This window comes from Panthera pardus, unplaced genomic scaffold (assembly GCF_024362965.1).
Source record: "Panthera pardus isolate Hobbes unplaced genomic scaffold, ASM2436296v1 HiC_scaffold_3, whole genome shotgun sequence".
NCBI lineage: Eukaryota > Metazoa > Chordata > Mammalia > Carnivora > Felidae > Panthera > Panthera pardus.
The window spans coordinates 37,494,076-37,558,613 of record NW_026526876.1 but is presented as its reverse complement, the minus strand read 5'-3'; the positions used below and the strand labels follow the sequence as shown (position 1 = coordinate 37,558,613).

General features: G+C 52.0%; 2 protein-coding genes across 2 annotated transcripts in view; both read left to right on the top strand.

Moving 5' to 3' along the window:
• The first annotated feature begins 5,357 nt into the window (after positions 1-5,357).
• Positions 5,358-34,408, top strand: TTLL6 (tubulin tyrosine ligase like 6). Its single transcript, XM_053893086.1, has 14 exons — positions 5,358-5,741; positions 6,889-7,007; positions 7,146-7,276; positions 9,036-9,192; positions 9,904-10,047; positions 10,661-10,746; positions 16,526-16,751; positions 18,011-18,183; positions 20,787-20,975; positions 22,065-22,239; positions 23,410-23,670; positions 31,360-31,726; positions 32,624-32,860; positions 33,686-34,408. Exons 2-13 carry the CDS (start codon positions 6,987-6,989, stop codon positions 32,848-32,850), a joined length of 2,157 nt encoding a protein of 718 aa, XP_053749061.1. The 5' UTR covers positions 5,358-5,741; positions 6,889-6,986; the 3' UTR covers positions 32,851-32,860; positions 33,686-34,408.
• Positions 34,409-64,043: 29,635 nt separating this feature from the next.
• The window catches only part of HOXB13 (homeobox B13), a 1,878-nt gene continuing 1,383 nt past the window's right edge, over positions 64,044-64,538 (top strand). The window contains exon 1 of the mRNA XM_019416118.2: positions 64,044-64,538. This exon is cut by the window's right edge and continues 135 nt beyond it. Within this exon, the coding sequence (XP_019271663.1) occupies positions 64,076-64,538 (463 nt within the window). The 5' untranslated portion in view covers positions 64,044-64,075.

The following is a 64,538-nucleotide window of genomic DNA, read 5'->3' as shown; positions in this document are numbered from 1 at the left end:
GCGACTAGAAAGTGGCAGAGCCGGGATTTCTTTCTTTTTTCTTTTTTTTAATTTTTTTTTTTAACGTTTATTTATTTTTGAGACAGAGAAAGACAGAGCGTGAACAGGGGAGGGGCAGAGAGAGAGGGAGACACAGAATCCGAAGCAGGCTCCAGGCTCCGAGCCATCAGCCCAGAGCCCGACGCGGGGCTCGAACTCACGGACCGTGAGATCGTGACCTGAGCTGAAGTCGGACGCTTAACCGACTGAGCCACCTAGGTGCCCCCAGAGCTGGGATTTCAACCCAGGCAGACAGGCTCCAGAATCTGAGTCCTCAGCGACTTCACTTCCGCTGCCTCTTAGCAGGTGACTTAAAGTCACGCCTCTCACTGCAGCGGCCCTCACGCCAGGATGTACGTATATCTCGGGATGCCGGCAGCCCCCCTTCACCCTTTTATATTCTCCTTAGCCCTGTCCTTCGAATTTGCTGCCTCTCCTTCTCTACTTCCACAAGACTGCGAGACTACTTTTGACACCCGAATTGTTGGGCGGGAGAGAAGGGAGTGGCTGCTGGCACTGGGTAAGAGGAGACTGGTAGAGTCCAGTAAGACCCGAGACTCTCTGGAGGAAGCAGCTTCTGTTCTAACTCACAGCGGCTTGGGGGCCAGAGAGATGCCAGAAGAGGGCAGGCAAATTCAGATGTCAAGGGCGCCCGGCTTGCGGCCCGGAGAGAAATGATCTGGACGTACGAAAATGTTTCCTCTCTCTTCATGCTACTGTGAGAAAAATAACAGCACAGGCGCAGCTGTTTTGTGACTCTGGTGTCACGGAGGCCACAGGGACCGGACTGGGGCAGGTTGAAAAATAGCTAATGAGGGAGGCATTATTTGGCTCTGGCGGATTTCTGGCATGAAGCACTGGGGACCTACTTTTCCAGAAGCAACAGAAATCTGGATTTTTATGAGAAATCCACATTTCCTACTTATTGGCAACTCCTTTATGTACCCGTTCTTGCTAAGTTTTACTTATTTGTTTTGAGAGTGCGCGCACGCGTGCACGCGCGCCTGCAGGGGAGGGGCAGAGAGAGAGGGAGAGAGAATCCCAAGCAGGCTCCGCTCTGTCAGGCTGTCAGGGCAGAGCCCGGTGCCACGGTCGAGTTCATGAACCGTGACGTCAGGACCTGAGCCGACACCAAGAGCCGGACGCCTAACTGGCTGAGTCACCAGGCACCCCAGCAACGACTTCTATTTAAAAAAAATTTTTTTTAACGTTTATTTATTTTTGAGACAGAGAGAGACAGAGCATGAACGGGGGAGGGGTAGAGAGAGAGGGAGACACAGAATCCGAAGCAGGCTCCAGGCTCCGGGCCATCAGCCCAGAGCCCGACGCGGGGCTCGAACTCATGGACCGCGAGATCGTGACCTGAGTTGAAGTCGGACGCCTAACCGACTGAGCCACCCAGGCGTCCCTACTTCTATTTAAAACTATAACAACTACACACTGTGGTGGGCCAAGTAAACATTTCTGCAGGTGGATTCAGCATGTGACCCCAGGCACACCCCCCCCGCCCCCCCTTCCTCCCCCTGGCAAACTTTGAGCACCATATTCTCTATCAGGAACCTTTGAGAGAAGTCAGCGGGATTTAGCCTTGAGGAAGAAACAGGACGGAGAGGGCTGGGGGAGGAGGAAGCTGGGAGACCAAAGGCAAAGCAAAAATAGACACATGGGGCATCGACTGCTCTCCGCCACCTTGCACCTGACTCAAGCACCATTCAACTGGCAATCGGGTCATAGATAGCCTAGAATACAGGGGAAAGGCAGGTGGGAACCAATGCGGTGGCGATCAGTTCCCTGAGAAGTACATGGGTTCGGTTCCCTGGTCCATGTGCCTGAGGCCCTCTGGGACAAGAGGAAACAGAATTTGATCTTGTTGTTGTTGTTGTTGTTTTTCTCTTTGAGGCAGGCAGACAGCGGCAGCCATGACTTGTTCTTACCACTTGGGCAAGGACTCGAAAGACAGCAGAGACAACTCGCGACTCCAGAGGCCACGTTCAGGGTCAGTTTTGTCTCCTCGAGTTAACATTAACCTTTGGGTAAACGGAGCCACTCCTCCACGGCTTGGTAAACAGAAGCCGTTGCGGAGGGCCAGGGGAGCGGAACGGGCTGTTTATCTGAAATCAAGGGAGCAGCCCCAGGTCAATATTTCACGTACCTCGGTCCTCTTGGACTTTGCCAAGAATGTGCCTGTCCACTGGGCAACACGGGCTCACGAGGCCCAGGTTTCGTCGGGTGGTTGTGCCGAGTACAACTCTGTCTCCCCTTTTCAGGTGTCACCATAACTGGGCTTGGGAATAAGTGACAGCCCCCCTTCGGCAAGAGAGAAACCAGGGGCAGTCCCTGGCTGACTTAATAATTCTGCCCTTCCTCTTGGCGACGGCTGTGAGCTTTCAGTGTGATGGTGGGTGTGATAATTCTCTGAAAACACTAAAGAAGTACACACATATAAGGGAGGCTTTTTTAAAAAAATTTTTTAACATTTATTTATTTTTGAGAGAGAGGGAGAGACAGAGCATGAGTGGGGGAGAGGCAGAGAGAGAGGGAGACACAGAATCGGAAGCAGGCGCCAGGCTCCGAGCCATCAGCACAGAGCCCGACGCGGGGCTCGAACCCACAAACCGTGAGATCGTGACTTGAGCCGAAGTCCGACACTCAACCGACGGAGCCACGCAGGAGGGCGGCTTTATTACTGAGTTATTCATACGTAGCCTCCAAGTTAGAGCCCTCTACTCCCCAATTTTGGTGTGGGAAAGGGGCAGAGAGACACGGAAGGATGCAGTAATGTTAAAAATGTGGCGACAGGTACAAAAAATTGTCTAGAATTAGCAAGTTTGGGTATGGAGGGAAAGTGATTCCCATGAGATTATGTGAGTTGGTGAGCCAGCTGTTATGGTATATTGCTGGAGGTAGGCCAAATTTTTGGGAGTCCCTCTGGGAAACAACATGGCAAGATAGATAGATAGGTAGATAGATGATAGATAGATAGATAGATAGATAGATAGATAGATAGATAGATAAAATAAAACTAGAAGCTAATTTCTATATTAACCTAGTAATCCTGGCTCCAGATATATACGTGTCCTTTTCTAAACTTCCTTTAATGTTATATTATGTCATTACTAATAATATGTTATAATAAGGTATAATAAACACATTAATACATTTTTTAAAAACCAAAGCGTTTATGAGGGAAGAACAGGTGGTAGGTAGGAAGGGCATCAAAGGACAGGGGTTCCAATGGTGAGAAGGTTGGCAGGGATTTGGAGGTAAAGAGGGGAAGGGCCCCAGAAGATTGGCTTTATGGTCATAGAAATCTTGGAGGTGAAGGTGATGAATCAGTTCATTGGATCTGGGCTGTTCTGGGTCACCCCAAGCAAACTAAGCACATTCCTAAGGATTATTGAAACTAAGGCATTAAAAATCATTCGAAAACCTTGGGGCACCTGGGTAGCTCAGTCGGTTAAGTGTCTGACTTTGGCCCAGGTCATGATCTCGCAGTTCGTGAGTTCGAGCCCTGCGTCGGGCTCTGTGCCGACAGCTCAGAGCCTGGAGCTGCTTCAGATTCTGTGTCTCCCTCTCTCTCTGCCCCTCCCCTGCTGTGCCCTGTCTCCGTCTCTCTCTCTCTCCCAAAAATAAATAATTTAAAAAAAACATTAAAAAATATTGAAATTCCCAGCAAACAACGAAGAAGTCATCATGGGGATAGGAGGAGGGACAAGAACTCTGCTGGACTTCCTTAGTGCTATTTTACCGTTTGGTCTTGTTTTTACGTTGAATCGCAGGGGGCGGGAGACACTGTAGCCTTTTCTGTGGTTGGGATCTCGGAAGGGCTCCCTCTGGCCCTGAGCTGGGTATGTGTTCAGTCAGCTACAAATTGACCCTGTGCTCCGCTCCCTTTGCATTCACGGTCAGGCAGCAGGTTGGGCGTGGGACGTTCAGCGTCGTGGGGAGCCAGTTAACGGACCTCCTCAGAGCGCCTCGTCTACACCCACTGGGACTAACTCCCTCAGCTAGGAAGGCTTAGGCCTTGGTTCCGAGGCTGTCTCCAGGCACTCGCTCACTTTAATAAGATTGTTTACCAGGTGCTATGCATAGCATCTCAGCCTACTCCTGAAAAATCCCAGGAGGGCAAAACCAAAGCCAGGATTGGCTGAGCGAGTCCCCAAGGTCAGAGTCAGTGGCAAAAGGTGGAATCGGCTCTCTCCCCGAGCTGGCACCCACCGTGGAGGTGGGGTGGCATTTTATAAACTGCAATCTGTCCCCTGGTCTCGGAGTGGGTCTACCACCCACATGAGCAAGGGAGGGGGTCCCCCTGCAGGTGGATTCAAGTAACTGCCGCTCCTTCTGCCCTCTCTCCAGGGTGGGCCGGGATTTGCCCCCAGCGTCCTCCCAGGCTGGGGAGATGCTCCAGTGCCTGCCTTTGGAGGGCGAGGAAGGGGCAGACTCAGAAGAGCAGGAGGACAGCTCCCCAGAAGAGTCGAAAGAAATCGTCACCCTGGTTTTCATGAGCGAGAACGCTGGGGTACAAGAGAGGCTTCAGAATGCCCCGCAGCAAGGCAAGAAGAAGAGGAAGAAAAAAAGGTTAGGACCAAAAGATGGGGAATGGGGTTCCGTGTTGTTGGGAGCAGAGGGGACCCGGAGGGAAGGGGGCCTTGGCCGCTAATGAGAGGGTAAAAGAGGCTGTCAAAATCACACCCCTTTCGGTTCGGATGGAAAGGATCCACTTGATGACCTGTTGCATAGAACCAAACGACGGTGTTCGTAATCTTAACCACACTGTGTCCTAATCGTCCTTCTATTTGTTGTTTAGCATGCCTTTTTTTTTTTTTTTTTTTTTAATTGTGCGGAGAGAGACAGTTTCCTTGTTTTAAGGAAGTGCTTATTGCCTTGGGAACTCAGTACATTTAAAGAAAATTTTAAGGTTTATTTACTTTTGAGAGAGAGGGAGAGACAGAGCACGAGTGGGAGAGAGGCAGAGACAGAGGGAGACACAGAATCGGAAGCAGGCTCCAGGCTCTGAGCTGTCGGGGCTCGAACCCACAAACCGCGAGGTCATGACCTGAGCTGAAGTCGGACAGTTAACCGACTGAGCCCCCCGGGTGCCCCAGTACATTTTAAAAATAACAAGACTGATGCCGATTTCCGGGATCCGACTGTGGCTTCTGTGTTCTCGTTCCCATTTAATATTCTGTCGCGCTTCGCCTCTTTTGGGGAAAATGGATCAGTCCTCAGACTCACTGATGTGTGACAGCTTGTCCACTTTCTAACTCACAACTTCCGTTAGTGGGGGCGGGGGGGGGCGGGGAGGCAAGAGGTGGGCGACCATGAAGTAATTGGGCCGAAAAGATTTTTACTTCCTGCTCCTGATGGGCCGCTGGAGTCAAAGGATTGAGGAGGCAAGGTTCATAGGAAGCCAAAGCAGAATTCGTTACAACCACAATGCAGAATTTCGACCTCGTGGGCTGAGTAATGGTAGCGCCCGTGTTTTTTCTGCCTCTCTGCAATCCTTTGGATTCGTGTCTTCAGTAGGGGTGTAGTCAAACCAGGCTGGGTGCGACTGAGTAGGCTTGGACCCGCCTGGGGTGGGATGCTTCTGGGTGCGGCCACGTGTTCTGGCAAGTGCGTCTGTCTCTGTCTTGCCGCTTTCCTTCTTCTCTTTTCCAGATGATTGGTGATCAATCTCTCCACCTGCCGATACGAGAGCGGTGAGCGCCTGCGTTCGAGGGATCCACAATGGGGACCCAGCGGATTGCCCCCAAAGGGTTGGGAAGGGTCACTTGTATCTTCTTGGGGGTGAAAAGGGGGTGTCTCCAAATCCTCACGTTTCCTTCACCCAGCTCAATTAACTATTCGAGGAAGGGAATCTCACTCCAAGAAAACGTGGGTTTTGACCATGGTGGTGCCATACTTCAGTTCTCTGTAGTTCTGATGTAGGGTTCTTTGGGAATCTGTAGAAAAGGCAGGGGTTGGTCCTTGTTAGAGCAGAAGTTAGAGACTGGCAGCCTACAGACCCACGTTGGACTATAGAGAAGTGTTGTTGTCATTATATAATTCCGAGTTTGAATAAGTTTCAGCCTGGTCCTGCCTTTCCTGGTCACTTGCAGGCACTTCTTCCTTTCCAGGCCTTTTTTTTTGTGTGTGTGTGTTTGCGTTGGAGTGAGCTCCCAGTTCCAAATGCTAACAGGGACAGAGAAAGAAGGATGTGATAGCATATAAGTGTGGGGTTTTTTTTAATGTTTTATTTATTTTTGGGAGAGCGTGCACCCGCAGGGGAGGGGCAGAGAGAGAGGCGGACAGAGGATCCGAAGCGGGCTCCGAGCTGACGGCAGAGAGCCCGATGTGGGGTTCGAGCTCACGAGCCACGAGATCATGACCCTGGCTGAAGTCGGACGCTCAACCGACGGAACCGCCCAGGGGCCCCAGCCTATATGTGGTTTTGAAATGCATTGTATACTTTTTTTTTCTGTTAGCTTCCTACTTAAGCTTGACTCTGGCTAATGTTAAGGATTAGTTTACATTCCCTGAACACAGAGTGCTTAGTGTTTGGAGGAAAGCCAGAAGCCTACTTCCTGGCAAGGGAAAGCCAGGGCAGGTAAAACATTCTTCCCAGATAACCTTACGTGGGGTTCACCGGGTATAGGCTGTATTCCTCCGCAGATCTCCCTGTGTCTTTCTTGGCAAAGGTATGTCCAGACCAGGCAAGATGGCCACCAGTTCCAACGAGCTGAGGTGTCTCTCTTCAGCACATGGTCTGACATGGTCTGAGACCGCCTAGAAACATAGCCTCCCCACCCCATGCTCCTTCCCCACTTCCAGGGCTAACAGGCCTTTCTTTCTCCAACTCCATGGCAGTGCGTAGGGCTGCCCAGCGGTATGGCCTTCGCGAGGGAGGGGAAACCAATGACTGGAGTCTCTACTGGACAGACTACTCAGTGTCGCTGGAGAGGGTGATGGAAATGAAAAGTTACCAGGTATCTGGGGCAGAGCTGGTCCTCAGTGTAAGTGTGGCATCTATCCAGCGGGCTCCCACTTTTAGGACCGTCCAGCAAGGGGATCTCCTGGGTTCTCCCGTGGCCCCCATTATTCATGAATTCTGGCTTCCTTCACAGAAAATAAATCACTTCCCTGGGATGAGTGAAATCTGCCGAAAGGACTTGCTGGCCAGAAATATGAGCCGCATGTTAAAGATGTTCCCTAAGGATTTCCTCTTCTTCCCTAGGACCTGGTGTCTTCCTGCCGAGTGAGTGCCCACCTGTGCACCCTTCTCCACCCTCCACCCCCAATTTACGTTTCCGTCTTGCTCTTGATTCCCTGGTGCCACTTTCCCTTCCCAAAGGATCCCCCATCTATCTCTCTCCTTTTCAGGAAGAGAAGGGAAAAAGGGTGTGTCCAAGGTTGAGAAAACACAAAGCTCTGCTATAAAAAATTAGATGACATCTCGGGGCTGGGTGCCTTGGAGCTTGGGCCTGTAGTTGGGATGCGAATGGGCTCTGACCCTGAACGCTGTTGATTTTGAACTTGTTCCAACCTTTTAAGTGTGCAGTTTCTGGATTTTGAAGGACCACGAACACTTCTGGAGGGAGTGAGATAATGGTTAGTGCCCAGGTTGGGAGCAGGGAGGGACGCCTGACCTCTGTCCCACGGCAGGACTATGGATGGCAGGCAGCCTTTCCCCATCCCCCTCCTCACTTTCTCCGTCTTGAAACTGGGCACCCATTCTCGGTACACAAATTGCTCTGGACCACACCACCAAGGAACAGAAGAAACGTGAGATGACATAAATATGACCTGGGTACAACCTGGTCTTTGGGATGAGGTGGACGGGGCAGAGAAGCGTTGCCATTGGGATTATATTCACACAGCAAGAATCCTACTCTGTCCCCTGCACCCAGTGCTTTTCCTTTTTTTTTTTTTTTTAATGTTTATTTACTTTTGAGAGAAAGAGAGAGAGCATGAGCAGGGGAGAGGCAGAGAGAGAGAGGGAGACAGAGATCCCAAGTGGGCTCGGCACCGAGAACGGAGAGCCTGAATGCAGGGCTCGAACTCACGAACCGTGAGATTATGACCTAAACTGAAGTCGGACGCTTAACCCACTGAGCCACCCCGGCACCCTCCCAGTGCTTTTCCAAACCAGGAGCTCCAAGATTCCCAGACTTCCTCAGCTTGTCTGGAACAGCTTTCGGGACTTAGTAGCAACTCAGAAGGAAACATGTTTGCCTTTAAGCCACCGGGCACATCCAGATGTCATGGCCCCTAAGGAACTTGGCGGTCAAGTGACTTCTCTAGTGGTCACAATGCAAATGAGTTAAAATGCAAAACTAGTGTAGCAGGACTGAGCTCTGTAATGCATCACATTGGCTTCTCTCTTCCGGATACGCTTTCTTCAGAGCGGAGAATACTGTTTGCACCTTGATGCTCTGGCTGGAGGAGAGGTGTTATCCGGGAAGAGCTGGGACCTAGAGTAGGGAAGGAGACGGGTTGATCCGAGGTCACAACACTTGTCAGGGCTTGAGCCACATGTAGAACGTCACATCTCCTGTCTGCAGACCCGCAAGGCCAAAACACTCGGGTCCCAGCTCCCTTCGCGGGGCATGCAGTCTGTGTTAACACCTTGCATGCCTTCTGTCATGTGATCAACCACCGTACAAGCCAGGTGTCGTGACCCCACGGTGTAGGTGATGGGAGTAAGGCTTAAAGAGGTCAAGTCCTTGCGAAGGGTTACACAGCTGTGAGCGGTGTCGCCTGGGTTTAAATCCCGGCCCAAGTTCCCCCCAAAGCCCACCCTCCCTCCACCGCGTGCGCGTGTGCACGGCTGTCTCTCCTATTGCCAGATCTCGTAGGTGTGTCTGTTAGCTCGAGGGCTTTTTCACATTAGAGAGCTTTAGTGTTTCTGTTTTGGTTTGGCTTTTGATGTTTTTTTTGTTAATAAAGGGCTACGCTTCCTTTGCACTGCTCCCCCTCTAACGGTGTATTTCATTCCCTTTCTGCTGCTCTGGTAGCTGGGGAGATTTGCAGAACTACAGCAGGTCAAGAAAAAATAAGACGTACATTTGTAAGCCGGATTCGGGCTGCCAAGGGAAAGGTATATTCATCACCCGGACGGTGAAAGATATCAAGCCAGGCGAGGATATGATCTGTCAACTCTATATTTCAAAGGTACTTCTTCCTTGGGATTATTTATTTCTTGCTACAGCAACCTCATGCTCTAGCTTCACTGGACTGTGGGAAATGAGGGGACGGGGGCTGGCGATGGGGGCCGAGCCGAGTCGTGTCTTCTGCCCTGGAAGCTGTCAGAGCAGGCCTTCGGACCAGGGATGTGATGTGTGCCTGGGCAAGCGTCTCTCACCCTTGTGCCCCTGTAGCTGGTCTAGCCTTACTAGGCTGGCCCTTGTCCTCCAACAGATGGCAGCTGGAAGGCACCTTTGGTCTGTGGGTGCCCCGCTTCATTTGGGAGAGGGGAATCGTCCTGGAGAGATCATGGTGACCGGCTTTACTCCATGGCTGGAGGTCAGAGGTCACAGTGGTACAGCCCACCGCAGGGAGGGAGCCCTCTGGGAACGGGCGCAGATTGGGAAGGCCCGGCCAGCCCTGCAGGAAGCACTCTTGCAGAAGTGACATGGTGACAGCATGTCCCTCATCACAGGGCTTTATAATGGCACTTTGGTTGCCTGGAGATCTCTGGGAGGTGGTGAGTTGTGCTGTAGAAAACGGAGGCACAGCGTGGTTTAGTGACTTCCACAGGGCGAGTCCCCCCCCCCCCCCCACTCCTCCGCAACCCAGGCCAAGCCTGCACTCCGTGCCTGGCGATGATCTTCAAGTCTGCGTCTCTCCTCTGAAGCCTGTGTGACTCCTGTTCCCTCCTCACAGCCCTTTATCATTGATGGGTTCAAGTTTGACCTGCGGATTTACGTGCTGATGACGTCCTGTGACCCCCTCCGGATTTTTGCATACAACGAAGGGCTAGCGCGCTTCGCCACCACCTCCTACTCCCACCCCTGCGCAGACAACCTGGTGAGCTCAGGGGACGTGCCTCCTCCCCCCCTCCTCCTTAGGGGGACGAAAAGCCCCCAGTTAAATCCACTTCCTCAAGACGCTGTGGCTACGGGCTGTCATTTGTTGAACACTTACTGCGTGCCGGGTTGCATCTGTCCCTTCACTTGGCCCTTTTAGGAGCCCTCGGAAATAGGGATTATCATCTCTCCATTTCACAAACGCGGAAATGAAAACTCAGGGTGTAAGGGACTTGGCGGAGGTCGCAGAACGAGGAAGAGAGGAGGCTGGGACCCGTGGCCAGACCTGCCCTGCTTCAAAGTTAGCGCTCCAGATCTGCAGGAGATCCAAAGCTAGCGATCCAGATCCGCCCACACCTTCAGACACCCCCCCCCCCCCCCCAGGACTCCTGAAATGTCCCTCAGGCAGTGAACCACCCGAACGCAGGAGGGGTTGGACTCTCTTCCGCCCTAGGCTGCGGGATACCACTTGACTTCCTCTGTTTTGCCACTCGAAGCAAGCCCAAGGCCTCCCCTGTCTCTTCTTTAAGACCTAGAGGCCCCGGGAGGGCAAGGAGAGGAAGTGGGAGACCCCACAGAGTTGCGTCTCTCTCTCTCTCTCTCTCTTTCCCCAGGATGACATCTGCATGCACCTGACTAATTATTCCATTAATAAGCACAGCTCCAATTTCGTTCGAGATGCTCAGGCCGGGAGCAAGAGGTAAGGAAGCCCCTTCACTTCTCTCGTCTTGCCCCACCAGGCTCGGAGCCTCCGTCTGCGATTCTACCCAAACCCCGTCAGTCCCCCTTGGTGGTTCCATCTTGGGTCACATGGTCTCAGAAACTATTTCTTGGCCTCCGTAGTCTCTGCCCTCTGGCTGTTAATCATTAAAAGCAGGCTACCTCGTAAACCCTAGGAGGTTGGGAGGAGGAGAGAGAAACATGTACTGTTTCCCCAGCAGGATACACACACACACACACACACACACACACGTACGCACACACACGTACGCACGCGTGCACGCCAAAACATATGCCTGGTACGTTGGGCCCTTCTGAGATTTCCAAACCAATAGATATTTATCGATCGCTGGTCTGCCACGCTAGAAGGACAGGTGAGGCAGATGTTCCTTGGGCCTGTGGTTTCCTGGGGTGTTGTTCCAACAGAGATTCTCAAATGATAAGTCACGATGTGTGTGGCATGTGTTGACATGACTGTGGCTGGCCGGCTTTGAGAACCACCCCCCCCTCCGCCCCACCTCCCAGGAGCGGGGGGAAATGAGAGGAATGCCTGAGTATCTTCCCAGTTACTACATTCATGTGATCGGCTAATCCTGTCTCATTGGAGTTTTAGGAGAAAGGGGGAGCTGAAGGAAGGGAGCCTGCCAGGCACAAGGGGAAGGGAGAGTGGTGCCTCCTGTGTGGTGGGGGCCGTGCCGGGCAGGGGGGGGCTTTGTTTACAGTTTTCCCCCCACGAATCTTCAGAGCACTACGACAGAGGCGTTATAATCTGCCCTTTGTAGGTGGAGAACTATGAGTTAGGTACTATGTCCATTTTACAGACAAGGAAACTGAGGTCTCTGAGAGGTTAAGCTGCCCAAGGCCCCACAACTGTCAGTGCTAGAGCAGGAGGAGAAGGTAGGTCTGCCAGATTCCAAGGCTCGTGCTCTGCCCCCTGCCTGAGGCTTCCGAGGGCTGGTAAACATGCAATCTGTTTGGCTTTGGAGCCTCAGGGAGGCACGTGAGATTTCACAACTCCCTTGGTGGCAGAGTTCCAAAAAGCAAACGGAAAATCACTAGCTGAAGCCTGCTCGAAGGGGAGGACTCCCCTGTTTCCGAGGGCGCCCCCCCGCCCCGCCGCTCCCCACCTTGACCGTGGACGCCAGCTCAGCCTTGGGCGCCCTTGCAGGTTGAGTGACGGTGCTCAGTGAGGCCTGGCTTTCAGTCCTGGCTCTGAGTCTCGCCAGCTCAGTAGGCGTGGGCAGCGATCTTTGAGCCTCGGCTTCGTGGTGTGTAAGATGTGGGCAGAGAGATGCCCTGCCCACCTCCCACAGTCACCCCCATGAGACTCAAATGACCTGTGGGACAGTGCTCAGGGTCACCGTGACTTTCCCTAAGGGCCCTCATTTCCCTCCTCTTATGAGAAGGCAATAGGCTTTGCGCCCTCGGGCCATGACGGAGGGGTGGCAGGGGGTGCCGGGACTAAGGGGAGAGTGTGTGGTATGGTTCTGCCACCTTGCACCCCCCTTCCTCCTTCCTCCTCTGTTTCCTCAACTCTCTTTCCCCCCAGGCCAGGCCTCGCCCCTCTGCTCCGCTCTCCCGCCCTCCCTCCTGCCCTCTCTCCCTGAGTTCCGGGCTCATCCCTCCCCAGTGCCCCTGGACATGTCCTGTGGCCTACGACTCAGCATTTCCTCACCCCTCGCTCCCACCCCAGCGTTCCAGAATGGTTCCCCTGCCCAGCTTCCCCATCTCTCCCTCCTGACCTGCAGGATTAGGGAGTTTGGTGTCCTTGAATCCCGAACATTCCTCCTTCAGAGGTCCCTGTGTCCCTTCCTTTCCACCAGACCCAGACCTCAGACCCAAGGGCTGCTCGGCCCCCTGGCTCTTCACCCTAAATCCAGACTTTAACCTCTCTGTACCTCCATTTTCTCATCTCTAAGATAATTTAGTAATCAGGGCGCCTGGGTGGCTCAGTCGATTGAGCGTCCGACTTCGGCTCAGGGCATGATCTCCACGTTCACGGGTTCGAGCCCCACATCAGGCTCTGGGCAGACGGCTCAGAGCCTGGAGCCTGCTTCCGATTCTGTGTCTCCCCCCTCCTCTCTGCCCCTCCCTAGCTCGCACTCTGTCTCTCTCTGTCTCAAAAATAAATACACGTTAGGGGCGCCTGGGTGGCGCAGTCGGTTAAGCGTCCGACTTCAGCCAGGTCACGATCTCGCGGTCCGTGAGTTCGAGCCCCGCGTCAGGCTCTGGGCTGATGGTTCGGAGCCTGGAGCCTGTTTCCGATTCTGTGTCTCCCTCTCTCTCTGCCCCTCCCCCGTTCATGCTCTGTCTCTCTCTGTCCAAAAATAAATAAAAAACGTTGAAAAAAAATTTAAAAAAAATAAATAAATAAATAAAAATAAATAAATAAATACACGTTAAAAAAAATAAAAAATAGGGGCGCCTGGGTGGCTCAGTCGGTTAAGCGTCCGACTTCTGCCCAGGTCATGATCTCACAGTCCGTGGGTTTGAGCCCCGCGTCGGGCTCTGTGCTGACAGCTCAGAGCCTGGAGCCTGTTTCAGATTCTGTGTCTCCCTCTTTCTCTGACCCTCCCCTGTTCATGCTCTCTCTCTCTCTCTGTCTCAAAAATAAATAAACGTTAAAAAAAAATTAAAAAATAAAAAGTAAAACGACATGGGAAACTACGAATACTGGCTGGCCAGCCTCAGAGATGCCGTCAAGGACCTATTGAGATGACGCATGTGAATAAGCTTCAAAAACAATAACCCCCACGCAGGTGGGTGCTGTTATTCTGTATTCTGTATACAGTAGTCCCCCTTATCTGTGGTTTCCCTTTCCGCGGTTTCAGTTACCCGCGGTTAACTGTGGCCCCGGGAGCAGATGATCCTCCTGATGGAGGATGGTCAGCCTAATGTTGCGTCACAACGTCCGCGTCACTCACCTCATTTGTCTCATCGGGGTAGGCATCGTATCTCACATCGGCTTCGTAAGCCGGGTGAGCACAGGAAGGTGTTTCTAGAGCGTGCAGGAGAGACCACAGTCACACAACTTTTAGTTGTGCCTAATTTAGAAACTAAGCTTCATCACGGATGTGTCTGCATAGGGGAGAACATAGTACCTGCAGGGTCTGGTGCTCTCCATGGGTTCAGGCATCCCCTGGGGGTCTGGGAATGTATCCCCTGTGGATAACGGGGTGGCGGGGGGAGGGGGGACTTCTCTACTCATTACTGGAAAATGGTAGAGCCAGAGTAAAACTCCCGTGTCTGCCCTGAACCCCCAGGCCATAGTCTGTGCTATTCGTTCCATGGGGTTCTACCAGGATGCTCTTTGGCTCATATTCCGTATATAGGCCTTGCTCGTTCCCACTTCTCCATCTGTGCTCAGCTCCAACCAAAACCATGGGGGAACATCCTCGAAAGCCCGTCGGGCTCGCTAAGCTTCCATACTGCCTTCTCCGATCTGGTTCTAGGTTCTGGTGCAGCCATATAACTAACCACTGTGAAACCAGTCGTCTCTATGGACCTCTGTTTCCTCATTTAATCAGATGAGAGGATTGGGTTCCATCTCTGAGGATGGACTATGGGATCTGAGTCAAGCCACCCACCTTCCCGTTTCTGCACCCCCACCACCCTCTGGTCAACGTCAGCCATAGCCCGTAACTGCTCTGGGTTTGGTGCACATGTTTGTCTTGTGTCCTTGCTTGTACTTAAGTTCCCTGAGGGTTAGAGCGATGCCCTGGCCTTCTGGGCACCTCCCATGTTGCCGGGCAGAGTCCTTCTTTCCTTCTCTCCCTCCTTTGTCCTTCGCTCTTCTTCCTCTTCCCCACCTTCTGAGGTGATCTGCTTCTTACGCTGACTGCCTTACCCGCCCCCAATTCCCCCGTCCCCAGCTCGAGGCCAGCTGCACCCCCAGTAAGTCCCCCACCAGGTGCACACTCAGCAGGAACAGTGGAGGGAAAGACAGAACAATGGGAAACCTGGCAGGGCTGGGGGGGGGGGGGCGGTGCAGAGACCAGGCCCTCTTCATCTTTCGAGGTGCCTGGCACATAGCTGGTGTGTTAAATTGAATTGGCTAACCACTGGGCATTATGAAATTACACGATAATGTATATTCATTGTGATGTGCCTGAGTCATCAAGAAGAGGTTACGCCATGATTTGCAATGTCTCTTATAAGAAGTGTATAATCTATTTGGGGAAGATTTATTTCCCAATTAGGCAAATTAAATACTTTTTTTTTTTTTTTTTTTTTTTTTTTTTTTTGCACTTGAACGGATTGGCTTCAAGCGATCTGGAAAATTCATTTATGGGCAACACTTTATACCCTGACAACGGCGGGGGCGGGGGCGGGGGGGGGGGGAGGTGGGCCTCTGTGTGCAGTGGCCTTTGCTAATCTGTCTTTACATGAATGCATCCTTGGTTGGTCGTTTCATATGGGGGTCGACTCCCCAAATGGTCCTCGGCTTCCCATGGTCGCGGGATCGGTTTCCAGGGGTCCTCTCACTTCATGAGTTTCGCATGTTCAGCAGACCCTCGGCAAATGTGCGTTGACTGACTGCCCCCGCTTCCTCCTTTTTGGCCCCGTTGGCTGGGGTCCCGTGAGCTCTTGGCACTGCCTTGTGAGCCCCTGTCTCTTGGCTCGTCTTCCCCTCTGCTCTTCCCGCCCCCGTGTCTCTCCCTCACACATTCCCACTTCAGCTCCGTGTGTGCATGCGTGTGCATGTGAGCGGGTGGCTGTGTGTCCCCACCGTCGCCTCTTAGACCTGTCAGCTGTGCCCTTTCTCTGGACTGCCCAGCTCAGAGCTGACCAGAGCACCCCTTCAGACGTTTCCTCACGAACCTCTCCACACGGGGTAGACGTCCTCTGATCTGTGTAATAGGGTGAACAGCGGGTGACTGAGGGGGTTTCTGGGATGTGAGACTCTCAGTTCTAAAATCAGGACTGGGGGCGCCTGGGTGGCGCAGTCGGTTGGGCGTCCGACTTCAGCCAGGTCACGATCTCGCGGTCTGTGAGTTCGAGCCCCGCGTCAGGCTCTGGGCTGATGGCTCGGAGCCTGGAGCCTGTTTCCGATTCTGTGTCTCCCTCTCTCTCTGCCCCTCCCCCGTTCATGCTCTGTCTCTCTCTGTCCCAAAAATAAATAAAAAACGTTGCAAAAAAAAATTTTTAAAAAATAAAATCAGGACTGTCCTAGTTTGCCTGGGACAGTTGGTAACCCTCTCTGTGGCGGTGCCCTGGGGCTGCCTTTTCCCTGTGGATAGTCCTAAAGCAAAGTTTCTGTGAACCTAGTGTCCCCAGAAGCCCCTCAGATGGCTGGCGTGGGACCCAAGTATTGGTGTTCTTAGAAGGCTCCCTACGTGTTTCTAATGAACACCAAAGGCTGAGAAACCATTTGCCATCAAAGCCAAACCATAATGTAGGATGTTGGGTGGGTTGTTTTTTTGTTTTTTTGCACCCATTAAGCTTTCCACCCAGAATACCTTGTCCCTGCCCCGGCCTCACGGGTGTTTTCTGGGTCACAGTGAAAGTGCCCAAGCCAGGTCTTATGTGTCATTTTTACCTGCACCCACTTCAGGGCCACAGAGGCTTGAGGACTGTGGCCCTATATCTCCTGCAGGCCCCTCCTGAGCTGACACAGCCCTGTTGTCGCCCTGCATCCCGGGCGTCCATCCCCGTTAACTCCCGGGACTTCTCCAGAAGTTTCTCGGTTCCAGCATGAGATGGCCTTAGCTGACCAGAGGGGGGCCGCTTTTGCCTCACGGCCTGTGGTTTCCTTCCAGGAAGCTCTCCACCTTCGGTGTGTACATGGAGAGCCATGGCTACAACACGGAGCAGGTCTGGAGAGACATCGAGGACGTCATCATCAAGACGATCATCTCCGCCCACCCCATCATCAAGCATAACTACCACACCTGCTTCCCCAACCACACACTCAACAGCGCCTGCTTTGAAATCCTGGGCTTTGACATTTTGCTGGACCACAAACTCAAGCCCTGGCTGCTGGAGGTAGAGGGGTTGGGGCGAGGGGCGAACGCTGGCCACTCTTACTGGGGTCGGCGGGGGTCAGGCTCATGCCTTCAACCCCCCGGCTCAGCCAGATCTTCGCAATCAACCTCCCGGCCAAGCCAGTTCATCTGCCCGGGGCTTGCTGCCCGGGGCTGAGAAGTGGCCACCAGAGGGGGTAGACGGCCAGGGATTAGCGAATTCCTTGTGCCTTCTTGAAGTCCGCCCAGAGCGGGGGGTGGGAAAACCGTTGATCTCAGGCGCAGAAAGCCTCCAAAGACAGCTTTGTCTTTTGTAATAGAATCATCTCCCAGAGAGGGGGTGTTGTTCATCAGAACTGGGTGATGATATTCGAGATCAGACAGGAGCTGCCGGGCCTGGCTGTCGGGGGCTTGGGCCACTCGGTTCCAAGCACCAACACAGAGTGGGCTGGTGTCTGTGGCCGCGGGAGTGGGTGGAGAGCCGCTCAACGAGTTTCCTGTCTCCCCCAGACCCATGGCAGGGTGCCCCGCAGCACGTTACGTAGGGCGTAGGGCGTCTAAACAGGACGGACTTTTCCGCGAGCAGGAATGAGTTCTCTCCCACCTCCACTGGTCTCCCCCTCAATCCTGCTCAGAGTCCCGAATGCATCGCTCTGGTTTCTTCCCCACCTCCCAGCCTGACCCTTTGGACTGGGTCTGGGTCAGCCAGACCCTCTGGCTGGTCTCCCAGCCAGACCCTTCCATCTGTCCTGTGGGATGGCATGTACCTGAGAGAACACACACACCAGGGGGAGGGGAGACCAAAGACAGGGCACCCCTGATGCTTCTCGAGAGGAAAGGCCTGATGGGACGGGCGCCTGGGTGGCTCAGTCAGCTAAGCGTCAGACTTCTGCTCAGGTTGTGATCTTGTGGTCGGGGTTCGGGGGACAGAGCTCTGCACCAGGCTAGGCACAGTCAGTGAGGAGCCTGCTTGGGATTCTCTCTCTTCTCTCTGTCCCTCCCCTCCCCCTCTCAGAATAAATAAACTTCTAAAAAACCATAAAAGAAAAAAAAAAGAGGAAAGGGCTGAAATATACGCTGGTTAAACCAGAGGATATTCTCCTTCCTCCTTTTCTCACTCTGGCTGCAGTGCGGACTCCCTCTCCCTGTCTCTCCCCCCTCACCTGGTAGCCAGGGCCCCAAGCTGGGCTGAGGCTGCTCCCTGGAGGTGGCATTTTGGCCTCACTCCCTGCCTCCGCTCTGGACAGCCCAGCCCTCCCCCTCCCCCCGGTGCCTTCACAGGTCAACCACTCTCCGAGCTTCTCCACCGACTCCTGGCTGGATAAAGAGGTGAAAGACAGTCTGCTATATGACACTTTGGTCCTGATCAACCTGGGAAGCTGTGACAAAAAGAAAGTCTTGGAGGAGGAGAGACAACGGGGGCAGTTCTTGCAAAAATGTTCTCGGCAGACCAGGTACAGAGGTGCCCCGAGACCCTGGAGACCCCACTGTCTGTGACTTCCCTGCTCCCAGTAACACTGGCCTGGCCTGGTCCTCGACAGCCTACTGGTTATGTGGCCTTCATGTCACTTCTCTGAGCCTCAGTGTTCTTTCTGTGAAATGGAGCCAGTGATACCTAAGTGGAATTAAATGAGATAAAAGTTCATCACAGTGCCTGGCACGATAGGGTGTGTTAGAGACCGTGAGGAGTCTTGCCTGCTGGGGGCAGGCAAAATGAGTGAAGGGGGTTAAAAGCTACAAACTTCCATTTATCAAATAAATAAGTCATGGGGATATGATGTAGGGCATGGCGACTATAGTTAGTAAGACTGTATTGCGTGTTTGAAAATTGCAAAGAGAAGCACCTGGGTGGCTCAGTCGGTTAAGCATCTGACTTCGGCTCAGGTCGTGATCTCACGGTTCGTGAGTTCAAGCCCCACGTCGGGCTCTGTGCTGACAGCTCGGAGCCTGGAGCCTGCTTCCGATTCTGTGTTTCCCTCTCTCTCTCTCTCTCTGCCCCTCCTCTGCTCATGCTCTGTCTCTCAAAAATAAATAAACATTTTTTTTAAGTTAAAAAAATAAAGAAAGTTGCTAAGAGAGTAGATCTTAAATGTTCTCATCACAAGAAAAAACATTTTTGTTAACTGTATGGTGATAAATGTTAAGTAGACTTATCGTGGGGATCATTTCATGATATATAACAATATCGAATTGTGTTGTACACCCGAGAACCTAACAGGGTGGTATGTCAATGATATCTCAATTAAAGCAAGTGATTGCATTTAAAAAAAGAATCTTGTCCCGAGTTGGTGGGGAGGGAAGTCAATTCTAACAAATGATAATCCTATTTGGAAAATTAGCTTATATGTGCAGAAAGGGGCCTTTTGGACATTTTTACCGTGAGCATTTTTTTTTTTTTTTTGTACTTAAAAATAGGAGATTGGGGCACCTGGTGGCTCCGTCGGTTAGGCTCCCGACTTCGGCTCAGGTCATGATCTCACAGTTCGTGAGTTCGAGTCCCGCGTCTGGCCCTGTGCTGACAGCTCGGAGCCTGGAGCCTGCTTCGGATTCTGTGTCTCCCTCTGTTTCTCTGCCTCTCCCCCGCTCACGCTCTGTCTCTGTCTCTCAAAAATAAATAAATGTTGGGGCACCTGGGTGGCTCAGTCGGTTAAGCGTCCGACTTCAGCTCAGGTCACGATCTCGCGGTCCGTGAGTTCGAGCCCCGCGTCGGGCTCTGGGCTGATGGCTCAGAGCCTGGAACCCGCTTCCGATTCTGTGTCTCCCGCTCTCTCTGCCCCTCCCCCGTTCATGCTCTGTCTCTCTCTGTCTCAAAAATAAATAAAACCTTAAAAAAAAAAAAAAAGAAAAAGAAAAAAAATAATGTTAAAATTTTTTAAAAATAAGAGATTTAGTTATAGACAGAACTATATCCCGGATATGAGTTCATTAAATATAAGATGAAGATTCAGGGATCACCAATCCCCAAATTAAAACCATTCCTTCATTTTTGCCGAAAGACCCATTGGTCTGTCCTACCCCATGTTACCTGTTGGCAGGAGCGAGCGCCCCCTGCTCCCCGAGTGGCAGCACCTGCCTTTAAACAGGGGCCTTCATTCTGCGGAGCGATTCTCGTGTCTGAAGAGCCTGAACTTGGTGGAAGAAATGCCTTTGTGGCTTTTCAGATCCCCCTGAAGCCCCTCTCTTCCCATGAGCAGAACCAACCCTTGGGGGGGGCGGGGTTGGGCTTCTGACGCGGAGGCAATAGCATCTACGTTGTGACAGCACTGTGTTTCTCAGGGCACTTTTGCGGGTGCCCCGTCTTCCCTGTGAAGACAGGTGGGTAGCGGGGGGGGGGGGGGTGTTATATGGTCCTGTCGTTGGAGCTAAGGAGACCAAGCGTCTGGGAGGGGAACTGACTTGCACGAGGTCGCCCCGCCGGGAAGTGACAGGTCTGGAGCCAAGAACCCAGGGAGCGTGCCGCTTGGGACTCCTCCGGGCTGCCTTCCACTGAGCTGGCTCTGTCTCAACTTCTCCAGGAGGAGGCAGCCTCCGTTAGGGAGGAGCCGGGGCCCTCCCCTGAATCATCCTCTTGGTCATGGCTTGGCCCCCGGATAAGCTCCGTGCTCTCGGTCTCCCTGCTGTAAAAGGGACTCATCATTCCTCCCTCTCTGACCTCCAGCTCCCCCAGGGGCTGTGAGGGAGAATGAGATCATCGCAGCTCATAAAAGCTCAGCCAAAGAAGCCCTCACATTTAGCCACCTCTCCAGAGGAGGGAAATCAGGGCTGCAAAGGGGGACGTGGCCACAGTCCGCCTCCTCCGACCTGAGCCAAGGGGAAACTGGGATCTTGTATGACGAGAGACCTTGGTGAGCAGTCGGAAAGACTGTCCTAACCAGCGTTTAGTGCCTCATGACAACGGCTGTCCCGAGAGGGCTAGAATCAGTCCTGCACATTTATTTAGCAAATACGGGTTGACCGCCGTTGTGTGCGAGGCCTCCGCCTGGCCCCAGGTGACATCCAGCTTGGCACGTCCCTTCCTAGAAAATCTACAGCAGCCTTGCATTCTGTTCCCCAACAGGATCGAGGAGGTCAAGGGTTTCCAGGCTGTGTGGTTAGAGAAAACTGAGAAGTACGAGAAGGAAAACTGTGGAGGGTTCCGCCTGATTTATCCTACTCTGAATGCGGAGAAGTATGAGAAGTTTTTCCAGGGAAACAGCTCTCTCTTCCAGAATACTGTTGCCTCCAGGGCTCGGGAGGTGTATGCCCGGTAGGAAGGCTCTGGGTGAGGTGGGTGGGTGTCGGGGTGGGGGGGACATTATACTTGACCTTTAGGGTGACTGGCCTGGCACAGCGAGGAGGGTCTTTTATTTATTTATTTTTTAAATTGTTTAATGTTTATTTATTTTTGAGAGAGAGAGACACAGCGTGAGCAGGGGAGGGGCAGAGAGAGAGAGGGAGACACAGAATCCGAAGCAGGCTCCAGGCTCTGAGCTGTCAGCGCAGAGCCCGATGCGGGGCTCGAACCCACAGACTGTGAGATCATGACCTGAGCTGAAGTCGGACGCTTAACCGACCGAGCCACCCAGGAGCCCCCCCCCCCTTTTTTTTTAATAAAGTTTATCTATTTTTGAGAGAGAGTAAGAGAGCGAGTGGAGAAGGGGCAGAGAGAGAAGGAGAGAGAATCCCAAGCAGGCTCTGCGCTGTCCACACATGGAGCCCCATGCGGGGCTCCAGCCCACAGACTGTGAGATCACGACCTGAGCCGGAATCAAGAGTTGGACGCTTAACTGACTTAGCCACCCAGGCGCCCCACGAGAAGGGTCTTTGAGCTTCAGTCCCCAACCTGGGAGTTGCCAGGGATATATTTGCTTTGGTCTCACAAGGACCAGGAATGCTAAGATACCCCGGTGTGGGGCGTTAAGTGGATATGTGGCTGTTTCTAGAAACTCGCCCCTGAGAGAGGCACCCTCACCCCTCTCCAGAATTCCCAGTCCTTCAGAACTCCTGAATCCCCACAGGTAGGAAACCTAAGAGCTGGAAGGGACTCATCCTGTCCCGTCTAATCCCTACCCATCACTCGTTTTATGGAAGGGGAGGTCAGAGCCCAGAAGGGGTCACGTAGCAGGTGATGGCAAAAGAGAGATCGGAATCTCTGTCTCCTGACCCGGGTGACCGAGTTAGTCCCACTATGTCATTGGCCAGAGAGGTGTAGTGGTCCAACACGGGGGCCCCTTGGTTTGGCCGCCTACCTGCCCTTCTTTGCCGAGTCTCATCCCCCACCCCCCCTCGGGGGACAATAGCCCGCATTTGCAGCCCACCCCTCACCTCCCTGACGCTCGCTGTTCCTCATGGACAGGCAGCTGATCCAGGAGCTGAGACTCAAACAGGAGAAAAAATCCTTCCAAACGAAAGAGAAGAAGGCAGAGACGCAGGGGGAGTCGGCCGGCGAGCGAGCGAGGGGCAAGAGCGCGAGGAGCTGGCCACAGAAACCACAGCAGGAACACAAGGCCACGGCCCCCGTCTCCAGACAAGTAAACCCGGCGGGGAGGGGCGCCCGTGTGCCCAGCACCCTTCCTCGGCTGGGGCCGGTCCGTGGGGGGCTGCTGAGGAGGCCCCTGCCCAGAGCCCTGACGCACTAAAGGAATGGGGGGCTGCATGGAGGGCTGGGCCCCAGGAGGCAGGGGGGCCTGGAAGTCACAAGGAGCCCGGCGTCCTTCAGACGCTCACCAGCCCGCCAGTGGGAGTGAAAGCAGCTAGGAGGCCAGGCACGGTCCCCATGTAGGCCGCGGGCTCCGGGCCCACTTGTACTCATAGGTCCCACCTCCAGCTTGGGTTGGAATGCTCGCCTCCAGCAGGCCAGGGGCACAGCTGGGGTGGGGGTGGGGGTGGGGTGCAGAGAAGAGCGTTAGGGACGCAGGACCCTCCCCGTTACATGGGGTGACTGACCACAGCTGGGTCCTTCCAGCCTGCCCGCTGCTCAGAGTGTGTGGCCCAGCCCCGGCCTGTGGGCCAGCTGTCCAGTTGTCCTACCCTCTGAATCTTTGGATTCCCCCTCTCTGCCACACTGTCTCTTCTGGCTCGGTGGAAGGACTCACGCTGGCTTTTTGGACCATCTCCTTTTTCTCCAACACTCGCCTGAAGGGGCAAGATTAGAGCAGGATCTTTTTTTTTTTCTATGTTTTTTATAACTTTGTTAGAGTCGTAGGCCCTTTGAGAATCTGATAAAAGCTATGGAACCTCTTGCCAGAAAATATACAAAGGTGCAGTTTTAAAACTGCAGTCTTTGGGGCGCCTGGGTTGCTCAGTCGGTTAAGCGGCCGACTTCGGCTCAGGTCACGATCTCGCGGTCCGTGAGTTCGAGCCCCGCGTCAGGCTCTGTGCTGACCGCTCGGAGCCTGGAGCCTGTTTCCGATTCTGTGTCTCCCTCTCTCTCTGCCCCTCCCCCGTTCATGCTCTGTCTCTCTCTGTCTCAAAAATAAATAAACGTTAAAAAAAAAATTAAAACAAAACAAACTACATTCTTAAGTGGCTCAGAGATGCCATGAAACCATCCATGAGCCCTCTAGAACCACGGATTAGAGACACTTTGGTACCAATTGCTTTCCTTCTCTTCTCCTTGGCACCTACCCTGGGTGCAGATGCATCTGGAAATGGACACAGCTGGGTTCCCACGGGCCGTGTTTGGTTTCCTCCCTTCCCAGAATCTCCAGCCATTGACGTTAGTGTCCTGCACACCTGAGTTGCTCTTGAGTGTCAGAGATGCAAAGACAAATGAGACAGACAGCAGCCTCGCCCCGGAGGCCCCCACAAAAGAGGCCGGCCCTGCACGGCGGCACACCTCTGCACCTGACCTGAGGCACTCGAGCCTTCTCGGCTGCCCGGGGCTGGAGCTCGGTAACCCCCTCTCCAGAAACAAGGAGGTCAAGTCCGCCTCCGCAATGAACATATTCACCAGCACTGAGGTGAGTAGAGTCCTCCACCTCCCCAGAGGGCTGAGCTCAGGGGGCGGTGGTAGGAGGAGTCTTGCTTTCTGGTCCCTTCTCTATCCCTGAGTCCTCACTGTCTGTCTCTGAGTGAGCCGCTCAAGCCTCGATTTCCCCACCCGGGAAGCCTGAGTTGTGGAATAGCATACCTGCTAGGAGAACGGACCCTTACTTCTAGGGCTTTTCAAATGTTAATCACAGGCCCACCAAGCTCTGGGTCACGACTGTACTTTAACTACTGGAAAAGCTTCAGCGTTGTTGGGCCTCGGCTCGGCTCCGCCCAAGTGCAGTATAGAGCGGTGTAAGTGTTTTTCAAGTTTCTAACCATAGCCCACAGTAGAAATCCATTTTATTTCATCCGTACGTAGACACACACTGAAAAAAAATTTTCCAGAAAAGTGCTTAGGGGGGGCTCCTGGCTGGCTAAGTCGGGGGAGCAAGCGACTCTTGATCTTGGGGTTGTAAGTTCAAGCCCCATGTTGGGTGGGGAGATCACTTAAAAGTAAAATCTTAAGGGGCGCCTGGGTGGCTCTGTCGGTTGGCCGTCCCACTTCGTCTCAGGTCGTGATCTCGCGGTTTGTGAGTTCGAGGCCCGCGTCGGGCTCTGTGCCGACAGCTCCGAGCCTGGAGCCTGCTTCGGATTCTGTGTCTCCCTCTCTCCGCCCCTCCCTTGTGCATGCTCTGTCTCTCTCTCAAAAATAAACATTAAAGAGGCGCCTGGGTGGCTCAGCCGGTTGAGCATCCGACTTCGTCTCAGGTCGTGATCTCGAGGTCCGTGAGTTCGAGCCCCGCGTCAGGCTCTGTGCCGACAGCTCAAAGCCTGGAGCCTGTTTCACATTCTGTGTCTCCCTCTCTCTCTCTGACTCTCCCCTGTTCATGCTCTGTCTCTCTCTGTCTCAAAAATAAATAAATGTTAAGAAAAAGAAATTTAAAAAAAACATTAAAAAAATTTTTTTAAAGGTTAAGATGGTAAATCTTTGTGTGTGTGTGTGTGTGTGTGTGTGTGTGTGTGTGTTTATTTTACTGCAATAAAAAAAAAAAGAATAAAGAGTATGAATTAGGATCTGGCTGCCTCTGTTTGGATACTTGGATCCTGGAGTCTCCTATATGACTTTTGTCTAGTCACTCTTATCTCCCCAAGCCTTAGATTACTCATTGAGAAAATGGTCATTTAATAATAATAACTACAGAGGATTACTTTGAGTGTTAAATGAAAGAATTGACGAAAATATTTCGGGGCACCTGGGTGGCTCAGTCAGTTACGTGTCCGGCTCTTGATTTGGGCTCGGGTCATGATCTCGTGGTTCATGGGATCCAGCCCCACGTCGGGCTCTGAGCTGACCGCACGGTCCCTGCTTGGGATTCTCTCTTTTCTCTCCCTCTCTTTCTGTCCCTCGCCAACTCGCACGAGTGCTCCTGCGTGCGTGTTCTCTCTCTCAAAATAAATAAACTTAAAAAAAAAAAAAAGGGAAAAAGAGGTTTAGAGTGGTGCCTGTTGCACAGGACTCCGGAAGCATTAGCTGTTATTTTAATATTCGTGTGACTTCTTAAGACTGCCTCTGTTCTCTTCTCATTAATCTAAGACTTTAAGCGGTACTGCTTACTCTAAACAGGTTTTCAAAAAATAAGGCAACAACATTTTATTGTCTTTTTTTTTCTTTTTTGGGTTTCATATGCAGAGGGCTGATTCAGTAAAAATCCTTGGTTCATTCAAAGCCTTTGTGTCTTTCATTTACTTATTTTTTTCCTTTTATCTTTATGCTTATTCACCATCTTTGGTTAGTGTGTTTCTTGGCAAAGTAGAGATTTTTTTTTTAATGTTTATTTTTGAGAGACAGACAGACAGAGTGTGAGCAGGTGAGGGACAAAGAGAGAGGGAGACACAGAATCCGAAGCAGGCTCCAGGCTCTGAGCGGTCAGCATAGAGCCCGACGCAGGGCTCGACCCCATGAACCGCGAGATCATGACCTGAGCTGAAGTCAATGCTTAACCCACTGAGCCACCCAGATGGCCCAGTAGAGATTTTTTTTTTTTTTAATGCATGCACTTAAACTTTATTTAAATGTGATTGGGTTATTTATCTCATTCTATGACCCAGTCTTTTTCTTGTTGAGCCCTGTTTTTTTTTTTTTTTCTTTTCTTTTTTTAAGGTTAAATTTGGGTGCATTGAAATGCTCAAAATTTTTTGAAAAGTTTGTGTACTTAAGTAATCTCTCCACCCAATGTGAGGCTTGAACTTGAATCCAGAGTCACATGCTGTTCTGACTGAGCCAGCCAGCCACCCTGAAATGCTCAAATCTTAACTCTACGATTCTGATAAATAAACACATCTATGTAACCTCTATCCCTGTCACAGTGTAGAAATTTCTGACATCTCCAGAAAATTCCCTCCTGCCCTTTTCCTGGCAATTGTCCCCCTCACCCCCCCCCACCCCCCCACCCCGTTCCCTGTGTCTGTCATTCAAGGACAAGGGATCCTGACCCTGGCTTTTTTGACCTTGGACTATTTTGCCTATTCTAGAATCTTATATAAATGGAATAAAATAGTACATATTCTTTTGTGTCTGTCTTCTTTAGCTGAATATTATATCTGAGATCCATTCATGTTGTTGGGTATATCAATAGTTGGTTCTTCACTGCTGAATTATAATCTGTTGTACAAATCTACTGCAGTTTATCATTCTCCTGTTGATGGACATGTGGGTTGTTCCCAGTTTTTATTTTTTTATTGCTACTGTGATTAAAGTTTCTATGAACATTGCTGTACAAGTCTTTGTGGACATATGTTTTCATTTCTCTTGGGTAACTACCTAGAAGAAGTTTGCTAGGTCAAGGTGTAGATCTATGTCGAACTTTATAAGAAACTCCAAAATCTTTATTTAAAGTGATTGTATCATTTGTACATTTCCACTGACAATGAATGAGAGTTCCATTTGTCCCTCTGTCCACATTTGGGGTTATCTGCTTTTTAAATTTCAGCTACTCTACTGGCTATTTGTGATTTCACTTTGTAGTTTTAATTTGCAGTGCCCTGGTCGTTAACTGTTTTGAGACTTTGTCAGGTGCATGTTGGTCATTCGTATTATCTTTCTTTGTGAAGAGTCTGTCAAGTTTTTGCTTCCCTCTCTTTTAAAAGTTAGGATTTTTTATCTTTTTATTATTGACTTGTAGGAATTCTTTGTATATCCTGGAAACCTGCTTATTCTTTTCCTTTCCTTTTTTTTTAAGTTTTTTTTTTTTTTAATCTTTATTTTTGAGAGAGAGAGGGACAGGGCACAAGCAGGGGAGGGGCAGAGAGAGAGGGAGACACAGAATCCGAAGCAGGCTCCAGGCTCTGAGCTGTCGGCACAGAGCCCGACGCGGGGCTCGAACTCACGAACTGCGAGATCATGACCTGAGCCGAAGTCAGACACTTAGCTGACTGAGCCCCCCAGGGGCCCCATGGCTTCTTTTTCTTACTCGTGCCTTTGATTCGTGAAAGATTTTAATTTTGATGAAGTTTATCAATTTTTCTCTTATTGCTTTCTGTGTCCTATTTAAGAAATTTCATGTACTTCCAGGTCATAAAGATGTTCTCTTAGTTCTTTCCTAAAAGCTTTATATCTTTAGCTTTGTGTATAGGTCCATGATCCATTTCAAATTAATTTTTGGGTATGCTTGGTGATGGGAACCAGGGTTTGTTTTTCCCATATGTGTTGCTATTTTGAACACTATTTCAAAAAATTTTTTAAAACGACTTTTTTTTTTTTGAGAGAGAGAGAAAGAGAGGAGGCAGGGGAGGGACAGAGGAAGAAGGAGAGAGAGAATCTTAAGCACCCTCCATGCCCAATGTGCAGCCTGATGTGGGACTTGATCTCATGACCGTGAGATCATGACCTGAGCCGAAATCAAGAGTCAGACGCTTAACCAACTGAACCACTCAGGCACCCCTCTAACACTGTTTATTGAAAAGGCTTTCCTGTGGGGCGGCTGGGTGGCTCAGTCAGTTAAGCATCTGACTTCAGCTCAGGTCATGATCTTACAGTTCATGAGTTTGAGCCCCACATCAGACTCTCTGCTGTCAGTGCAGAGCCTGCTTTGGATCTTCTGTCTACCCTTCTTTCTGCCCTCCCCTGCTGGTTTTTTCTCTCTGTCTCTCTCAAAATAAGTAAATAAACTGGAGCTCCTGGGTGGCTCAGTTGGTTAAGCATCTGACTTCGGCTCAGGTCATGATTTCCCCATTCGTGGATTCGAGCCCCGTGTCAGGCTCTGTGCTCTTTTATTAGGCACACGTTTGCAATTATTTTGTCTTTTTGGTATATTGACCCTTTTTTCAATCATGAAATAAAATCCTCCTTATCCCAGATAATACTCCTTGTGTAAGGGTCTATTTTGTTTGACATTAATATAACCACTTCAGCTGATTATGGTTAGTATTTGCATGGTATATCTTTTTATTTTCAACATTTTTTTCTCATTATATTTAAAGAGTATCTCTTATAGGCAGACATAAGTGGATCTTGCTTTTTTTAATTTTTTAAGGTTTATTCATTTTTCAGAGACAGAGACATAGTGAGAGTGGGGGAGGGGCAGAGAGAGAGAGGGAGACAGAATCTGAAGCAGGGTCTGAGCTGTAAGTACAGAGCCCTGTGCTGGGCTCGAACTCACGGACCATGAGATCATGACCTGAGCTGAAGTCAGACGTTTAACTGACTGAGCTACCCAGGCGCCCCGGATCTCGTTTTTTTTTTTTTTTTTTTTTATCCAGTATAATAACCTCTGCTTTCTAATTAGGGCATTTACTCCATTTTCATTTAATACAGCTATTAATACCATTGAATTTAGAGCTGAACTTTTGTTGTTTGTTTTCTATTCATCTCTTCTGTTTTTGCTTTTTTCCTTGTGTTCCTCCTTTTCTGCCTTCTTTTGGGCTAGTTGAAAATTGAATTTTTGTGGGCTGCCTGGGTGACTCAGTCAGTTGGACATCCTACTCTTGGTTTTGGCTCAGGTCATGATCTCATGGTTTGTGAGTTGGAGCCCTGTGTCAAGCTCTGCGCTGACAGCATGGAACCTGCTTGGGATTCTATCTCTCTCTCTCTCTCTCTCCCTCTCCCCCTTTCTCTCTGCTGCTCCATCATGCTTTCTCTCTCTCTCAAAAACAAATAAACTTAAAACAAATAAAGGTTTTCTTTAAAAAACTGAATATTTATAGGGCGCCTGGGTGGCTCAGTCGGTTGAGTGTCTGACTTCGGCTCAGGTCATGATCTCGCGGTTCGTGAGTTCGAGCCCCGCGTCGGGCTCTGTGCTGACTGCTCAGAGCCTGGAGGCTGCTTTGGATTCTGTGTCTCATTCTCACTCTGCCCCTGCCCAGCTTGTGCTCTGTCTCTCTCCCTCTTAAAAAGAAACATAAAAAAAAAAAAAATTAAAATTAAAACCCTGAATATTTGTTAGTTTTAATTCATTCATTTTGTTAGTTAGTGATAATTTTTGCATTTTTTTAGTGGTTGTTCTAAGGATTGCAAAATGCATCTCCAGCCTGTCAGAATCTACTTAAGAGGTAATGGATTTCATTCTGAATATAGGAAAATTATTCCCTCTTTTGTGCTAATGTACATTATAAATCCCACAACACAGTGTTATAAATTTTGCTTTTTTTAGCTTTACTTTTTTAATTAATTTTTTATTATTTTTTAATGTTTATTTACTTTTTTTATGTTTTTGCTTATTTCTGAGAGAGAGAGACAGAGAGAGAAAGACAATGTAAGCAGCAGAGGGGCAGAGAGAGAGGGAGACACAGAATCCAAAGCAGGCTCCAGGCTCTGAGCTGTCAGCACAGAGCCCGACGTGGGACTCAAACTCACAAACCGCGAGATCATGACCTGAGCCGAAGTCAGATGCTTAACTGACTGAGCCACCCAGGTGCCCTAAACTTTATTTTTAAGTAATCCCTACCCCCACTGTGGGGCTTGAACTCAACCCTGAGATTAAGAGCTCCTGGGTGGTTCAGTCGGTTAAGTGTCTGACTTCGGCTCAGGTCATGATTTCATGGTTTGTGAGTTCGAGCCCTGCATTGGGCTCTGAGCTGACAGCTCAGAACCTGGAGCCTGCTTCGGATTCTGTGTCTCCCCATCTTTCTACCCCTCCCCTGCTCATTCTCTGTGTCTCTCTGTCTCTCAATAATAAATAAATGTTTGAAAATTAAAAAAAAAAAAAAAGTTCCATGCTCCACTGACTGAGCCAGCCAAGAGCCCCCCAAATTTTGCTTTTTTTTTTTTTCAACTTTTTTTTTTTTTTTTTAATTTTTGGGACAGAGAGAGACAGAGCATGAACGGGGGAGGGACAGAGAGAGAGAGGGAGACACAGAATCGGAAACAGGCTCCAGGCTCCGAGCCATCAGCCCAGAGCCCGACGCGGGGCTCGAACTCACGGACCGGGAGATTGTGACCTGGCTGAAGTCGGACACTTAACCGACTGCGCCACCCAGGCGCCCCCCCCCCCAAATTTTGCTTTAAACAGTCATAATATTTAAAAGAATTAAGAGGAAAGACTTAGAAAAGTTCCATTATCTTCCCATCTTCTTTTTCTTTTTTTAATGAGAAGTCAACGGTATCCATAATATTGTCTGCTGTATATAATGTGTCATTTTTCTCTGGCTGTTCCCTTTATCTCCAGATTTCAGCTCTTTGACTGTGATGTGTATGGGTATCATTTCCTTTTGGAAGAGTCTCTTTTTTTCTTTTTCTTTTTTTTAAAGAAATCTCCACCCCCAGTGTGGGGCTTGAACTCACAACCTCGAGATCAAGAGTCGCGTGCTCTTCTGACTGAGCCAGCCAGGCGCCCCCATCTGGATGCCATTTTATTCGTATTCGTTCTGCTTAGGAGTCTTGAGCTTATTGGTCTTGTAAATTGCTGTCTTTCACCAGGTTCGAGAAGTTTATGGCTACTAGTTCTTCAAATGTTTCTTCTGCCTTATTTCATTCCTCTCTATTTTACTGCCTCTATGACCACTCTAGGTACCCCAGAGAAGAAGAATCATACAACGTTTATACTGTTGTGTTGGGCTTATTTTACTTAGCATCACATTTTCAAAGTCCGCGCATGTTGCAACATATATCAGAATTTCTTTCCTTTTTAAGGCCGAATAGTATTCCATTGGATGCATGTGCCACATTCTGTTTCTTCTTTCCTCTGTTGGTGGACAAATGGGTTATGTCCACCTTTTGGCTATTGTGAATAATGTTGCTGGGAACATTGGCGTATACACTTTTTTTGAAAAGGAGCTATCTAATAACTCATTCGGTATGTATACCTAGAAGCAGAAATGCTGAGTCATACTGTATTTGTAATCTTATTAACTGTTTCTAGATGGTTCACCAAAATGGCCATATCAGTCTACCTTCTCATTGGCAGTGCCTGAGTGTCCCTGAATACCTATTTTTCAGATGAGCAATCTCGAGTGTTTAAAATCTCTCTTGTATTAAAAACAACAACAACAAAGAAAGTTCTGTGGACGCCCCCCCTCCCCGATCCTCTGCCCTAATGTTTGTTTAACCAATTCCTGGTGAGGAAACCATTTGACTTAATCTTTCTTGCTGCTGATGAGCTTGGCTGACTTTGTTGGAATCCAGAAGGCATAGGAAGGAGCCCTAGGCTTCGACCATCTCATTTTGGGCTATTTTTCTCTTCCAGCCCTTAACCTCAGTGGAAACCTCCCCAGATTCCACCACCCAGGACTCAGACTCCCCGGAGTCTCTGCCTAGCATGACCGCGAAAACCAGCTCTGAGTGCAGTAGCCCCAAGACGGACAAGGCGGTCTTGAAATACAGGCAGCACCACATCTCCCAGCACCTCCTCCAGGGGAAAATCTCGAAAATTTCTCTGCCGACAAATTCCCAGAGCTTCTTAGGAAATCTGAACCAGAGCTGGGCTTTGCTGAAGAGTGACACGAGGAAGCAGAGTCTGATGTCAGAGCTACTCACCAGGGTTCCCCTGAGGGAGAAGCTGTCCCTGTTCCCAGCTCAGGACAACCCAAAGCTGGTGCTGAGTAACAAGTCACGTGAGTGCCAGCGCGCATGGCATGTGCCAAGGGCCTAGGGGGTGGAGCCACCAACGGAACCAGTCCTCCTCTTTGAGGAGTGGCCATTCTGGGGTGGGGGACGCAGCCCCTGCCCTCAGGCAGATGGGAGACCCCAGCCTGATGGTGGAGTCATAAGCCGTGTCCTTAAGGAGTCTCTAGTCTTACCAGAAACACAAAAAAAGGCAAAAAAAAAAAAAAAAAGTATTTTTCTTTTAAATGTTCATTTATTTATTTTGAGAGAGGGACAGAGAGGGAGGGAGAATGCGAGCGGGGGAGGGGAAGAGAGAGAAGAGAGAGAGAGACCCCCGTGAACTGTGAGATCATGACCTGAGCTGAAATCAAGAGTCTGATGCTTAACCGACTGAGCCACCCAGTGTCCTGGGACCTTTTTTTCTCCTTTTAATGTCTTATTTATTTTTGAGAGAGAGAGAGAGAGAGAGAGAGAGAGAGAGAGCAAGCGGGGGAGGGGCAGAGAGAGAGGGAGACCAAGGATCTGTCTGGGCTGACAGCAACGAGCTCGATGAGGGGCTCGAACTCGTGAACCGAGAGCTCATGACCTGAGCTGAAGCCGGATGCTCAACCCACTGAGCCACCCAGGTGCCCCGCTCCCCCCTCCCCCCCCCAATAGAATGCTTTTGACAAGTACCCTGTTCAATTTCCTGCTTCTCATTCAAATGAGCTGCATCCAGCTGAGTCACAGGGTATTGGGTGAGGGGCATTCAGTCTGGCAACAGGAAGAGAAACTACTTGGAGGAGAGGAGCGGTGGCTGATTCGGATTGAGGAACCTCAGGCGGTTTGAGGCCAGGGGACCCTAGTGGGAGGTGTGCCGAGTCCAGCGGCACACGTCGACGATGCCAATGACTTTGCCTTTCCAGAAAACCACTCCCTGCCCTGGGAGTGCTGCTGGGGCGGCCAAAGCTCTGGCAGGAAGAGGCGGCTGCACGTGTCCTCCCTTGTCCTCCTGCACCATCGTCCGAGCTACAATGTTTCTCTGAAGGATCTGCTGGTGGTCGCCACCCCAGTCCGACTGGATCCGAGGCCTGGCCGAAGCCACGGGGGAAGCGTCCAGTCACAGCCCGATCGCTGGCCCAAGAGGATGTGAGCGGAACCAGGTAGGTCCGCCCATATTCCCTTCGCGTGCTTGCTGATTGGCGGGCACCACAGGTACGTATTTCTGGAATGTCGGATGGGCAGGTGGACGGCTGGAGTGATAAAGGACACGCATACTAGAGCAGAGGTCCGAGTTCTGGGGCTTTCTTTGGTCAGTGTCATACCTTCCACACGTCAAGGCGACGTACCATATCTCACGTGATCCTCAGGTCACATGCTGCGAGGTTGGCACGAAGACATCATTACTTTGTCCTCAACTGGCAGATGAAGAGAATCAAGGTTTGGGGACATTAGACAACTCGCCCAACCTCACACAAGTGATGGGTTCTGGACAAATAACCCCGTGTTTCTTCCTCTCTACCGCTCTGCTGTGAACGGAGAGCCCATCTTGACCCGTGGGAAGAAAGGAGCCCTGCCGTGTTTCTACTTAAATCACTATGATCTCATCATCCTTCCTCTGGAGCCACTTTCACAGTGGATGGGCCACTGAGTCGAGGCCTTCAGAGGTGTCAACCGTTGAGTTTTTGGGAGATACGTAGCCCCTTGTGTAGATTTTAAGATGATTAAGAGAGGGGCACCTGGGTGGCTCAGTCAGTTGAGCGTCCGACTTCGGCTCAGGTCACGATCTCGCGGTCCGTGAGTTCGAGCCCCACATCGGGCTCTGTGCTGACAGCTCAGAGCCTGGAGCCCGTTTCCGATTCTGTGTCTCCCTCTCTCTCTTACCCTCCCCTGCTCACGCTCTGTCTCTCTCTGTCTCAAAAAAAAAAAAAAAAAAAAAAAGTTAAAGGAAATATATACACATATCTTTTTTTTTTTTTTTTGTTCAGAATCAGACCGGATCTCTGCCATTGTTTCCCTTTCCACGTCGTATTCCCAGGAAATGATTTATCTTTTCTTAAAGTGTCTACAACGTCCATAGGATCAACGGAAAGTTTTATTTCCTCATCTAGATATCCTGGTCTTACAACTACCTCCCATTAATACCAGTGGGCCAACAGCCTTGCCTTTTGTGCCCTCCCAGTTAGCTTCTGGTGCTGAAGGACCATGACTTATGAGAAGTATTGGAGCTGCCCCAGGATCCACCCCAGCTGCCCCACCAGTGGCATTCCTACGGGTCCCTCAGATGGCATCGTCATCCAGAACACTCCCCCCCCCCCCCCGCCCTCCCCCTCCCCCCCAGGTAGAGCAGTGTGAAGGGAGGCATGTTTCAGGGAAGGACTCAAAGCTTCCAGGGATGCAAAGCCCCCTGTCCACCAACAGGCCTGTGTCAGTTGGCTTTCAACCTCGAAGAGAAAAGACAGAGAAAGGGCCAGGCCTGCATGGAGAATTCTGAGCCCTGAATGGAGAATTCTGAGCCCTGAGACCAGACCTCCTCCCACCCCAGCCACCTCTGTGCCACCTTTGTGCCCCCTCCCTCACTGGTCCACATCGATCCTGCTGATGGAGAAAAAAGTGAGGCGAGAGTGCCCAGCGTGCAATGTTTCTTCCATCAACCTGCAGAAATGACGCATCTTCCCCTCAAGTGTGCATTAATAAATTGCCACGCTCAATGCTAGGGTGGTGAGCCTGATCCAGAGCGGGGATGGGAAGGGGGAAAGGGGGAAGGGGGAGAGATTGTTCTCGCAAGCAACTCCTTGGTAAGAAAGCTCCAAATTCACTGAAAATGCATCAGGAGCCTTTGAAGAATTTCTTTGGATGAATGGTAGGCCCTGCCCTCCTTGCTGGGAGGCTAGTGCCCAAGGTGGCCCTTTGCGCAGGGGGCGGGGGGCACGGTGGCTGCGGTGTGCCTGTCCAGCATCAGTTCTGGCTAGACTCCGGGTGTAGCATTTCATTCCGCCAGTTCATTCTCTACCCTCTCCAAGGAATGTGATCCAAGATTTTGCCCCTCTTGTTCTTCCTGAGAGCCCAGGAATGAGGAGCTTTGGAGGCGGGGCGGGGGTGGGGGGTTGGGGCAACGGTGGAAGAAGGGTGAGGTCCCAAGTCAAGAACCTGCTTCCCAATGTTGATGTAGCTTTGCTTTATGAATTCCTACTGGCACGAATTTCTGGCCTCAAGGATGCCAGGGGGTTCTGGGATACTTGAAGCACACACAGCTCTCCTCACTCAGTTACCCAGAGGAGTGAATGGAGAAGCCATTTGGGTCCCGCTGTGAAGGACACGCATACACAACACCTTCATCCCCGCCTAGGCGCCTGGCGGGCTCACTCAGAAGAGCATGTGACTCTTGATCTCGGGGTTGTGAGTTTGAGCCCCACATTGGGCACAGAGATTATTGAAAAAAAGATTAAACCCCCTTGGCTCGCCCTTTCCCAATACCATTGAGAACCCTCCAAGTAGACGGACTCAAGGCCAATTTTTCCATTGTCAATTTTCAGGCTATACGGATCATAGCCTGGCCCACACAAAAGATGTAAGCCTTGCTGAAATAGGGCTTTCTGGAACGTCTACAATCTCTCCCCTTTTCTCCCTAGTCACCAGCCCCAGCCAGTCAAGGTTCCTGAGCTGATAAAAAGGAAGTCTTTTAATGAGGTGAAGTCAGAACGATTTGTCTTTCTAGGGGACAATTTGGTGCCCACACCTTTGATCCCAGAAACGGGCTCAGCTTCATGGGCGTGCAGTCTGTGTTGTCTCACATGGCCTTGCACTTGGTTAGATGCTCTGTTGTCACCCTCTTGAAATTCTATTTTTTTTTTAATTTTTTAACGTTTATTTATTTTTGAGACAGAGAGAGACAGAGCATGAACAGGGGAGGGGCAGAGAGAGAGGGAGACACAGAATCGGAAGCAGGCTCCAGGCTCCGAGCCATCAGCCCAGAGCCCGACGTGGGGCTCAAACTCACGGACCGCGAGATCGTGACCTGAGCTGAAGTCGGACGCTTAACCGACTGAGCCACCCAGGCACCCCTTGAAATTCTATTTTTAAAAAATGTTTGTTTATTTATTTTGAGAGAAAGAGAGAGAGAGAGAGAGAGTGAGCAGGGGAGAGGCAGAGAGAGAGGTAGACAGAGAACCTCAGGCTCCGTACTAACAATGCAGAGCCTAATGCGGGGTTCAAACTCATGACCCATGAGATCGTGACTTGAGCTGAAATCAAGAGTCAGACGCTTAACCACGGGAGCCACCCAGACGCCCCTGAATATTTTTGAACAAGGAGGCCCGCATTTTCATCTTGTACCCACCACGTTAAGCCAGTCCTGCTTAAGAGACTTCAACAGCTCTGGGTTATCCAAAGAGAAGGCAAAATGGCAGGCCCCACCCACTCCTGCCGGTTCACCCATAGGGCCCCCCGCCGAGCAGACCGTCCGCCAAATGCTCCTGCGGGACAAAATAAATGCTCGTGGCAGACGTTGCCCCCGTGGCGTGTGCAGTGGAAGAAGACAAGCCCACAGATAGCTAGCCTGACTTAAGTGCCACTAATAAAGAGTGTCGTTAGATGAGAGGGGGAAATGCCCTCCCACCCAGCAGGGAGGATCAAGTCCCCTTCTTTGGAAGAGGTGATATTTGAAATGGCAGGAAAAGAAGATGTTTTTGGGACGCCTGGCTGGCTCAGTCGGTAGAGTATGCGACTCTTAATCTCAGGGTCGTGAGTTCAAGCCCCACGGTGAGTGTGGAGCCTACTTAAAATTAAGGGGAAAAAAAATTAAGGGCGGGGGGAGATAAATATGATTTTTAAAAGTGGAGATGAGGGGCGCCCGGGTGGCTCAGTCGGTTGAGTGTCCGACTTTGGCTCAGGTCATGATCTCACAGTTTGTGGGTTCGAGCCCCGCATCAGGCTCTGTGCTGACTGCTTGCTCAGAGCCTGGAGCCTGCTTCAGATTCTGTGTCTCCTCTCTCTGCCCCTCCCCCGCTCATGCTTTGTCTCACTCTGTTTCTCAAAAATAAATAAATGTAAAGAAAAAAAAGGGGGGAGATGAGGTGTGGTACTGAGGCACAGCAGTGTGGAAGAAAATAAAAACACCCCCGAACGTGGTCAAGAAGTAAAGTCTAGGGGCGCCTGGGTGGCTCAGTCGGTTGAGCGTCCGACTTCGGCTCAGGTCATGATCTCGCGGTCCGTGAGTTCGAGCCCCGCGTCGGGCTCTGGGCTGACGGATCAGAGCCTGGAGCCTGCTTCAGATTCTTTGTCTCCCTCTCTCTCTCTCTCTCCCTCTCCCCCCGCTTGCACTCTGTCTCTCTCTCAAAAATAAACATTAAAAAAAATTTTTTATTTTTTTTTTTAAATAGACATCTTGGACTGGGCAGCTTGTCCAGGCTCAGAAACCACCGGGGCAGCTTCAAGATATGTGTGCTCCCAGTCCCTGAAAACCAGAGTAGTCAGTTGACCTGGATTAGAGAACTCCCTCAGAGGGCTCTAATGCATCGCCGTGTTTGGGGACCACTTCTCTGGCTCACCCCACACTGGACAACGCCTAGCCCACCTCCAACAGGCCAGGCGGGGAAACCTCTCCCTAGCCTTAAAAGGGCAACCGCAGATTCTAGTTCTCCATCCACTCTAGCAGGGACTGGAAGTCAGGCCGATTGGCAGCTGGCTCAAGCGTCCTCCCCCACCCGCACTGGATGATTACATGAGCCCAATGTAATCATTCACAACCCTTGTCTTTACAGCTGGCATGTCGCTTAGTTTAATTACAGCACACAGCGGCGTTTCAATTCAAGGAATCGAAAAAAGCAGTGAAATGGGTTTTGCAAATTGTTAGGAAGGCAATGAAGACCGTGGAGCTGCAATTTACGAAGCATTGCTTTCAATTATTTTGCATTCTTCAGCCATGACTCTACGTTATTAACCAGCAGCCTGGGAAAGCCAAGCAGGCAGTGCGCCGTGGCCAGGCTATTTTGTGACTCCTGCGTGCGCCCTGCGGGCTGGGGAGGTGGCTGGAGGCTCCGGGAGCTGCCTTGCGGTGGGAGGATCGTGACTGCTCTGAGCAGATGTTCTCCCCATCAGGTACTTGCTACCCACTTGCTATCCGCCGCTACTCTCCAGACGCTCTGACTGGTCTCGGGTGACCTTCAGCAAGGGTCCCCCTTCCTCTTTACTCTGGAACCGTCTACTATCCCCAGAGAACATGAGGAAAGGAATGGGGGGAAGCAAAACAAGTCCTTCCTTTCTTTCTTTCTTTCTTTCTTTCTTTCTTTCTTTCTTTTTTAATGTTTATTTTTGAGACAGAGAGAGAGAGAAACAGAGCATGAGCGGGGGAGGACAGAGAGAGAGGGAGACACAGAATCGGAAGCAGGCTCCAGGCTCTGAGCTGTCAGCACAGAGCCCAATGCAGGCCTTGAACCCATGAACCCAGAGACCATGACCTGAGCCGAAGTCGGACATTTCACCGACTGAGCCACCAGGTGCCCCTGATTTCTTTTCCTGGCTTACTTCCTGATTTCCTCTCACTCCTTGAGAATGTACTTCCTGGGCCGCCATTTGAAGTTTTTCTTAGTTTATTTATTTTGAGAGAGAGTGAGAGAGAGCACGAGTAGCATAGGGGCAGAGAGAGAGGGAGAAAGAATTCCAAGCAGGCTCCACACTGTCAGCACAGAGCCGGATGCGGGGCTTGAACTCACAAACCATTAGATCATGACTTGAGCCAAGATCAAGAATTGGAGACTCAACCGACTGAGCCACTCAGGTGCCCTTTATTTTATTATTTTTGAGAGAGAGAGAGAGAGAGAGAGAGAGCACTAGAGAGTGTATGTGTGAGCAAGCAGGGGAGGGGAAGAGAGAGAGGGCGAGGAAATCCCAAGCAGGCTCTGTGACAGCCTGACGTGGGGCTTGAACTCACAAACCCTGAGATCATGACCTGAGCAGAAATCAAGAGTCAGATGCTTCACTGACTGAGCCATCTCAGGCACCCCCCCCCCCCCAGACAACCATTGTAAAGGGAAAGACCGTGGGGCTCGTCAGATCGAGCCCCGTGTCTCACTCAGCGTGGAGCGTGGAGCCAGCTTGGGATTCTCTCTCCCTCCCTCTCCCTCTCCCCCTCCCCTGTTTGCTCACTCTCTCAAATATACTTTAAAGTTTAAAAAATAAACTAAAAAAAAAGGGGGGGGGGCGTAAGACTGTGCCGTCTCTCCACCACCCTGCTTTCCCAAGTCTAGGAGTCTTAGGAATGAAAAGGGCCCCCCGTCCATCTGCAAAGGGGGGAGTGGAAGCGGCAGGAAGTCAGGCAGGCAATGCCGAGACAGATCCCGCTTGCCGTGAGCAACACTGGTTAGCGGGGTAATTGGGAACAGAATGCCAGCTGCCTCAGCAGTCATGCCAGGCGGGAGAGCAAACACCCAGATCCTGTTGGCAAACCCAGCAGGGCCATCACGACCTGGCCAAAGCAAACAGGGGCTGAGGCAGGCCTGCCGCGACGGACTCTCGCTTCCCCTGGGATCTGGCCGAAGGTGAGATGGAGCCAGCAGGGTCACGTGTCAGGACATCAAGTAGCCTTGCGGACGTTCATACCATCTCTGGGTGAGGGCCCAAGCTGGATCCTCGTTTTCCTTGCTGTGATCCCCTTTCAATTTGGGAGAGGCCAAGAAAAGTCTGATAATGATAAAGCTTTTCACGTGTATTATTTTGTACAGCCTTCACAGAGGTCCTGTGAGATCAGTAGTATCCCCATCTCGCAGATGAGAACACTGAGGCCAGGGGCCATCAAAGGCACAGAGCCAGGACTTGGGCTCCGGGCCTCTGACAATGCGTCTGTTGCATTTCCCATTTCCTCTGCGCTCCCACCTTTCCACCTTGAACCCCTCGATGTCAATTCCCACAGTCTAAATGGGACTTGAGTTCTTTCCATTTCCTAGCTGAGAAGCAGAGGCTCAAAGGAGGTGTGTATGTGTGTGTGTGTGGGGGGGAGGATATTTTGGTTTTCAGACCAGAAAAATAGCTAGTTGACATCCCTGATTCTGTCTGCCACTCCCACCAACCAAACAGAGGCCCGGTGAAATGAATATATTTATGCATATTTCCAATTATTTGGATACTTCAAAAGTGTTTTTCCCTTCTTTATTTAAAAAAAAAATTTTAATGTTTATTTTTGAGAGGGAGAGAGAGAGACAGGGTGTGAGCAGGGGAGGAGCAGAGAGAGAGGAAGACACAGAATCCGAAGCAGGCTCCAGGTTCTGAGCTGTCAGCACAGAGCCCGACACGGGGCTCGAACCCGTGAACCGTGAGACCATGACCTGAGCCGAAGTCGGACGCTCAATTGACCGGGCCACCCGGGAGCCCCTTCCCCTCTTTATTTAAACATAAAAGATCTGGGGCGCCCTGGGTGGCTCAGTCGGTTAAGCGGCCGACTTCAGCTCGGGTCATGATCTCGCGGTCCGTGAGTTCGAGCCCTGCGTCGGGCTCTTGTGCTGACAGCTCAGAGCCTGGAGCCTGTTTTCGGATTCTGTGTCTCCCTCTCTCTGACCCTCCCCCGTTCATGCTCTGTCTCTCTCTGTCTCAAAAATTAAAATAAACATTAAAAAAAAGATTTAAAAAAAACACATAAAAGATCTGAATCAAGATCTCTGGTTTCCATGTTGTAATTTTGTTGTATTTGGAGGTAGCCTGAATAGACCCCCCTTATGGCCTGTGGGTGGTTTTAGGGCTCAGTGTACCTATAAAAATTCATATTCCTTGCAGCCTGGCTGGGAAATTTATATTTCACGGAAAGATGCACAATATTTGTATTCATATCTGATGGAGGGACTGGGCTCCTATGGAAAAGGAAAAAAAAAAAAAAAAAAGCCAGCTGTTGGATTGCTTGTTCCCTTCTGGGTCTCCATGCCTCAGCAAATTTCCTGATTCTTCGAACATTCTGGATTATTTTCCAAAGTGCCTGTTTGAGGGGAGGGCAAGATAGAAAGAAAAAAGGAATCTTTCATTAGTCTCACACCCACAACGGGTCCTCTTTCCCTGGCATTGTCATTTGCCCCGCATCTGGGGGCCCTGCAGGGAAATGTGCACCAGAAGGGGCCTGGCAAAGTGGAGGTGGAGGGCGTGATTGGAGCATGGCCTCCATTTCCCATCTCCGGAGAGGGGGGCTTAGAGGGCAGGGTGGGGTTGGGGATCCCCCGGGGAGAGAGAGAGAGCGAGAGGCCTATGCGCAGCTGGTTTAGAGGTTCCTGTTGGAGAAGGTGAGCGCGGAAAAGGCGCGTCCCAGTGAATTTGCACGAATTTGGAGTTGAGGACGCACGGAGAGGAAAACCTCGCTCACCCCAGGAGCCAGGTCCGCCTTCGTGCTCCAAGCGACCGGAGGAGTTCGGCAGATCCGGGGCGCTGAGCCCCGCGCTCTTGGGCGGGGAGAAACCCCGGGGGGACCGTTGCTCCCTGCCTGTCTCCCCCCAACCCCCCCTACGCCGCTGCGCCTCCGCGCGCGGCCCTGCCGAGCGCATCCCGGCTCGGGCGCCAGGACCAGAGACCCGGCTCGGCCGTCCGTCCACCCAAAGGGAAGCCGACCTTCGCCCCAGCGGGGTCCCAGGAGGATCCGCTCCAGGCTGGAAGAAATAGGACGGAGGTTGGGGGACCTGTGCCTTCCCCTCGCTGCTCTACAGGCTGTGGGCAACCCAGCGTCTCCAGCTCAGATACCCCAACGCCGCAGGGTAAAGCCTCCCGCAGGGGGGGCGTGCAGTCGGCTTCCTTCCTCTGGTATCTACTTAGGAATATACGTCCCTGCTGTTTATTTAGTGCGGACCAGGTGTCAGGCACAAGGGCCAAGTGCTCTAGGAATTTAATTATACCCAAACCACCCGATGGTGGTGGTGCTGGTGGTGATGTGTGCCCGTGTGGGGGGTTCAATCCCCCTTTACAGATGAGAAAACCAGGCCCTGGGAAACCCAGTAATGTTAGAAGCAATATGGGTGGGAGGCAAGACTGAACTCCGCCATGACTCCAAGGCCACCCGAAACCTCAGTGAGGTCCTTCCAGGGCCACGGTTACTTGAACTTGACCTGCACCCTTGCAATTAGTTTCCAGCGTGGAGATCAATGTAATACCACGCAGGGGAACAGAGCATTCTGTGCAGTCACCTCCACTCTGTCACTGTTCCCATAAGCCCCCCCCCCCCCCCGGAGGAAGACAGGGTGGGAGCGGGTAGTTTTACAGAGTAGGAGCGGGTTCAACCACATCCAGGCCATAGCTCGTTTGGAGACCAACTCCAAGAAAAGTCTTCTGCTGTCCTAAACCCAGGAAGAGCTTTCAGCCAGTCCCTCTCCTGAATTACTTTCATTTTAAAAGGAAACAGGGTGCTGAAAACAGGCTGTGGAGTGTCTCCGGACCCTAGTAGCTAAGACCTCCCTCTTCTCAGAGCCATCGGACTCCTTGGTGTGGAGCTCTACCACCTGGGTGCTGGAGGAAAGGGAACTGAGCCACCCCCCTCGGGTGGGTGGCGGGGGTCGGGGGGGATGCTGTGGCAAAGGAGTAGAGTGTGACTTCTTGAGTCCGGGATCAACTCTGTAGCTGTTAGTATCAGCCCTCTTTTACAGGCAAGGAGACTTTGCTGGGGCGGGGGGCGGGGGGGGGGGGGGGGGAGGTGAGGGGGTGGAGGGAGACACTTGCTGGGGTCTGAAGCCAGAGGGCACTGGGATCCAGGTCTATGATGGATCTGTGTGACTCCACAGCTCCTCTCCACCCGCCTAAGGATGGCTTTGAATTGGGAGCCCTACACAGGCTCTTTCCACGCCGTCTTAGCGTTAACAAAGGAGAGCTGTGGCGACCACACGGTTCTTAAGGTTTAGTGACCCCCCGTCCCTCCCGAAGGAGTGAGGATGTCATTTGCGCCCTGCTTCCATCCATAACAGCTCACAGATGCCCCGTATCCCTTCAGAGGGGTATTCTTCCGGTGATCCTGGGGGGAATGGAACAGGGTGGGCACCTCTCAGCCCCTTCCTGCTCTCCCTTGCCCCCCAAGTCTGGGACCTCTTCCAAAGTGGCATTTCCAAGGTTTGAATGAAGGGATTCTTCATCCAGCAGGAGAGAAACATCGCCCCACGGGATGCGCCTTCTTCAGCCTCCAAGAGGCAGCTCAGCTGACACCCCCCTGGACACCCCCTGCTGCCCCCCCCCCCCCCCGGAAGGCCATCCCTGCATTCCCGGCTGGACACAGGATTTCAGAACTTGCCGTCTCTGGGCCTCTCTCCTAACCCCGCTCCCTCTCCCGGCCATCCCCTCGCCTTTCTGGTCCCACCAGTTTGCCAAGTGCTGAGGATGTTTACCCTCCGGAGCGCGGCGGGCTAGGGGCTGAGGTCAGAAGCCTGATTCACCGCAGGGAGGCACCCCGGCCCGGCCCCCACCCAGCGGTCCCCGGCGAGCGCGGCGGCGGGTGAGGCGATCGAGGCTGGGAACCGCCACCCCGCCCGGCCCATAAATGCCCTCCGCGACTCCCCAGCCCCCGAGGGCATCCCTCCGGCGGTCTGCCCTTCCTCCCGCCTCGGGCCGGCTACGCCCCGGGGGGCGCGCTACCCCGCGGGAGAACTCGGCGGGGGGGGGGAGGGGGGGTAGGGAGAGGGCTGGGCGCCCCTCACCCCCAGTCCCCGTCCCGATTGAGATCGAAGGCTGCGGAGAAGGGGTGCCCATAATCCGCTCCACCTCACCCCCAATCCACTAAAAGACTTTGGTGACCCTGACCGAGGCGCCCCCTGCGGAAAAGCTAGAGGTCTCTGCTCTCAGCACCCCCCCACCCCCCGCCTGGGGCTGAAAGGCTCTTCACTCTGGGGAAGGAGGAGCCGGGAGGCAGAGGAAATCCGAGAACTTGCACCTTCCCACGCGCCACGGGTTGGGGGTTCAAAGGCCTGGATTTGAATCCCAGGATGCGGGGGAGAAAGGGGAGCAGCGTCCCCCCCCCCCCTTTCTCCACGTCCTCCAAGGACCGATGTCCCCACTTCAGAACCCAGAAGGGGTTAATATTTCACCAGCTCGCCACCCCCCCCCTTCCTTCCACCTGGAGGCCGGGACCACAGCCGCCACGCGGTCCCCAGCGTGGGGGCGGGGCTCCTCACCTGCGCAGCCCCGGCCCCCGTCTGACCCCGACGCACCGATAAGCCCCCAGACGGCCAAACATCGTTAACTTCTTTGCCTTTCTAGACTTCTCTGCCTGTCCTTTCTCCGACCTCGGGCCCAGGGGTCGCCTGGGTGTGTGCCAGTAGGTCCTCCAGGAATCCTACACACCACACATCGGGCCTCTCCCCCCCGCCCCCCCCCCCCCCCCGCCACGCAATCCCCTTCCTCCCTATCCTCAGGCTTTTGGCCCAAGGGCCGACTTTCTGTGCCCCTCGGTGGGTGTAAAATAGTGTTCCCTCGCCCTCTACTCTGCCACAGCTCCTCTTGCCTCTTTGGCCCCTGTCTTAGAAGACTTCCAGGAAACCGTAAAAATCAAGAGAGAGAAAGGGCGGGTTGTTGTCAGAGAATGTCAACAACGATTTCAGAAACTGAAACTTAGTTTCAGCTCAACCCTGAATGTGAGGGGCCGGGGCGAAGGGTTGGATTTGTCCTCTGGGACCGCCCTGCCGAATAATGTTCTGTTTCTCGGTTCCTTTTGTCTCGGTTCCTTTTGCCTTTAAAAAAACTTCACGCACACGCGCAAAAAAGGAGATCTCAGACGGATCAGAGACAGGGTCTACACCCCAACCACCGGTTGCTGGGAAGGAGCGGGATGGTAGTTTTCCCCTGGTGAGGGGGAGCACGGACAAAGTGTGGGTCCCGGCCCCAGGGCCGCAGACCATCTGTCCAGGGTGGAGGGAGCCAGGCTTAGAAAGCTGGTCGTTCATGTAGCAGCCTCTGCCACTGGCGACATGGCTTCTGCCTTCAAATCCTTTCTTAGCTCTCTTCTCCCCATCCCTTCTCCCAAGAAAGAGAAGGCTCCTGGAAAAGACCCTTGGAAGACAGGCTCTGGTCACACAGGCCAGGTGGGGGTGGGGTGGGGAAGTGGCATCCACGGGAGAGGGCAGAGGGGTGGGGATGGGAGCTGGTCCTTCGTGGAGGGGCCACCTCCCTTTCTCCACAGGAACTGAGGTCTTAAGTCCAATTGCGAGGTTGATACCAATTCCAGCAATCACTTGGATGCATTGGAACATTTTCTAACTTGAGTTTTTTTAACATTTGTTTTTGAGAGAGAGAGAGAGAGAGAGAGAGAGCACACAAGTGGGGGAGGAGCAGAGAGAGAAGGAGACACAATCGGAAGCAGGCTCCAGGCTCCGAGCTGTCAGCACAGAGCCCCGACGAGGGGCTCAAACTCTCCAACCGTGAGATCACGACCTGAGCCGAAGCCGGACACTTAACCGACTGAGCCACCCAGGCGCCCCCAACAGTTCCTAACTTAAAATAATGCAGTTGTAGGACCAAAGAGTGAAATGTCGTTTGGTCAGAAATTAGGTAATAAAAGCCCTTAGACTTCTCCGGAGAGACAGAGAGATCTTCTGACGAGAAAAAAAAAAAAAAAAAGAAAAAAAAGAAAAAGAAATAGATAATAAGTTATTATCCCATAATAACGTTCTTAAAAACCTTCAACGTTTAACACGCCCACTCTAGATGTCACTTCCAACAATTCTGAGGGGATCAAACTTAATAACAAAACCTTGGGGGCACGTAGATCTCATTGTCAAACCTTAAACACGGCCCTGAGACATCCGGATTGCACCCCCGAAGTTGTTAGCAAGTTCCTGGCATGCTGTAGGTGCTCAGAAAATGTTTGCAATATCCTCTCTTCGCTGCGCCCGCCTGGCTCCTATCCACGCAACTCTGCAGGATCCGAATTCTCTGTTGACCTTTCCTCTAAAGATCTGCTAGGTTTTTTGCCCAGTTTCTTGACTGCTATCTTAGGTACCATAAAGGGACGCAAACCATTCTGTCTTCCAAAGAATTCCTGGAAGTGGTGGGAGTGCGAGGCTGAGCAGTGACACCCCCCCCCCCCCCGCCGCCTCCCCCCTTCCCCAGCTGGCTACCGCTCCAAGGTTCCCCGATGACTGCGACCGAGCCTGGGACATCCGAGTTGTGTGCGGCACGATTGGAGGGGGGGCTGGTCAGCTCACTGCAGGGACCCCGTAGCTGAAAGAGCTGTCTGTACAGCCCCTCGAATCCCTCTGACTCCTCCTTGCTCGCCTCCCTCACCCCTCCCAACTCCAGCCCCACCGACCCTCCTGTCCCCAGCCAGTCTTTGCTGTCCCATGTGTTCTCCGGGGTCATAACAAGCTTGTGGCGACCACTGGGTCATGGGAGGGAGCGGCTAAGTGCCCTGGCTGCTTTTTTCTCAGTTCCCCAGAAAACTGAAGGCTGAGAAGGCAGACCATCACCCCTCATGGAAGGGTGGAACTTCCAGAAGCCCATCTGCCCGGTGCCTGGAGGAGCCATATCTTAGACCCCAACCCCACATTCTAGTGTTGGGTGAGAGTCTGGAGACCTGGGTGGGGGGTTGCCCTGGGCTTAGAGGGAGCGAGGCTGCTGCAGCGACACTGGGCCTGAGGTCCCAGTTCTGCAGTGCTGAACCTTCCATCACTGTCCAACTTGGGACTTTTCTGTGTCTTCTAATCTGAAGGAGAGTCAAAGAAGAGGAGATAATGATTAAGGAAAAAAAAAAAATCTCCCTCCATTTTCCAATACGGGTGGAATTCTGCAAGAGGAAATCCAAGCGGGCAACAGTCCAAAATCAACACCTCATTCCCACCATTCTGTCCTGAATCTCCAGGAAAAAAATGTCGGGAACGCTCTGATACCTTATAGATGGAAAAACTTTAAATCCTCTGTCACATTTATAACCCTACCAACAGAACAAAACCAGAATCTTACATTGTAATAAAGTATCATAAAAACAAATTAGTAAGACTCTAGATCAACAAAGAGCAATAGAAAATGGGGAGGGGGGAGACAGGAAAAGATAGTTCTCTGAAAAAGGACATGCAAATTGCTTTTAACACTGTGAAAATAAGTTCAAACTCAGAGCACATTAAAAATGCACAAGGCTTTTGATCCCACCCGTCTCCAAGAATATATCCTACAGATACACTTGCGTATATACACGGGGTCGTGTATATTTCCTATAGTGGCAGAAAAAAAAGGGGAAGGGAACATTGGAAACAATTTAAATCTCTCTCAATAGTTACCTGCTTAAACTAGTGATGGCACATCCATACAATAAAATGGAGCCATTAAAAAGGAGGCGTTAGTAAACATACCGAACCATTATCAACATGATTAAAAAATAAAAGACAAAAATACAAAGCCTTGCGTATTTACCAGCTGCTGCCCTTTGTGTTAAGGGCTATATTTGTAAGGGTACAGAAAACTCCGCACAGTGGTTGCTTCTGGGAAGGACCCGAGGTAAGAAGCGGGACAAAGAACTACTTTTCTTTTCAACGAATGCCCTTTGGTCACTTCTGAATTTTTCCTTTAGCCAACATTATCCATTTAAAAAAAAAAGACAAAAATCTGGAAATTATTATTTCGATAGTGTTCCTTTTTAGTTACACAGGTAATAGAAGCTCCTTACGAAAAAAATTTTGAAAATAGAGAAACTAAAAACGAATTACATTTCTGTTTGTGAGGTCTCGTGTACTCAATCTTGGCAATCACTAAAGAAAGGGTGGACTTTTCTCAGATAAGCAGAACTGACAAAAATCAGGTCATTGACTTAATTCCTTACAAAAATATAAAAACAAAGTCATTTGTTTCTGAAGCAAGTTTGCAGAGTTTAATGCAACGAGAACGATGCGAGAGCAGCGACTTAACCGGCAGACCGGGAGAAAAGACACATTCGGTGGGGGGGGGTGGGGGGGTGGAGGGTCGCTCCCAGGCCAGGTCTACACAGCGCACAGCGGAGACCCTCCGAATGAAGAAGGGAAAGGAAACACCATTTGCGCCATTCAGACCAAGAATGAAGCCAAAGTCTAACCATTGGTTTTTAAGTGGAAACCCAGGCACTGTGTGTGTCTGTTGGGGGGCTCCCGACTTCCCCGGGGCGGCGTGGCTCTGTAGATCTCCCCACCTTCCGTCCCCCCTCCCGGGCCGCGGGGATGCTGCGGCGGCGGCCACTTGGGCCGCTGGGCCGCGGGGGGTCGGGGGCCCAGGACGTCTGCGAAAGGAGCCGGGGCAGGGAGAGCGTGCCTCTACCCCTGACGGAAAGAAATGCTTCCCCTAGGGAGATGCCCCCGCTCCGCGCCCCTCTGCGCCCTCCCCTGACCCCCCAGGAGAGAGGTGAGCCCAGTTCTCCCCGACGGGCCCCCGCTGCGGCCCGCCTCGGGCAATCTCACCGGGTTGGGCCGGTTCCCGCGCCTTATTCGAAAGGGGGGGGGGGTGCGGGTTTTCCAAGGATTTGGTGAGGAAGCCGGCGGGCCCGAGGTTCTCAAGCTGCCTGTGCGGAGCTGGGCACCCCTGCCCCCCGGATAAACGTGGGGCGAGCGAGGGGCGCCTGTGAGTACGCTGCTCCCACCCTTTTCCGTTGGGGGCGACTCTGGGCGCTTTCGTCTTCTCCATGTCCCTGGAGCGACCAGCGACCAACTCCGACCCCCCGTGCGCGGGCCTGGGGTCAAACCCCCTCCCCACCACTCGGCCGGCCCACATCTTTCCTGACCAGACCGACGACGCCTAGGGTATCTTCCGGGTCTCCCTCGCTAAAAATAGAGGGAAACCGAGGCACAGAAGTTGAAAGAGATGTGCTGGAATTGGGTTAGGAGATCTTGGGGATGGGTTTCTTGGTCAGCGGGATCGTTGGCAAGTCTGGAAGACGCATTGGGTGAAGGGGAACAGACAGGTAAGGGTGGGCCAAGTTGGGGGTGAGGAACATAAGGGCTAGGAGGGGGAGAAGAGGGACTGGAGGACAAAGAGATCCCACCCCCAGGAGCCCCGACAAGGAGCCCTGGGGAGGAGGACTTTGACTTGAGAGCCAGCAGGCCGACCTCCCTGGCTCCTGGTGTCCTCTCAAAAACAGAGGCTGAAGTGACCCAAGCATTACAGGAACTGTAAACGGACTGGATTTACCCTCAAACCAGCAATTTCCTCTCTTTCCTCCTTTCTCTCCCTTACTGGGGATTCTGCTTTCCGCGGTCAGTTCCCTCCAAAGAAACTGCTAAATGAAGGAAGATTGGCTCAGCTGAACAGGGCCCTTGGAATCTTCTTCCTCTGTCACCTTCCCCTCCACTCCCCCCCCCTTCCCCCACTGGACTGGTGTGGCTAAAACTGGGAGCAGTGGCGGTGGAGGGGGGCTGGGGGGGGGAAGCTTGGAATCTGAGTATTTGCCCAAATGCTCCGGCTTTCTTTGGGTAAATGTGGTTGGGGCTGTGTCACAGTAAACAGAAGGAGAGGATCAATCATGAGACTAATACGAAAAATAAAAACAAAACCGCATCGGCTTTGGGGGACTCTAAAATTGTGGGTGGGCCTCTGGTCTTGCTTCTGAACACACGATCAGAGTTGATAAAACTTCAGGATCACTCTGGATTGTTTGGTTTATGGGCAACGAACTTTCTCTCGGATGTTCAATCAGTAAAGGTGAGAGATTTCCCCCCGTGGGGGTGGGTGGGTGCGGGTCTCCTCCTGGATAAGGGCGACGGGTGGGGGGGGGGGCTGACCAACTCCCCTGCAGGAGTTAACAACTCAGGTAAAGGGAAGATTCCAGCCAATCAATTATTGTTTGGTCAAAGAAAAGCCAAACAGTGACTCCCTGGCTCCTTTCTCCCAGAATTGGCTGCACTGGCTGGTTATTTTGGCATCCTAGAAAGCCAGCCTAGCGGGTGCTGAACTGGGTGATGTGTACCTGTGTCAGCGTGGGTGCTGGACGATCCCAGCCCCTGCTGCCCTCTCGTCCAGCTTGCTAGGACGTTCCTTTGCTCCGTGTGCACTGAAATTCCCTGATTTTTTAAACTTCAGTGTTCATCCCACCCCGCCCCCCATATATGCTTCTATCTTTTCCTCTCTCTGTCTGTCATAGACTGAATCCGTTTCTCTGGGGGTGGGGTTCCTCTGGATTCAGTCCCTCGGGTCTGGTGAAGGAATTAAATGGTTCCTGGTTAATTGGCTCCTTCAAATGCCGGGTCAGGGCGTCTGTGTGTGAGGACGCAGCTGCTGTCTGTGGTTCTGTCAGTCTGTCTTTTCGCGGGGGGGGGGGGGGGGCTTGCGGGTAGGGCTCGTCTTCATGGGAAAGGTAACCCACTACCACCTGCGTTTATTAAATCCCCACACACTTTGAAATGACCCCAAAATTTCTTTTCTCCTGAAACGAAAAACTCGAGTGAGCCAGAGACAGAAGAGGATTTTCTTTTGTTCCAGTGTGTAGCCTCGTTGGCTTGGTCATGAACGGGGGAAAAAAAATGTCCAGGCCAAGACTCCAGCTGAGATGCGGACTTTGCCTGCCACTTGGAAGGACGCGGGGGATGTGTAGGGACCCGCTAGGACAGACTTCTGGGGGCCAGAGGGAGCTGAGGGGTTTTTGGAATCTGGTCTCCCTTTTACTGAAAAATACGTAAGTTCTGGCATCCAACTCAAGGAAGGAAATTGAAGGAAGCAAAAGGGAAAAAAGAACCGGGAAGAAAAAAGCTGGGGGGGGGGGTTGCTTTCTCAGCTCAGAACTGGCTCAGTCCAGGGCCCCTGGCAGGGCCTTCCACACTCAACTTGGGGGCCAAAGACTGAGAGAAAGTGTCCTCAAGTCTCTCCTTCCTTTCCCCCCCCCCAAAGACCCAGATGCTTCTCTGGGGCAGGAACCCAAGACACAATGCCTGTGTCTCCCACCCCTTCTATTGTTGAACTCTGGGGGGCTGGCTTGAATCCCTGCCCCTCTCTTACATTTTCTCCCCGCTCTGCACTGCCTTGGTCAGGCAGAAGGAGCCTGTCCCTCAGGGGTGACGGCCAAGAGTCCCTGGACTGCCTCCTCCCCCCCCCAACCTCCCCACCCCCCGCCACTGTATTTCCAGATTCTCTTTACTTTTTTATCCTCTTTTTTAAAATGTGTATTTATTTATTTTAAAAAATGTTTTTAATATTTATTTTTTGAGACAGAGACAGAGCACGAGCGGGGGAGGGACAGAGAGAGAGGGAGACACAGAATCTGAAGCAGGTTCCAGGCTCCGAGATGGCAGCACAGAGCCCGATGTGCGGGGCTCAAACCCACAAGCCGCGAGATCGTGACCTGAGCTGAAGTCGGATGCTTAACCGACTGAGCCACCCAGGTGCCCCAATATTTATTTGTTTTTGAGAGAGAGAGAGAGAGAGAGCCAGTGGGGGAGGAGCAGAGAGAGAGGGAGACAGAGGATCCGGAGCGGGCTCCGCGCTGACAGTGGAGAGCCCGATGTGGGTCTCAAACTCACGAACCTTTGAGATCCTGACCCGAGCCGAAGTCGAGTGCTCCACCGACTGAGCCACCCCAGGCACCCCCAGATTCTCTTTAAAGAAATAGCTTCAGCTTTCCAACCCCAGCAAGTCCAAAAAAGTTTTAAAAATGTAGATTCCCTGATTCCAGGAACCATCCCTGCAATGCTAATGGCTCTATGGGGATCCTGCCCTCCTCGAGGAAGGAGCTTGTTTTGTAGATGGGGGGGAGGGGCCAGAGGAGTAAAGAGCGTTTAAGTTAGTTGGAAAGGAGTTTAAATCCCAGGCAGAGACTCCACGCTCAACAGCCGAGACCTTTGTGATGTATGGCCGACGTGAATCTTGGATGATAAAGACCCAGAGGTCGGACGAACTGCTGCCACCAGGTCAGCAGAGGCAAAATTCAGCACAAATTTCTCTTCTGCAATGAGAAGGCTACGCGTGTCCCTTGCAGATATTGCAAAACAAGTGAATAAGGAATATAAATATATCCGCCATATATATACATATATATATCTCACCAGATTTTTTTTTTTATTTTAAAAATGTTTATTTATTTTTGAGAGAGACAGACTGCCGGCAAGGGACGGGCAAAGAGAGTGGGAGACACACAGAACCCAAAATGACCTCTGAGCCATCAGTACAGAGCCCGAAGCGGGGCTCGAACCCACGCACCACGAGATCGTGACCTGAGCTGAAGTCAGACGCTTAACGGACTGAGCCACCCAGGTGCCCCATCACCAGATTTTCTAAGAAAGAAATCCTATCAGATAAGTAGTCGAGAAAACAAGACTCAATGTCTTAATCCCCTTAGCCAGCTACGTAAACTCGTTCTCCCTCGCTCAGGCATTCTCTCTCTCTCTTTTGGCGTCACTGCTGCTGGAATGAGTAAGCTCTCTCTAAGCTAAAGTCACACTTCTATTTCCCCTCAAGACTTTCAAAGGATAAATACAAGTTGTGTCTGCGGATCACAAGCAGCCGGTTACTCAGGATGGATTATGTGAGATTCAGTTTACGAGGGCAAATTGGGTCTCACACATGAGTCACCTTGAATAACCCAATAATTAATTAAAACCATGTCCTCCAGGGGACAATTTATTACATTCTCTGGCTTTTTATGAGCTAGGTGTAGTTTGGAAATGAAAAATGTGAGTGTTGTCCCATGATGTCTGCCCTGCCCTGCGTTCTGCACTGGACTCTCGGGGACTCCCTTTCACCAGGTCCCAGCGGTGGTGGGAGGGACGTCGTCCTGGAAGGGTAGAGCAGAGCAGCCGGGTTGCCCTCCTCCCCCCACCCCCTTCAGCTTCTGTAGCCAGGGTCCCAACCAGTGTTTTCTGGAGTTCTTCCTGGAAACAAGTCGAGGTGTTGGGTTGGTTGATGCAGCAGAGGTGAGAGCCTTGGAAAGAGGGAAGGGGCGTGGGCTGCAGGGAGGGAGCCCAGGGACGAGACAAGATCCTGGCTCCGGCCTCCTCGGCAGTCCCAGGGTACGTGGAGCAGGTGTTCTGATACTCTTATCCAGGCCTAGAGGTCACAGCTTCTCTGACTGGACAACACCAAGCTCAGGTCTCTCTTCCCAGTTGGGGAGGTGGTGTTGTGTGGGTGTGGGGGCAGTGCCTCCCCATGGGCAGGAGGCCAGAACAAGGTTGTGGGCTGGTTCGTCTTCTCCCAGTAGAAATCATCACCTTCCCAGACACCGCGGACAAGGAGAGAAACGACCCGTTATTTACATATCTATAGTCTTCTTTTCAGTCTTCACTCCCTTCCTCTTGGTCTCCCAGCAGCCTTGGACGGAAGGTGGGGCAGAGAAGATCGCTTCCATTTTGCAGATGCGGGCACTGAGGGTCAGAGAGAGGAGATGGCTAGTCCAAGGGCACGCAGCTGGCAACAGGTGACAGAGCAGGGACAGAAGTTCCAGCTGCCCCCGTCAGGGATGCCCTAGGGGCAGGAAGGAGGAAGGGTGTGGCAAAGCTAGTCTGGCTACCCCACCTCAGAAACAGACCGGGATCTGGTTCCCTTGGGAAGCGTGGAGGTCTCTGGGGACTCCCCGTGGAAGGAATTGGACATTCCCGCGCCAATGGCAGCAATTTCGTCTCTAGGCCTGGGACTATATACTCAGTCTTTGATGCTCTCTGAAGGCTGGATAACCCAAAGACTCATCAGAGGATCCTATTCTCGGCTGGGTGGGAGAGGGAAGGGGGGGGTCTTCCATTCCAAGAGCAACAGGGGAACCAAATCGAGTCAGGAGGTGGGGGGGGGCGAGGGGGAGGGGAGTCTGCCTGGAAGGTTCCTCTCTCTTTGGGAGGGAGCAGAGGGAACTATGTAGCTCTCCTGTCCCCAGCCAGCTGCCGTGGACAGTGGGGCAGGAGCCTATAAGAATAAGAAGCCTATAAGAATATATGTTGGACCTCTGTTTGGTCCAACATAGAGCAGTAATCTTTTTTTTTTTTTTTTTTTTGAGAGACACAGAGAGAGCATAAGCAGGGAGAGGGGCAGAGGGAGAAAGAGAGAATCTTCAGCAGGCTCCAGGCTCAGCACAGAGGAGCCCGACTCAAGGCTCGATCCCACGACCCTGACATCACGACCTGGGCGGCAATCAAGAATCAGATGCTTAACCCACGGAGCCCCCCCGGGCACCCCTAGAGCAGTCGATGACCAATACCTTTGAGAATGGGGTTGACCCAGGTCTTAAATGAATAAACGGCACGAGAAAAAGGAGAGGAAGCTGTTATCAGTTATAAGCAAGTTGAGAGATGTATCAGCCAAATGTAAGGCGTGGAGTTTGTTTAGGTCAGGATTTTGTTTGAAAAACTAATTGTAAAAAGAACCGTGAGACAGTTGAAGAAATTGAAACATGGATAGTATTAAGGGATTATTGGTAATTTTGCTATGTATGATAATCACGTGGAGGTTTTGTTAAAAGAAAAAAAAAAAAAGAAATCCTGATCTGTTAAACATCCAAACAGAAGTGATTTTGGGTAAAACGACATGTAGGATTTGCTTTAAAATACTTCGGAAAAAAAAAAAACACCCTGAAATAAGGCTGGCCATGAGTTGATCGTTGTGGACGCTAAATGAAAAGTATAAGGAAAGCATTATTATCCCCTTCTGCATATGTGAATTTTACTTTTTACTTTTTTTTTTTTTTTTTACTATTTACTTTTCTGATATGTGAAATTTGCCACTAGAAAACCAGTCAGTAAAGTGTGGATCCCTATCCCAGAGAAACACATACATGCACCAACTTTCACCCCCAATTTCAAGGCGTGAGCCCATGGAATCAGGTTTACAATCTTCGGGCTTACCAGACACCTACTTTCCTCCGGGGACAGGAGAGAATTGGAAAATGATTCAGCGGCAGAGCAACGACAGAACGTTCTTTTCCCCAGTGCCGCGGGTGTGGGAGGCCCAGGTGTCCTTAGCCCAGGCGCTAAGGAGTTTGGGTTCAGACATTGGGGTATAGGTGAAAATTTCCCAGCACAGCTCTGTTGTTGCTCTTAAAAACTCAGCTCTGAAGTGAGACAGAATGGTGAGAGCGGGGTAGAAATAGGGGAGTTGAATTTTGTCCCCACCTTTGTAGTTTTAAAAGTCCGGGGGGGGGGGTTCGGTGTCCCTAGTCAACCTTTACCGTGGGTGAAAGAGTTCTTCCCGAACCCTTTATTTTTCCCTCTGCCCTTCCATAACTTCCTCAAATAGCTTCTATTTTCAGGATCCGTTTGTACTTTTTAATGAGATTTATTTCCATTTCAAAACTTGGAAACAACGTGGCGTTTAAATAGGGAAGAGAGAGTGAAAGGGTCGGAGCCTGGATCTGGTGCCATGAAGACACGCGTTGGAGTCCAGCCTTCCTCATCCATTAGCCTCTAGAAATGGGACACAATAATCTCTTAAACCTTAGTTTTCTTATCTACAATAAAACAGAAATGAACAAACAAACAAACCAAAACAAACAAACAAAGAAACAAGCAAAGCTCCGGTAGTAACAATTGCCCTCTACCCAGTTCTATTGTTGGGGGGGATTAAATGAAAGTGACATACAGGGCACTTACAGTCCCCAGCACAGGACACACTGGGTTAGGATCCTAACAAGAATTCTGAAGCGGCCCCCCCCCCCCCCCCCGAGAAGCAGCGGGGCAGGGATGTAGGGGTCTGGCCGGAAGTAAGGTGCCGGCCAAAGTGGCGCCCCGGGGATCGCCGGTCCTCAGGCCGGTCCCACGCTGCTCCCGCGCACCGCTTCCGACGAAGCACTAGGCAGGTTTTGGTCTCGCGGGAACTTCCGTCTAGAGGGAGAGCCTCTGCCTCAGGGTAAGGACTCCCTATTAGGAGGGCGCACCTAACAGGTCTCTGGGTGGGTGGAAGGAGGGTCTGGGAGGAGGCTCCCACACTCTGCAGCTGCGCCCTCTGAGGTCAAAACGACCCATCCGGGCGGGACGCTTTGCCATCCAAGAGCGGGTGGGTAACCCTCGCGGGACGGGTGTGTTCGGCCACATTACTGAAAAATCTGCCCGACGGGGTGTTTACACCCACGTCAGTAAGGGAAGAAAGGCTCTTGGACTAAAGGGGGAAAGTCTTTAGGCCACCCCTTCTCTGGATGGAGAGTTGTTCCTATGAAATTTCCTTTCTGGAGGGAGGATCCACCTAGCCCGCATCTGAGACCACAAAAGGCCCCTGGAGGAGGAGCTGGTCTACCGTCCATCTTTGCCCGCCCTGGTTCCAGCCTTGGCCAGCACCCCTGGGACCGGTGATTGCTGAGGCTAGAAACACCATGCAGAGCTGGGGGGGGGGGGGAGCAGGGGACAATGAATGATGCAGAACCTGAAGGTAGGCTGATATGGGGGATTCCAATCCAAGGCTGGAGGGCACCCTTCCCCCCCACCCAGATCCCTGTCTGCATCAGCCAAAACACACACACACACACACACACACACACACACACACACACACGTAGCCAGATATCTGAACTGGACCTTACCAGATCCCCTGGGTTATTAAGGAATTGGTGGTGGTGAAGACATGGGGCGAGGGTCTGCTTACCATGGCTCTTCCCCAGGCCTCCATCTGGGCCTCTAAGGCTGAGCCCCGTTCTAAGGGAAAATTTCCAGGCCAACCCTAGGAATAGGAAACCGAGAACCTTGGTCTTGCTCAGTGGGGCTGGAACAGCCCCACCAGCAGTCCCTCAGCCTGGGAGGGCGTGCCTTTGTGGCCAAGCTTTGGCCCTGTAGGCCCTGGTAGACAATGGAGCCAAACTTGTAGAGCTTCTCCATAATCATGTCCCAGTCAGCCTGGCTTTGGGGGCTCCCCCGGGGCAGGCGCCGAGAGGGACAGTCAGGGCGTCACTGGAAGTTCCCACATTGCATCCAGCTGCTATAGCTGTCTACCTTCTGGTTTCATCTCTCCGTCCCGCTCCCACCATGGCAGCTCAGCTCGGAGCTTACCGGAACCAGAGAACCCCCAGTTATTCTGAGGTCCGTTCGTTCTGGTGTGAGCAAAACCGCTTCTTTCTCTTGGCCTCTGCCGTCCAGCCGCTTGAGCACACGCCTGGCGACAACTGAATGATCTCTAAGGATCCTCCCCACGCCGAACACCAGCTGACCAGTTCGAGTAACTACAGAATTTGGGACTTCCGATCCTTCAAAGGGAGAAGAGAGAAAGGGGAGCCCCCCCCCAACACCCCCCAATCAAAGATGGCCCTGATTAATGCTTCCTTGGGAGAAAGCTTTTCTGCCCTTTTAAGCTCCTAGATCCTTAGCCCCTGGTGTTAGTTTTTATACAGTAGCCTCCAAGATCAGAATCCGCTCCCAAGCCCTCCCCCAGCCACATAAGCAACTTGAAGGGGAAGCAAAGTTCTTCATGTCTCTGGGGAAAGATTTCTGGCCTCCAGGGCCAACAGCGGATACCAGTCTCCTCTAATGTGGACCAAGCCATAGACTCTGTGGGGACCAAATTAAAAAAAAAGTTGTTTTTTTTGGCAGGAGATTTTCCAATTTAAAATGAAGGGCATCTCCTCCACCCTCTCAGAGCGCTTAGAAAACCCCTGAAGGAAGCTGGAGAGGGAGAAGTACTAGTTTAAGCTGGTGATCCAGAGCTCAGAGCGCGGCTCCAATCCCAGATCTCATGTCAATGGAGGGGTTCCCTGTGTATGGCCCAGTACTGGCTCTGGACCTTGAGGGTCGGTGTAGACAATCAGCCAGATTCCTCCAGATTTATAACATGCTGGTGTCTGGGGTAAATGGCTGGCCCAGAACCTTGGCGGCCTGTCTAAGATGGACTTTTCTGCAGGTCAGAGTACTTAGGTAGTAACCAGGAACCATCTGACTGTCATCTCAGGCTAGGGCTGAGATTCAGAGAAGCAGATGGGGTGTGTGTGTGTGTGTGTGTGTGTGTGTGTGTGTGTGTGTGTGTGTGAAATGCCTACTTTTCTCCTCCCCCAACTTTGTTTCTTGGAACAAATAACTTAGTGGAAAGCAAAGGGAAAATCTTTTGCTATAGAGGTGGGGGAGAGAAAAAGAAGGTGGGGCCACAAGACAGTCAAGTTCTGGACCATTGGAGGGGGTCTCAGGCCTGTCAGCAAGGGAAGTGGGGGAAATCAGGGCAAGAAATTAAATCTCTCAAACTGTACTCTCCCCAAAGCCTCAAACCGACAGCTCCACTTTAGGCCAAGGAGGTGGGTTTGGATTTGAAGGGGCCTTGGTGCTGACTTTTCACTTGACTGCCTGTCCACCAGCAGCCCTGAGAGTAGCCAGCCATTTATCCTGATAATTATCATCTAGAACCACATGCACCCGATAGAAAAAAAAACAAGGTGGAGATGGGGTGGGGAGGTCGTAAGGGACTGAAATTATTTTCTTGAATTTGCAGGTAAGTTGTTTGTTTGTTTGTTTGTTTGTTTGTTTGTTTTTTATGTTCCTCATTCCTGAGTCCCATCCAGGATCGCAGGGGCGGGAACAAAGGAAGCCCAGTCTCTGGGGACCCGGGAAGCCGCTGCAAACCCCAAAGACGTTAGTTGTGCCTCTCCGCTTGAGGATGCCACTCTTGTTATCCTACTCCCAGTGGGTGCATCATTGAGGAGGTTAGAGGGCTCCTCAGGGCATTACAGGATGAGGGGTGGAGGAGGTGATCTCCCACACCAATTTGGTCTTATTTAATGGGCTACTGTGGAGTTTATACCCTGGGGCTGTCTGTCCCAACTGAGTCAGCCTGAAATGGTCTCAGGGCAGGGCTCCCTCAAGGACCTAATAACTGTGCCCCGCCCTAGATCCTCTCAGAATAATCAGTGGCCAGCCCAGTGGCCTATTTGTGGCTCTCTCCAGGGTTTCCCTCCCCACTAACGCCTTCGAACTCCAGGAATGCTCCCTTTTCCTGTTCTTGCTTCTGCCCAAAGTGAACGCTGAAGCGGGCCTAGAGATTTGTCCAGCCCTCCGCTCCTTACACAGGCAGAGGAGAAAACAGAGGCTCGGAGAGGGGAAATGATTCTGCCCACCCAAGCCTTGCTCTGCAGTGCCGCCCTCTAGGCCCCAAATTCCTAGTGGTTTGGGCCAGATCCACACTGGGCTCTTCTGGGTTGGGTGCTGGGGTGGGTGCCGGAGGTCGTTCTCCCCAGCAAAGCCCAGGGTGGGAAGAGGCTGGGGACTCTGGGGGCCGGCAGGGCCTCTAACTGGACACATAGCACACAAGGCAGGCAGGGAACAGCGTGCTTCTGGCCCACAGTTGCAGGACCAAAGGACTGGAGGTTCTTGGTCTCTTTTCAGCGACCCTCAGTTTTGCCCCCCGCCCCCCGCTCCTCACTCTCTCCCTCCCTCCCCCTGCTCCAGACCCCCACTCACGGTTCTTGGGCTTGGTTAAGCGCTTCTCTGGTTTCCAGGCGCCATCAGGGCAGGCGCGCCGCTCCTCTTAGCAGACCGTCTTTTGATCAACTCCTCAGATCCAGTGTTCCGTGCCCGAGGCCTTGATCGGCTCATTTTGTAGCTCTCTCCTACAGTCTCCGCTTCGAAAGCACTTGAGTTTGTCCTGAGAGGGTCCTAATCCCCGGGGATGTCTCCAGGCTTCTCTGGGTGGGGAGAGACAGTGGAGGTGGTGGCGGGCTCCTTCTTAAGAGCCGTGCTTCCAGTCTCTGATTCTTGTAGCTCCTGGACCGGGCCGTCAATTTGCCGAAAGACTTTCCTCTAAGGTCGGGAGAGGCCCAACCTGACTTCAGTTCCGAGAGAAGGGCCTGGGCCCCCTGTCCTCCCCAACTGCCGGCAGGGCCCCCGAAGCCGGTGACCCACTCCAGGCCACCCTGCAGACCGACCTTGCCAAGGGCAGGCTCCGGCCGCCTGCGGAGAGGCCCCTTCCAGACTCTGGAGAAGAACAATGGAAAATTGGGAGGATCCGAAAAGGAGAAACCGAGTGTGTGCGTTGGGGGCAGAGGGCAGAGACAAGTAAATCTGAGAGAAGAGAGAAAGAAATTGAAAAAAAAAAAAAAAAAGACATAAAGGAGAAGGAAAGACAGAAAAGGAGGAAGGAAGGAAAAGAGAGAAAACGAAAGGAAGAAAAAAGAGGGGAGGAAAAAGCAAACAAAGGAAAAATCGGGTAAGGGGCAGCTAGGGAGAAAGGGACCGAAGGCTACATAAAGGTACATGGGGATGGGGAAGGGGGCGAAGGGAAGCAATACAGACAGAAAGAAAGAATGCGGGAAAGAACGCACGAAAAGAAAGATAATTAAAATCGAAGGAAAGAAAGGCAGTCAGGACAACACAGATGTAAAAAAAGAAAAGAAAGATACCAAGAGACTAAAGACAGACGAAAAGAAAATACAGATGGAAAGAAAGGATGTTAGAAAAGACGAGAGAAAAGAGCACACACCCCATTAGGCCCTCTTCATAAAGGAAGCGGCTCCAAGCAGTGTCGCAGCAGCGGAGCCCTGACCTTTCCAGAAAAAGAACTGTGGCCACCACAGATAAATTCGCGTTACTCTTCACGGCCGACCTGAGGCCTTCGGTCGTCGTGATCATATACCTTGTTCCAGGTGGGAGAACGAAGACAGCGGCGCTCATCTTGCTTTACAAAACATAATACATAATTTAACCACTGCCCCAAGTGGGCCGAGGGGGCGCCGCTCGCCCCCTCCCCCTCGCCGGCGACCCGAGCCCGGGCGGGGGCGGGAGCTGACAAGGAGGTTCCAAGTCCCCGTGGCCGGAACCCCTGGGGGCGCGGCGGCCGCGCTCAAAGCCCGGCTGTAAAGGTCAAAGGCGGTCCGTGGGGCCGCGCTGAATGGGCTCCCGGAGGTAAACAGACTCTTAACTTTCAACTTGGCCTTGACCTTCCCGGAGGTGTCTGGGCGGTATGTAAAGGAGCAGCTGAGGCTTTCAGCGCGTTTGGCTGGGTCCGTAAAGGGACTTGGGGCGGGGGGGACGGCTCGGGGGTCCTGGAGGGTCTGCATGGAGGCTCCCAGCAGGACACAAAGGAGTCTGTGGGGCGGGGCGGGGTGGGGGGTGCCCGGGGGGAAGGGTTGGCTCGGCCTGGGCTGGCTGGGAGGTCAGGAGGCCCCCTGAGACCTCAACCGAACTCACGTTGGGCTGGAGGGAGGATTTGGAGGCTCTGAGCCTCAGTTTCTCTTTGTGGAAATCTCAGGCGTACACAGCGTTGGGAGAGGCAAGTGAGGAGAGGCCGGTTGTCTTTAGGGCAACTGTCCTTTTCTCTTCAAATAAGAAAAGGTGGCTGTAGTTCCTTAGATAGACACAGATACACATACAGAACTCGTAGGTGTTCGGTTTATAAAATGCTCTCAAGTGCATTCCATTTAAATTCCATTTAATCTCCACACCATTTCTGTGAAGTAGGAATTATTGTCCCCGTAAGGAGACATAATTTTTACGGATGAGGGAGTTCGTCGTACCTTATCTGAATTCACTAAAGGTCGATGACAGGTCACAGAGAGACGGACATGCATACACAATGTACAAGAAGCGGGAACATATGTCATATGCTAATAAATATGACATCCAGAAGGATTCCCTGGGATCTAGTAGACACTAACTAAATTGCAGAGTGTAACAAAAACAAAAACAAAAATCCTAGAGTACTTGTATTGAAACGTATCTGTTTACACGGGAGTCTCTAGCACAGCTGGAGAGCTTCTCCCCGGCAAGGTTCCGGTGAATCATCTCTGCGTTCCAGAATAATGCTGAGCTCAGTGCATTTCCGTGGACACGAACCAGAACACTACATATCCCCAAATCACATATATCTGTGTGATTCATCCATGTTGTGAATAGCAGTAGGGTTTTTTTTTTTATCACTGTGTAGTACTCCCTTCTTTAATTATAGCACGATGTATTTACCCATTGTACTACCGATGGACATTTGGGTTGTTTTTGTCTTTGAACTACAATGAATTAAGCTGCTTTGGACATTCCGGTACCTGCCTTTTGATGGACATAAACATTCGTTTCTGTTGGGAATATGTCCAGGAATGGAATTGCTGGGTCATAAGGTATGACTAGAATTATGTACTTTGGGGGGCGCCTGAGAGGCTCAGTCGGTTAAGCGTCCAACTGGCTCAGGTCATGATCTCGCAGTTCGTGAGCTCGAGCCCCGCGTCGGGTTCTGTGCTGACAGCTCGGAGCCTGCTTCGGATTCTGTCTCCCTCTCTCTCTGCCCCTCCCCTGATCACACTCTCTCTGTCTCTCAAAAATGAATAAACATTAAAAAATAAAAAAAAAAGAATTATGTATTTCTAAGTTTAGGGATCTTATACCTGTACTGTCACCTACAGTAAAAACCAGTGACAAGAGGTGCCTGGCTGGCTCAGTCGGTGGAGTGCGGAGTGCGTGACTCTTGATCTCGAGTTGTGAGTTCAAGCCCCAGGCTGGGTGTAGAACATACTTAAAAAAAAAAAAAATTGAAAAAAATTGTAGTCTTTAGGCAAAAATCCTGGCAGTTCTGTCTTTCATTATTACACAAGCAAGAGGCTAGGAGAAGAAACTGGAAAGCATCCAAAGAGATATCTCCTCCCTTTTCTCTCATGTTGTTTTCAAATAAAATAAAACCTAGTGAGGATTTTGTGCTTGGTGTCTTCTGTTATTAGCAAGGTCCGTCGAGGGCGAGCTATGATCTCCACTACAGCCCCACAGCTTGGGGGAAATTCCAGTTTGTATGGAATTCTCAGTTTCCTGAGAGATGGCTCAAGTTCAGGTTCAGGTTGGTACGGTTGGGCATGGCTGAGCCCACCTAGAGTCAGGGTGGATTGTTTCGTATAATCGCCGTGACGCTGGTGTGGAATGGAAAAGTTCCTGCCTCCTCCAGAAAAACTGGGGGTTCTAGAAGAAGTGGACCCAGGAGGATTTGATTTGGGAGGGGTAGCAAAGGAAACAGAAAAACCTCTGAGGAACTGTGAAACGAATTGGTTGGAGTCTTCTGAATTGCACTGTACAATAGGGTCCAAGGGAGGGACCTCCAGCAATCCTTGCAGTGTTTCGGGCTCTCTCTCTCCCATCCTGCTTTCCAAGGAAATGTAAATCCTGGAGGAAGCCAATAGGGGGTCCTGGGCTTTCTGGACACTCAGCTTGGGTAGGAATGTGCCAGGGCCACGGTGAGTTACCTGGGCCTCTTGGGAATTAAGAGGAGACCGGCAGGGCAGAGAGGCTGGACATCTTTGCACAGGGCAGGCTCCTTCTTCCTTGGGGCCCAGCACCCCTGCAACTCGTGTGCTTAGCCAGTTAGGCCTGGTTTCCTGGAAATTCCTTAGATCCCAGCAAAGGGGGAAAAGAGATCCTCTTTTCTGGCTGGTACTTCGGGGTTTTATAAGACCCTTTCCCACTCCTGCAACCCAATTCTCTCTTTCCCTCTTGGTGCTGTCGTCCCTCGGCCTCTGCCTCTCTCTGAATATACAAGGCATCTTTGTGCTCTCTCCGTACTTTTTTCCCCACCATGAAACGGAAATCCGGACCCCCTTTCGCAGGCTACAGCTAGAAACTCCATTTCCCTTTCAGATCTGAACGTGGCACATCCCAGGCTCCAGATCTCCCGTCTTCTCCCCAGCTCCTGTCTCCCTCCCTCTCTTGCCCCACCCCACTCCGGGAGCCGGCTGGGCGGTAGCTGGGATCCCGGGGTGGGGTGTGTGTGTGTGTGTCGGGGGAAGGGCTTCCCAGGCACTTCCCTGGGCAGCCTATTACGCGCATCCGGAATAGGAGGGGCACCTGGAGTGAACTGGGATGCTTGCCCCCAGGGACCTAAAGCAAGGGGCTCCCAGAAATGCCCTCTAATCCCCATTTCCCAGCCTCTTCTGGTTCAGGCACCTTCCCAGGTTCCCCTTTCAGGCACAGAGCGGCCTCCTCCGGGCCCCACCCCCGACTCCCCTTCCCCACCCCACCCCCACCATGAGATGCACACTTTATAGGGAGAGCTTTTTATTCTCTCGTTAAACCTGCCAAAGCACCGGAGACAGAGAGCCAGGGAGGGAGAGGAGGCTGCGGAGGTGGGGGGCCGGCTCCTTGTCTTCTGTCCCTCCCCCTCCCGCTTCTCCCCTCCCCCCGGACGCGGAGCTGGGTAGCTCCCAACTGGAAAGCGGAGAAAGGACACTTCCTCTCGGTTCTTTTCTGGTTTCCAAATGCAATAAAAGCGAGGGAGAGGGAGAGAGGGACTTAGGGAGGGAGGGAGGGAGGCGCGAAGGGAGAGAGGGAGGGGTAGGAGGAGGGAGGGAGGGAGGGAGAGGGAGAGAGACACACTGGGAGAGAAGCAAGGGTAAAGTATTTTCGCAATTTCTGCCATGAAGATTTTACTAGCTTCTCTCCCCAAGGCCACAGCCAATCAGCGCGCGTGCCCTGGCACCTGCGTCTCCTGCGTCAAGACGGCCGGGACGAGCGAATGCAGGCGCCGGGCGAGCTGGGAGCGATTTAAAAAGCCTTGGATTCCCGGGGCCTGGGTGGGGAGAGCGAGCTGGGTGCCCCCTGTATCCCCCACCCCCGGCACCCCATGAGCCGACCCGCGGCCCCATGGAGCCCGGCAATTATGCCACCTTGGACGGGGCCAAGGACATGGATGGCTTGCCCGGGGCGGGAGGGAGCCGGAATCTAGTCGCCCACTCCCCACTGACTAGCCACCCAGCAGCGGCGCCTACGCTGATGCCCGCCGTCAGCTATGCCCCCCTGGACCTGCCGGGCTCTGCGGAACCGCCAAAGCAGTGCCACCCTTGCCCCGGGGTGCCCCAGGGGGCGGCTTCGGTGCCTTACGGCTACTTTGGAGGCGGGTACTACTCCTGCCGAGTGTCCCGGAGCTCGCTGAAACCCTGTGCCCAGGCGGCCACCCTAGCTGCCTACCCCGCGGAGACTGCCGCTGCCGGGGAGGAGTACCCCAGCCGCCCCACCGAGTTTGCCTTCTATCCGGGGTACTCGGGACCCTACCAGCCTATGGCCAGTTACCTGGATGTGTCGGTGGTGCAGACTCTGGGGGCCCCCG

Coding starts and splice junctions, on each gene's coding strand:
- TTLL6 (XM_053893086.1), top strand. CDS start 6,987: ATGGAAATGAAAAGTTACCAG. Junction 10,747..16,525: donor GCTCAGGCCGGGAGCAAGAG/GTAAGGAAGCCC, acceptor GTTTCCTTCCAG/GAAGCTCTCCACCTTCGGTG. Junction 23,671..31,359: donor ACATATTCACCAGCACTGAG/GTGAGTAGAGTC, acceptor TTTCTCTTCCAG/CCCTTAACCTCAGTGGAAAC.